At 33.7% G+C, this 72,089-nt stretch overlaps 1 protein-coding gene across 1 annotated transcript; it reads right to left on the bottom strand.

Annotated features, from left to right (window-relative positions):
• Positions 1 to 44,025: 44,025 nt before the first annotated feature.
• On the bottom strand, positions 44,026 to 69,939 carry LOC107939239 (putative elongation factor TypA-like SVR3, chloroplastic). The gene is made up of 14 exons (XM_016872540.2): positions 69,645 to 69,939; positions 69,444 to 69,553; positions 68,013 to 68,216; positions 66,980 to 67,156; positions 66,472 to 66,624; positions 65,565 to 65,654; positions 65,089 to 65,223; positions 64,835 to 64,951; positions 64,371 to 64,522; positions 64,218 to 64,302; positions 52,110 to 52,204; positions 50,673 to 50,838; positions 50,185 to 50,380; positions 44,026 to 44,500 (listed from the first exon to the last, which is right to left on the bottom strand). Exons 1-14 carry the CDS (start codon positions 69,865 to 69,867, stop codon positions 44,361 to 44,363), a joined length of 2,043 nt encoding a protein of 680 aa, XP_016728029.1. The 5' UTR covers positions 69,868 to 69,939; the 3' UTR covers positions 44,026 to 44,360.
• Between the last annotated feature and the right edge of the window lie 2,150 nt (positions 69,940 to 72,089).

Raw genomic sequence — 72,089 nt, 5'->3', positions numbered from 1 at the left:
TTTTGACGATAAATTGGAAGAACAAAAACTAAACTTCGTAATAAGGATTCAATTAAAAAAAAAGAATATTTTTATGGTCAATTATTAAACTTTTTGTCCTGAATGTGAAATTGCTCATAACTTATGCAAACGATTCCAAAGCACTTGTCTCTGAAGATTTCAATGGCACCACCCTTTAAAGTTGCACACCTCAAAAAAGGCCGTGAACTTATGAAATTTTACTCAACTTTTTACTATACAATAATTGAATCTGAAGCTTTAGAGTAGAAAATGTCAATAGAACAAAAGGCTTAGAAAATTGGAACAACGAAGAAATATATCATAAGAATCTTGAAATGTTTGAATAAAATCCCTCATATTTTCTAAGCATTTCTTTTTTATCATTACAATATCAGGAGAGAAGGAGGAGGATAATATAGTTTGATCTCGTTTCATTTAGGTGTTAGATGTGAGCTTTAACCACGGCTCCAAGCAAATTTTGATCATCCTTTCTAATCACCTATTTATAGGATTTAAGGGCTCGAAACATTAAAAATATATACATAATATTCATAATACATGAATGCACCTAATTCAAGAATATTCATTGTAATAGCTCGATTTTCAATGGTGCCAAAAAAAACGATTTTGAAACCACATTTCTGTTAATCGGGTTTATAAATATTAAATATGAATATTTACGGAGTTGGTATAAAAAATATATTAGAGTTTGGACTCGTATATTTTAAATTAATAGTTAATTTAGGTGTAGGGACTAAATTGTAAAAGTTCAATCGCTATAGATTTTTAATTGGCTAAAGACTTAAGGACTTAAATTACAATTAGCAAAAGGATTAAAATGGTAATTAAACAATTTTCAATAGGATTTATTGGATGATGACACATCCCACTTAGGCTTAATTAAGCTTAAAATTTTGGTTTAATTAATTAAGTAAATAAGGTTAATTAAGTTAATTAAAGCTTAATACATGTATAAATATGAAACTTTAGTGGCAGATTGTCATATTTCATAATTTCCTCCTGTCCAAACCTAAGAAAAACAAAAGGGGTTAGGGTTTCAAAGCTTTAAACTTTTAACTATCAATTTTAAGGTAAGTTCAAGTCCTTTTCTTGTAATTTTTATGTTTTCGAGGTCATAGGAACTTGATTTAGCTAGCCCATGTACTAATTTCTAAAACTGTTAAAGTTCTTGAAAGGTGCCATTGTTGATTTCTTGAAAAATTTGGTGTTAAGTTGATAGATTTTAAGCTTAGATTATAATAAATACTAAATTGTAATGTTTAATTGTTAGCTTTGTACATAATGACTAAAGTGAATGAAAGGTAAAATTGTTGTAAAAGTTTGGTATAAATAGAAAGAGAGGTATCTAATGAATGTAATTGAAGTTGGTTTTTATACCTAGGAGCAAAATTAAAAGATATGGTTAGTTCGAATTCAAGGATTGAATTGAATAAAATGTAAAATTTTAAGGGTATCAAAAAATTAGATTATATAGATTCATTCATGTCTTGGAATAATGTATAAATGTTTGGTAATGTTGGATTGAATGAAATAGTTGTGTAGATCAAGAATTGGATAAAACTGGAGGTAATCGAGGAAAAGTTAAAATTGTTGAGTAGTCTCTAAAGAATCAACTTGTTTGGTGTTTTGACTAGGGCCTTGTTCCCGCTTGTACGGGATTGATTAAAATTTGTTACCAATGTCCAATATTTGTTGTGGATTCTTAAATATATGTGACACAAGTTTAGCTCGGAAGAGTAACCTGATGTGGAGTTATAAAGGTTTAGCCTGGATGGGTAACCTGACATGTATATATAGCTCAGACGAGCAATTGGTGTGGTGTAGATACCGGTGAATCCAAGTCCATTTACTAGGGTTTATCGATCAAATTATTTTATATGGAATGAGAAATTCAAAAGGGATGAATTAAACTTGATAATTCAAATGGCATGTAAACGTAATAAACATTGATTGAGGTAATGCTTTTGATATATATGTGTAAATGTAACATCCTTTGATTGTGTATGAAGTTGAGATTGTTACCTAATGCAACATGAATTGACATGTTAAATACTTGTGATATTATATGGTTCGATTATAAGATGATGCTCTCATCTTGTTAATGTTTTGATTTGCCATGTCTAGTCAAACTATGCCAAGTTATGGTAGCTTATTTTATTTAATTAAAAGATAAGGTAAGTTTTGTTTAATTCATATAAACTTAATAAGCATCTTATATGCTTACCTTGTTTGTTTTCCTTTTTCCTTCTAGATCATCACCTTGCGGAACTTGTCAAGTGAGATCATCTCGAAGCTCACACTACACTGAATTAGTTTTTATCCGATTATTTTAAGTCTAAGGTTGTGGCATGTATATAAGTGATTTGGCATGTACCTTAGTATATGAAGGTGTTTACAACTTGGAAAATTTGATTAATCATATAATATCATATCATGTTTGATGTTTTTGATTCATATATGGTGTTGGACTTATATGTATTTTATGTATAAAGACGTGATGATCTATAAGCTTTTGATGCGCTTATGTGCATATATTCTTATAACTAAAACGAAATGACATAATTTAATGTGGTATGACATGGTTAAGTTGAAGTATGCATTGAAATGGTATGTATGATGATTTTGGTTGAGTTTTGCATTTGGCATGTGATTTGTTTTGGTTTATTTTAAGACCACATATATGTGCAAAATTAGATATAATGGAGTGAAAGAAATATTTTGGTAGATTTGGCATAGATGAAGTTTACATTTGAGAATATGAAATGTCATGGTTTGGTTTTGAATAGGTTGAGATAATGATAGATGTGTATTAAGTTTGGAATTTGTATAGTGACTAGTTGGCATGAATATGTATTGATGATGATGATATAATATGGTTTGAATCAAATAAGTTGTTGTGCATGTCTTGATTTGGGACCACATGGTTCATTTTTTGCCAAAAACAGAGGCCACGTCTCGAGGACCAACCTTCCTCACAACGTTGACTGGCCTGAGGTCGTGATGTGACATGTAACACCCCAACCCCCAACTAGCAGACTAAGGTGTTACAATAAGAAACATGCTTAAACTTAATTTATTCTTTTTTATATTTTTAGCAAAACTTAGGAAAACATTTGGAAATTCACCATAATAAAATAATTGAAATTATGAACCATAATTGACAAAGTAGGGTACTTTAAACTAAATGCCAAACAGGCCTTCCAGATTGTGCCATACAATTTGTAAAATATATTCATAATAAGAAACATATACTTCGTTTCAAAATACAAGACTAATATATTACACCACCCCAAAATAAACATATGCTTGTTACAAAAAAAAAAAACATAGGTGAGGCTCACAATAGAGGTGTCTTTATTTTCCTGAATCCCTTCCACAAGCCTTTTTACATCGAGGTACCACTTGGAAAAGGGAAAGAAATGGAGTAAGTTTAAAAGAACTTAGTGAGCTCTATCAATAAAAATGTTCAACCCTTTCCAAACAATTCTATGAGCAGGAATAATTGGACGCACTTATATATATAAATAACAATAAGTTAATAGACTTCCCACAGAAACATTTGGGCTTCTACCCTCTTACATACGACAATGGTGGAAGCCTATCCCTGGCGGATAATATCCCCTGAAGAACTCTATCATCTGTCGAATATAGTACGCAACTACTTTCTTAGAGAATAGTTTTGTTAACATCAATAGAACAGATGCTTCACAAAAGCTACCTTCACTTACTCTATCATTCCAAAAATACTTTTTGGCTAGCATCTATACTGAGTATGACTCTCATTTGGTAGATAGAATACACCAAGCACTACAACTAACATATACGCTTCACCCAAAACACATTAAATAAGATTTAAGACTTAATACTTATCATGCAATACATGCAACAAATCCAGATTCATATTTTCTTATCCTTTGCCACACCCTTCTTTGTGCTAACCTCGGATCCCATATACACGCATCAGAATCAGTACCTCAATCCTTGTTATTTTGAGCACATGTGTGTTCCCTTGCATGTTCAGGGCGTTATTCTATGGTTAAAAAATAACATGTCCTACCAATGGCAAAACTTAAATGGCCAAGCTGGTTAACAAATAACATGCCCTACCAAAGACCCAACATATTCGCCATTCTGGTTAGCAACTCATGTAACACCCTTAACCCGTATCAGTCGCTGAAATGAGGTTATAGAGTATTACATAATAATTTTAACATAAAAAAGATTCATTCTCAAACATTTCTTAAATCATATCATAGTCCATGCAAACACTTGCATAACATCCCTTTTTCGAGCCCCCAAGGCCTTAGAAACACTTTAGAAACAATTCGGGACTAAATTGAAAACATTTAGAACATCATGGCAAAAGATAGAAAAATTCATACTACAGAGGTCACACAGCCATGTGGCTAGGCTGTATGACTTACATGGTTCAGACGCACACCCGTGTTTCATGCTGTGTGGGCATTCGAAGTAGGGACACACGATTGTGTTCCAGCCCGTGTAACTCTCTGACTTAGTTCACTCAGCCATGTAACAGCCTGATTTAGACTCTATTCGGAATTGTGGTTTTGGGACCACTAATCTGAGTTAGAAAATATTTAAAAATTATTTAAAAATTATTTTTTGTGTTTATTATGTGTGAATTTATATATGTAAAATTTTTGTGCTTTAATTTTATCGTTTGAGTGTCAAATTAATAAAAAAGGCTTAATCGCATAAAATGAAAATTTGATGGTTAAATAGGAAAGGGCTGAATTGTTGTTGTCTTTAGAAATGGAGGTATTTATGTTGCAATTTGCCCATGATAACATGCAATGGATGGTAGTAGCCTTATTATATCATGGTTTTATATTTTATTTCAAAGGTTAATTAGGTAAATTAATTAATAAGTTATAATATAATAAAACATATAATTAAAAGCCATTGTTCATCTTTTTCTTTCATGATCGAAAAAAAAGAAAGAAAAGAAAAGAAACCTAGGGCATTCGACCATTTTTGAGTTTGATTAAGGTATGTAACTAGCCCGATTTTTGATAATTTTTACATTTTTGAGATCGTTACTATGTTATCTACAAAGCCCATGCTTGAATTTTTTATTTTGATGAATATTTTGAGTTATGACATTGTTGAAAGCTTGTGATTTTTGTTGTTTGATGATAGAAAATAAAAGATATGTGATAGATTAACATGTTTTGTATTGGAATTTTTTATGATTTTGAGTAATTAGGACTAAATTGCAAAAATAATAAACTGAGGGACTAAAATGTGAAATAAATGAAATTTATGGACTTTTATGAATACTAGGAACATTCGACCTAAGCATGGTGTACTCAAATTTTGCATTTTTTGTGTTTTATGCAATTTGGACGTAAAAAGTGTAAAATATTAGGGGTAAAATGGTAATTTAATTCATTTATGTGTTTTGGACTAAATTGAGTGAAAATATGTTTGAATTAGTTTAATTTGAATATGTTTAGATCAAGAACCAAAGAAATCAGATTTGGATTGGGGGAAAACTAAAGTTGTCGACTAGTCGTCCCGTTCCGTTTTTCATCGTCCGAGGTAAGTTTATAAACAAATAGATATCGTTAATTCTAATTATGTATGAGTTTATGTGCTGAAATTAAATTATGAGAAATTTTATATGTGAGAGTTGAATGTATATGTCCAAAGGAATTAAGCTTACGAGTTCGTTTCGACTAAATTACAACGTCCGAAAGCCCCGTATGAACCTTAGGAATAGCTAGGATACATATGTCATGACATAGGATTTCGATATATGTGTGCGAGTAAGACCATGGCATCGATATATGTATGCGAGTAAGACCACGTTTTATACGTTGGCATCGATATGTGACTTCGATATATGTGTGCGAGTAAGACCACGTTTTATACATTGCATCGATATATGACTTCGATATATGTGTGCGAGTAAGACCACGTTTTATGCATTGGCATCAATATGTGACTCCGATATATGTGTGCGAGTAAGACCCTGTTTGGGACAGTGGCATCGATATGTGATTACATGTAAGACCACGTCTGGGACATTGACATTGTACGATATATGTGATTATCCGAGTGTCCTATCCAATTTCGAATGGTTCATCGGGCAACGATAAGTTGTGATCGAATGTGTAAAACAAGCTAAAACGATCAGGTATGAGTTAGCTTATTACCTACTTGAATAAGGTAAGTAAGTTACTTAATATTTGTTACAAATCATGTATGATGTAAATGATGAATGTATGTGAATATGGAAAGTGTATTCGGCCTTCTTAATATATAATGTGAATATTTTTGAAATGATTCTTGAATATGTGCATATAAGATGAGGTATAATCAGCCAATGTGAAATTGTATATGGAAGTATATGTTATATATGAAATTATGATCTTGAAAATAAATGTGAATATGATAGCATAAATTAGTTTGGTTAAGTTGAGTTGATGTTAACATTGAGTTATTTATTTTCTTATGACTTACTAAGCTATAATAGCTTACTGTATGTGTTTATTTGCATTGTTTTATAGATTTTGGAGTCAAGTTACGAGCTCAGGGATCATCGTCAAAGTCTATCACACTATCGACTGTTTCTCGGTATTTTATAAGCTAAATTTTTGAACTTATGGCATGTATAGGCTGAATTATATTTTGAAATATTGGATTTTGGTTTATGTATATATTAAGCAATGCGAAAATGGCTAATATGCTATGAAAGTATGTGATGTTTTAGTTAAGAATATATGTGTTATATATATTGATAATGGTTGGTGAATTTGGATGTGGTTGATGAATCGGTCATGGTATATATTTTCATAAGTATGTTTAGTTGATTCGGCTATGGTATTTGCATAGATAAAAATATGTGTGAAGCTGGTTGTTGTGTTTGGTTAAGGTACTATAATTAGCTTATGATTAGTTCATCTCTGGTAAGTTTTATGTATATATGCTATGTCTTTGTGAATGGAATTATTAGTTAGCAAAGGAGTAAAATAACAATAATATATCCAACTATGTATTGGTTATTTTGGTTCGGTTTGTCAAGGCAATGTATGTGCTTAATTTAAGCTTGAATGGTTGGTGGAAGTAAATAATAAATATGTTATATGGTAACTTTGGTGTATATGTTTTGTTTGAGGTTCAATAATGAAAGATTAAAATGTTAAGTTTAATATTTGAATTGGAAAGGTACAAATTATGGATTATAATTTGGTATGTGATAGTTAGGTATTTTGATATGATTTGTTTCGATATTAGTGTATATAATTAAGATTTAATTAATGGAAAAGGTTAATATATATATTCGGTAAATATAAAGTAAATAGATTGATTGTGTATATGCATTTTAGGCATGATAATTAGCATATAAATTGAGTACACTTTATGTCGTTACTTGTGCTCTAAAATGGATAATTATTTATAAATGATTTGGGTATAAATTTTTGGTATGTGAATTAGGTTTGATATGTTTAATTATTAATGTTTGAAAATGGTCCAAATTTTGATGTGGTTAATTGTGTATAAGGTTTTTATTGTTTATTGAAATGTCTTTGATCATTTGGTGAAGTTGTTAATGCCGTATATGTTAATGGACTCAATGTCATGTGAAATGATTTAATTGATTTAATATGTGCTTGTATAGAAATATGTAATAAAATGTTTGACTTTTTATTAGGTATTCGAATACCATTAAAGAGTTGAACATATGATTTGTATATGTATTATGATTAATAAAATCATGATTAATATGTAACTAGTCATATGTTATATATATATGAACATGACTTGTATAAATGTGTGGATGTTAGAAATTATGCTTTTGCTCAGTAATGCCTCGTGACCCTAATCCGGCGACAGATATGGGTTAGGGGTGTCACAAGCCAAGCCACATGCCCGTGTGCCAGGCCGTGTAACTCTCAAAATGCAACCTATAAAAACTTATAGGGGACACACAGTCGTGTTGCGTGACCGTGTGTCACACACGGGTAAGACACATGCCTGTGTCTTAGGCTATGTGGACAAGAAATATGTCATTTTCAAGCCATTTCTTTCACCAAAAATATGCTCATACATACAACACCTTGTAGCTATTTCAAGTATTCAAAAATATACCTAAAACATGAAAAATAATGCTAGATCAATATGGTGTTTATCCATACAAGCAATATGCCCAAAAAGGCACCTCAAAGCAAGCACTCAACTTAACAACACATATGCATATTTGATCACCTTGCTACCACTTTAAAACATGCAGAACTTATCATTTGAACTATAGTTTTCATGCATCCCAAATATACATTTATCTAACTAATACATTTTTGACCATAACTTATCCATATATATAATTCCATACCAAGTTATACCATTTCAACTTCCGTCATTTAAGCATCATAAAGACTACAAAATCAACCATCATAAGGCCACATACATATATCAACCTAACAACCATTTCAATCACTCAAAATATCATAATTACAAGCCAAAACATAATGGCTATAATATTAACCAAAACACCTATACATGTGCATATTTAAACAATTATCAGTTAACTTGTTTTCATGCCAAAACATAACATAATTGATATATAATAACCATACCATTTTGGCCATTTAAAGATACAAATCTAACCATAACCAGATGGTTCCGACAATCAACAGTATACAAACCATATTTCAATCATGCACATCTATCCAAAACCTTTCCAAAGCTAACCATATCTTGACCATGTTGAGGTCAATTCATCATATGTCACTTTGGTCATTCAAACATGCTTTAACACATATTAACAAAGTACCAAACGTACCAAGACTACATCACCCCAAATGACATATACATGCTAAACTCATCAACTAACATTCAGCCAATCATGAACCATAAGTCCACCTATATATGTCATTATAACCTTAACCAAGACATCAAAATCTACCAATATAACCGCTGGATAGTTTGATAGATCTCCGACGACCTTCCAACCCGATCGAGCTTCTGATAATCTGAAAAGTAAAGGAAAAAAACTAAGTAAGCAATGAATGCTTAGTAAGATCGTATAAAATTTAGCCATATTAATCCATTTCCAATATGAAATTTATACATATCAAGAATAATCCTATACCAATACCACAAAATTCATGAAACCATATTCAACAACTTACAAAGTGAATAAATCCACAGCATCACATATACATATCATCTCTAGCATAGTAGGATTTTATAAAACTTTAAACCCTTTTAAATTTTCTTATTTTAATTTGCATTTCCATTACTTTCCATTGCATTTTCTTTTTTTAGCTTAAACAACAACATCAATTCAACTCATCATTTACACTTCAAGTATGAACTTACTATTTCATTACCTTTCCACATCCGTTTCATATGCATAACACACAAGACATAAGCATATCATCAACCACAGCCACAAACTAGTTCATTTAAACATAGCTCTTTTGGAATTAACCACATGATAAACCATTTCATGAGAAATGACATAATTTAAACCTTACCATTCTTTCATGAATACAAGCATATTTCCATTTAGGCACTTACCATTTCAATGTATAACTTATAAGTAAGCATAATACAATCCATCCAATAGCTTGGCCAAAGCCTAAGCATTCTGTAACACCCCACACCTGTACCCTACGCCGGGTTAGAATACGAGGTGTTACCTAACTCGGTCACATACATTCACACGTTTCTTAGTCATCAAATTTGGTCAAATTTAAAAATTTTCCACTCTAAAACGAAAACTCCATAATAAAGGCCTACTAGGCTCTAATGTTCATTTAAAACCATTCGGGTCTTACCATGAACCCTGAAAAATGTTACTAGCCACAGGGGCACATGCCCGTGTAGGAGGGACAACACGCCCGTGTGACCAATTCGACATGGTCATGCTATTGGCTTGTGTGACTCACATGGCCTAAGAAATACAGGGACATGCTCGTGTCCCTCACACTTGTGGAATTAATTTTAAATTCACTCCGACAGGGGTTTTCACATGGCCTGGCACATGCCCGTATCCCTGGCCCGTGTCCTTCACACGGCCATGACACGCCCGTGTCCTAGCTCGTGTACAAAAACCTGGATATTCTATTTCTGACGTCAGTAATTCTTAAGGGTCACACGGCCAATGCACACACCTGTGTGCTAGGCCGTGCTTTTCACACGGCTGAGACACATGGCCATGTTTCTGTCTATTTGTTTACTACCAAGCATACTGACTTGCAAATTTGACGTGAAGGGGACACGCGGCAGGATCACAAGCCCATGTGGCAGATCGTGTGTCACACACGGCCTAGACACACGCCCATGTGCCTACCCGTGTGGACAACGTGTGGACAAAATAAGGCTATTTACCAAGCCTCTTTGCCACCTTATTTACATAACTTGCATAAAATCAATCTATACCAAAACAAGGGCACATCACATAGCCAAACTAACCACGATGGATGACATTTTATTTGTGCGTTTTACTCATCCATGAAAATAATATCTTTTATATAAATATCAAAATGAGCATTGACCATTATACATAGCTGTAATATCTTGAATTAGGGCTTAATCGGAATAGTGGTTTCGTGACCACAAATTCGAGATAGAAATAATTATTTTATAATTATTTTGATGATTATGATATGATTGCATGATTGTGTGAAAATTTCGTGATGAAATCCTATGTCTAAAGTGCTTAAATTGAAAGTAGGGACTAAATCGAATAAGTTGCAAAACTTGCATTCTAGAAGTTTTTAGTATGAAATTGCATTGAAATGTTAATTAGGAGATCTTAAATAGCAATTTGACAAATTTTAAGTTCATGGACAAAATTAGGACATGGAAGGAATTTTTGGAAAGTTTAGTAGTAAGGGCATTTTGGTCATTTAGTTATTAAAATGAATTAAAAACAAAATTAAAAGCCAATTTTTGTCCATCTTCTTCATTAGGCCGAAATTTCAAGGGTTCTCCATAGTTAGGGTTTTTTTCAAGCTTCCAAGCTCTATAGTAAGTGATTCCAAGCCCCGTTTTTAATGTTCTTTACGTTTTTGGAATCCCGGTAGCTCGATTAAGCTTATGTTAGCAATAATTCAACCTAGGGTTTATATTTGGAAAAATACCCATAGGTGAAATTTGTGTATTTTGATGTTTTATGATAGAATATGGGGTTTTAAATTATGTTAGACAACTTGTGCTACTCGGTTTGAGTGAAAACGAGTAAAAGGGCTTAATCGGCAAAAATACCTAATAGTCACAAGTATATGTTAGAGTAAGAATTTGATGTTGCCATAGAAGGGAAAAATGATCAGCATGTTATAAAACATAAGAATAAGGAATAAAGTTTAATTCCCGAGCCTAGGGGCAAAAGTGTAATTATGCAAAAGTTTAGGGGCAAAAGTGTAATTTTTCCAAAGTTCATATTAAATTCTGTTTTGATGAATGTATGTATTAAATAAGATTAATTTGGCATTATAGATCAAGAGAAACGAGATTCAAGTCGCGATCGAGGAAAAGAAAAGATTGTGGACTAAATTGCAAAATCTTTATATTTTGGTACCAAGGTAAGTTCATGTGTAAATAATGTAGCATAATTGTTATTTTTAAGTTATTGATGTAAATTATATGCTATGCTGAATTTAATTATGAAATGTATGCTTTGTGGTTAATTTCAAATAATATGTAAATTATGCGAGCTACTTGTTAAATATAATTGTTACCGAGTATTGATTTCGGCATTCTACGGAAGACGGCAAGGATAAGTGTTCAAGAAAAAAAGCCCGTTTGAACCTTAGGAATAGATTAGGATACAAGTGACATGTCACTAGGATGGTTGAGCATCCGAACTCGTTGAGTTAAGTCCGAGTTCACTTATGGATGCGAATGTCCGAACTCGTTGAGTTGAGTCCGAGTTCGTGAGATGTAACTAGGCATCCGAACTCGTTGAGTTGAGTCCGAGTTCACTTATGGATGCGAATGCCCAAGCTCGTTGAGTTGAGTCCGAGTTCACTTAGGGGCGGGTTACATGATTTCTTGATTACATATGAGGCACTTATGTGCAAATTATCCGTGTATCCGAGTTGTATTCCGATGTGTTCAACGGGTGAAATTTCTAGTGAAATGAAAGAACACTTAAGATGCAAGCGACGTATTGGTAAGTGTTGTGAAATGGACACTTTGGACAGGTATTTTCTTAACCCTCGGGCTGATAATAGATACAACAACGATAAGGTGGTAAGATGATGAATGATGTTTAGAAATATGACATATGTTTTGGTGATACCAAGCTAAAGTTGTTTGGTATATTTGTATTGTTATGTTACTTGTTATTTACATATGAACTTACTAAGCATTTATGCTTACTCCCTCCTCTTTATTTACTGTAGTTTTGAACAAGCCAGCTCGGGAATCGGGACGGGTCGAAGGTTCGATCACACTATCTAAAGGACTTTCATCTGGGTAAATGGCTTGTAAAACTTAAGTATGGCATGTATAGCAATATACTTATTTTGTGTAAATAATTTTATGATATAGCCATGATTGGTTGAGAAAATGTTTGATATTGATAAGTCATGGTGATGGTTAAATTTAGATCATGTTTGATATCATGGAAGTTTAATAGGTTATCTAGTTCATAACAACTCATGAAAAGATGAAACTTGCCTTAAAACAGAATATTGCTGCAGCAATGACATGAATTTGAAAAATCACTAAAAATAGTATAAATGGAACTAAATGATGAGTAAGTTATGAAATTGAAGCTTAATGAGTCTATTTTCATGTTGATTGAACAAAACAGGCATATAAATTATATTTTATGAGATATTTAAACTTTTGTGAAACAGGGCCAGAGTGATTTCTGGATCCCCTGTTCTGACTTTAAAAATTCATAATAAATTTTACAAAAATAATTAGAAGTTTTTATTTATATGTACAGATTCCTGAGTCTAGTTTTAGAAACAAATCTCATAGTCATTGAAATTCTGTATAGAGATATATATGATTCGTAATACACAGAGGTCAGAGCAGTCGAACCCTGAAACAGGGGAGACTTTAACTAATAAACTGTACTAATTGGCTCAACCAAAAATTCTAGAAAACAATTAGTAAATAGATATATGAGTCTAGATTTAGGAAAAATTTACGGATTTTGATTTCGAGTTTCGTAACTCGAGATATGATTTTTCTTGTAACTGTGACGCGGGTAGCTAGAAAGCTGTGAATGTAGAAACAAATGATTTGAAGTTCTTAATTTGATAAATTATGTTCGGTAACTCCTCAAGCTCAACTCCGGCGACGGTTTCGGGCGTGGGGGCGTTACAATAGCCTTATACAAAATAAATGTATTTATCCCAAGCCAACATATTTGGCTATTTCTTAATGACACAAAACATTAAATTCTAGCCCTATACATGCCATACACAAAAACAAGAAATCTAACTATACCAAGTGCTTCGAATGATAATGTGATCATGGCCTCCAACGTCTGTTGATCCTCGAGCTATTTATGCGACACTTTAAGAAAATGGAAAAGAGAGGGAGTAAACATAAAGCTTAGTAAGAAGTATGCAAACACTTAGCAACAACTATACCATTCATCAACATGCTCATGATATAAATAGGCATAAAGACAACTTACTCATCACAATCCAATACTCATAACATAATATATATATTGAACTCACGTCTCACATAGACTAAATAGGTACCTGTATCACTCACAACACGGTTATACTTTTCTCTTGATTTTAAACCATAAATCTCACCGTTGAACCATTCGGAACATTACCAGATATTCAATGAGCCTCAACATGGGGTAGGATGTCGATGCCATGTCCTTGACATGGTCTTACACTAGCTCAACTCGTAGTCGATGCATGTCACAAACATTTCTTACACTGGCTTACATCTTGAGGCTGATGCATGTCCCAGACATGTCTTACACTAGCTCTCGTCTCAATGTCGATGTCATGTCCCAGACATGGTCTTACACTAGCTCTAATAATGTGGCCGATACATGTCCCAGACATGTCTTACACTAGCTCACAATAACCCATACGTCATGGCATGAATATCCGATTTATTTCTTATAGTTCAAACGGGAATTCTACTATCTAAATTGTCATCATGCATTCTCATTTCCAAAATCAAGTAATTCATGCTAAATTAACTCATCACATATAATGACAATGTAGTTGTATTATTTGCATACAACTTACTCGGTTACAAAATATGGTGTCTAGTTGGTCTAATCAATTTGCTTGGCCTTCTCTCGGTCTAAGTTCAGAGCTTGAATTTATTGACCTATAATAACAAAAATTCACAAATTTAATCACTTTATTGATCTAGGCACTTAATAATCTATACTTGGGCAAAATGAGCATTTTGCCCCTAGACTTTTACAAATGACCATTTTACCCCTAGGTTCAAAAATCGATTTTTATCGAATTTCCTCATATCAAAAGCCTAGCCGAACCCCTTTTTCTCTAATAGAAAATTCAAAATTTCCACTATCTCACACATTTATCATCAAATTTTCAACTTATGCAAAATAGTCCCTATTAGGGTTTTCATGAGAAATCCCTTCACAAAAGTTATTTATTACACATTTAATACTCATATTCTTCCATGAAATTTCAGAAAACTACACATATTTTTTCATGGAAAAACCCTAAACTCTCAACCATTTTGCAAAATAGTCCCCTTAATAGAAAGCTTATGCTTTAAGCGGTCCAAGAATGTAAAAATCATCAACAAAAAGTATGTAAATCACTTACTTGCAAGAGGAAAAGTTGCTGAAATTTTTGAAGCTCAAAACCCTTAAAAATGGCTAAAAAATTGGTGGTAGTGAAGAAGATGAAAATGTGATAACATCTTCTTCTTTTTTAGTTTATTTCTATTTTAGTCAAATTAGCCACCAAACCCACCAAACTTGGACTTTTTGACCAAATTGTCTCCTATGGCCAGCCATCCACTATCTTAGGGTCTAATTTTCTTTTAAATACCCCCAATTTAGGTTCTCTAGCTAGTTGGCACCTTTAGCTATTAAAATAGGATTTTTGCAGTTTATGCGATTTAGTCCTTTTTCGAAATTAAGCCCTCAAACGCTAAAATTACTTCACCAAAATTTTCATACACCCTTATAATCATGCTATAAATCCAAAAAAATTAATAAAATAATTTTCTCGACTTCAAATTTGTGGTCTCAAAACCACTGTTCTGACTAAGCCCAAAATCGGGTTGTTACACATTTACACCAAACATGTTAGCAATATAAGCATAAGACATAGGCAATTTACTCATGGATGATCACAACATTTAAACATGTAACATATGAATATATGATCCATCTCAACTTACATTTATCCATGTATCAATTCAATGCAATTCATATGTGAACATGTCTTAGTTCGTATCGAACTCTTACCATTTTCTTTCAAATCATGCTTGTTGAACCATTTAGAATATTGTTGGATACCTGGGATAGCTCACATATAGTGTGCTAGCTCATATAATTGTAATTCGTCAATTCCTGTACATGTATTCTCACACAAGCTGTGAATCAGAATGCTTTTACAGGAGCCGTGAAAATGGGCTTGCTCACATGAGCTGTGGGTCAGAATGTAGCTACACGATGCTACTCACATGAGATATGGAGTATCCGCAACACATGCCGAACTTCAGCCATTGGTAAGACATTCAAGACCAGAACCTGAATCATGTAAACCCTAATGACATGTCATTTTTATCCTACGAATTCCTAAGGTTCAAACGGGGCTCAGTAGTCGTCGAAACATCGTTGGATTTTCAGTCATTTCATTACAATATAAATTGCATAAACACACACACACACACACACACATATATATATTGATTTAATCACAATATAATCACATATTAACATTCAATTTAATTAAAATTATACAAAATAAAGTTCACACGAACTTACCTGGCTAAATTGCAGAAATGTCAAAGTACAAGGGCATTTTGGTAATTTTTCATTCTCTTAAATTTTCCACCTGATCTTGATCTAAATTAATAATTTCATTCAATCTATCAATTTAGATAGTAAATTAATGTATTTTATACAATTTAGTCATTTTTATAATTTTACAGAATTGCCCCTAAAGTTTTACTTTTATTCGATTTAGTCTCTAAGCCTAAACATGCAAATTTACCATTCATGCAAAAAAATCTCATTCATGCAACAATTTCACATCAAATCCTTGTACTTTTACTATTTTAATAATTTAGTCCCTAATCGAAAATTCATCAAAAATCACTTAATAAAATACTTTTAAATAGAAACTAATATTTCAAATTCATCATTTAACATGTAAAATCACAAGGTTCATCAATGGTAACATTCAAAATCTTTAACAGTTTCAAAGCCGAAGGTACGAGCTAGCTAGACCTAGTTGCAACGATCTCAGAAACATAAAAATTATTAAAAACGGGACTAAAATAGGCTTACATGTATCTTCAAAATGAAAGTCGAAGCTTCAAGCTTCTCCCTTTCTATTTCCATGGCAAATTCAATGATGAAAGTAAAATGGGGAAGAAAACATTTTGTTTTTTTTTTTATTTTATTAACCTTTTATTTTTATTTTATTAAATAAATAACATATAAAACATTATAATTAAAAGAAATTAAGCATCCAATTGCCCCACTAATATATAATATGGTATATTTACCATATTAATTCATATTCTTTTATTCATTAAGTCATTTAATCACTCAAATCAAATAGCGATCAAATTTTATATCGTTTACGATCTAGTCCTTTTTAATTAATTAACTATTGATATATTGAAAATTTTCAACGAAACTTTAATACCACCTTAATGACACTTCATAAATATTTATAAAAAAATTTATAACTCAGTTTATAGAAACGAGGTCCCGATACCTCATTTTCTAAAACCACTTGACCTTATGGTTTTACTACTTAAACTTAATAAATCACTTATATAACAAAAATCATTATATAAAAAACCTTTTTAAAACCATGTTTGACTTGTAAATATTAAATAATAATATATACGAACTTACTCGTCGAATTTGGTGGCCCCGAAACTACTATTTTCGACACCACTGAAAAATGGGTTGTTACAACTCACATGCCCTACCAGTGGTCTATCTTATCCACCAATCTGGTTAGCAACTAACATGCCTTACAAGTGGACCATCTTATCTACCAATCTAGTTAGCAACTAACATGCCCTACTAGTGACCCATCTTACTTTTCTAGATACCGAACTTGCGCACCAATTAATTCGTGTCTATTTCTTATCACTTATATGCACATGCAGTCACATGCAACAGCATACCAAGTTTCTGGGAGGATGGTTTTACCTATACTCATAACCTTTAACTATGATAAACCAGGGACACGAAAGAGACTCATAAAAGACTCACACAATTTGGATACTCACAGAAGGTCTCAGAGAAGCTAGTTACCCCACAAAGTCTCCCATTACAATCTTCTCTTGCTTCTTGGACACTTACTGATTCTTCTTTGATGAAGAACTCTCTCTTAATCGGGGTACAAGAATAAAAACAAATCAAAAGGAAGAAATTAGAACCCTACTACACCAGCCACGTCGTTATTTATAACCTGAACGATTCTAACAATAACCCTACACATGGCTAGAAATTCAGAGTTGATTCAACACCCCTTGATGCCCGACATATCAATCTATAGACAATACTTTCTACCAACCACCACTACTACCACTAAGAGGTATACACTTTACTTGTACTCATAAGTAACCAACTAACAAGTCATTCAGCTACCAAACACATCAAACTGTCATCTACAGTACTCTAGTTCAAAGCCAACTAGATTTTAATAAGGAACAAACTAAAACTAAAAAATATGCTCACATCTTACAAGAAAGCATGGTAAACTATTCTACAACCGCAATCTTACCTGCCATGTTCACAAAGAAAACTATCGGGTCCAACAATCCACTTTAGACAGATTCTACATGCCAAATGAAACAGACCACTTGGCGGATACAAATATAAGGGTCTGCCAATACAAAATTCACCAAGAGAATCCATTGATTGGTGGGTTCTGCACATCGAACATTCCAAGGCATATAGATTAGTAGCTTACACTTCGCCAAAAGATGAATCTTCAACCAAGTCTTTACAAACTTTCCTGGTTAGCCAAACAATTTGCCAATCATAGCACGACAACTGGTACAAACTTAACCTAGAGGAAAAGGTGTAAATCAACCTTCCTTGGCTTATACTTAGCCAACAATCCACCCACACAAACCAACAATTGGGACTACGTCTGCCGGGATGTTACATGATATACTGTTTTGGTGACGTCATGACGTGGATGAGATGACATCACGACATCGACCTTGAACTTCTAAAACTTTGCAATTTGGTCTTGTTTCATGCTTGGATTGGCAAAAGAGCTTTCATAAGCTTGTACAAAATATGTGTAGCATACATTTAAATTTTAGCCTCAAAGTGCCACATTAACCATGTTTTGTAGAACGTCCCGTGAAGGTCAACTAATCAAATGGGGCTCATTTAATCCACTTGAAATGGCCTAATTTGTGGAACATATGGAGAAGTCCATCTACTTGAAGCCTTGGTGGCCTAATGAAACACGTTAATAAAATTAGAGTTACCAAGGTAATTAATGTAAATCCTAAGGGATAAAGTTGTATAGAGTTTAAATCCCTTAGGACTTTTATCTTGTAGAAAGACACAAACCTCAATTGTTGGATATGGGGGAGCTCAACTATAAATAGAGGTTTTTTCCCCTTATTTGTAATCACTCAGTTGTAAACCTTCAAAGTAATAAAATACTTTTGAGAGCATTTACTCAAACACTTGGTATGCACTATTTTTCTTATGGTTTTTCTGTTCATTCGCGGCTTCTTTGTCTTTTGAGTTTGCTTATGCTTTGCTTCGGTGTCTTAGAAAATTTCTACAATAATTATCAGTTTTTGAGTGTTAGATTAACTTAGGTGAATTTTAACCTAAAAGATTGCCAAAAGCCATGCGGTTTGCCAAACTAAAATTCTAGCCCCATGACAGTTGCATGAGCTTGGAGTATTTATAATAGTTGTAAATAGTGTCAAGATTATGGGGAAAATGTTTATCCTAGACATGTATGTTGAGGTATTGATGGTTATTCTTAAATAAGGATGGTAACGGAGTGGGACAATTTTCCCCAACTTTGACTTAATATACTCTTAGTTTATTCTGACTGGGTCTAGAAAAAAATAATAATTTATTCGCTTCAAACTTGCCCTAAAAAATTAAAAGCATACCCGAATTTGAATCAACTTTATATATCAAAATTTTCAATTAAAAATAAATAAAATAATAAACTTTCCATCAATGAATGAAAAGAAAAATAGTAAATTTTTGCAAAAAATATATTTTTTATAAACTACAATTGTACTCATTCATTTGATGGTTGATTATAGTCCTATTTGAGCCACAGGTAAAGCCCTCTCAATAAAGTCGACTTCAAGACTTTAACTTGATTCAAATATCTGAAGAAAAAGTTCACGTCCTCTTCTTCCATAAAAATAAATTAGCAATATTGTAACAATGGATTTTTTTGGTTGAACCCACTAAAATGGTTCAGATTTCATTTTATGGTCATTCAATACGGAATGAATTTAAAAACCATGTCCTAGAGAAGTAAAATAAAGGGGGTGGGAAATGAGATGAAAGAGAAAAAGAGGGGAACTTTTGGGTGGAATTAGAGTAGATAGAAAAGACGCAAGTAAGGGCTAAGGAGAGTTTTAAAAGAAAGCCTAAAAACGATATATACGGAAAATATCTTGATACCGAAGTCCATTACTCTTCAACCAGTTCTAATCTAATTAATTTTAAAATTAAATTTGTTCCGATCTGGTATTTAAAAAAGAAATCTAACCGATCAGACCACTTTGGCCATCTTTATTCTTAATAAATCACATACAATGAAATAAAAACGCAATAGCAATTAGAATATGAGTCAAATCCACCCGTTATGGTGAAAATGTTGTATTAGTTAATATGCCAAATTTGGTGCTAATTTAAATGTTTATTATATTAAGTTTAGTTGGAAATGGAAATATGTATATATAGTACTCTGCCTACCATTCTCCAACTTGATGCTTTGTAGACCTGAGATCGATTATTAATTTGTTCAAGTTCCCTTACCTACCCGCCATCCCAATCCAAACCAATGATGCATGTGAACCAGTTAAGATGAAATACAACTTGTTTGCCTCAGGTCGCCCTCTTGATTTCGCTTCTATTATTGTTTTTTATTAATCAGTAAGGTGAATAAAAAAACAAAAATATGAAAATTTGAGGTTGGGAGGAAGTTTTCAATTCATTTTGGAGACAAAAAAATTTGGTGGTTGTTTACACAAGTGTGCAAGCCATTTGCATGGTTCGGAGGACAAATTTGACTATATGTCTTAAGATTGTTGACGTGAAAGTATGATGATGTCCTAGGATGAGATATGTTAAGGTGACTAACATTTAATTATTCTGAATTTTCACATGATCTTCATATAGCCTTAGCGTTAATAGAGATGCATAATTTGTCAAATTGAGGTTTACGGAACTAATCATATCAGAGATGCAAAATTTCTGCAAGTATTCTTAGAATAAACTTAAGTGATTTTGAGTGAATTCTATATTTTAAAATTTAAATGAATAAGACTTTTTTAGTGAATTTAAAATGAATTTAGAATGATAAAAAAAACAAATAAATGAAACAGTACTTATGTGTCACTATAAATCTACTGTGAAAATTTTCCATTGAGAGTGTACCTTTTTTAGAAAAATAGTGGGTATAGAAGAAAAACTATATGATAATGGTAGTTTTAGAGTGAGTTAAATGATAATGGATAGTTTTAGAAGACTAGATTAGTTTTTTCGAGAAATAAATTATCTTTTTAAAATTGTTACATAAAAAATTTAATTTGTGTTGTTATCCCGATGCTATATTCTTTAAAATTTTAATCAACAAGGAATTTTAATTTTTTATTGACTTGTAAAAATTATAGAAAGACAAAAACATTTTTAAAATAATAAAACGTGATTTATAAAAGGAATGATTTTTTTAATTAATTTAACAACTGCGTTTGTGTTTGGTTGATTTATGACACTAATCTATATAAAGTACACATATTGGTGTAGCTACAGAAAAATAAAGACTTTAACTCCTTAATTAAATAAAAGAATACATTTCTAACCCTTAAACAATCAAGAATTTAATTTACCAAATTTTTTTTACTTTCTCCTAAATAAAATTCATGGGTTCTCTCTCTATATAGAATGAGACTTAGGAGAGGATACAATAAAATATGTAATTTGCATAAGCCATTCATACGAAAATGGACATTAAAACTAAATATATTATGTTATAGGCAAACAAAATTCAAAAAACTTATATATATTGACTTGTTTTTTCATCTCTCAGTTTTTTTTTTTCATTCTCCTTCATTCTGTATTTTCTTTACATCTTTTATTTCTTAAGATTATATTGTATAATAAATTGAAAAGACTGATAGTCAACTTATAATATGAAAATAAAATCAATGGTATTATATAAAAAATTTAAACCGGCAACATGTTCATTTTTTGGCCAAATTGTTACAATTGAAGGTAGCATTTGGCCGCATCATCCATGGAACATCTCAATGGTTAAAGCAGGACAAAATCATTTCATTTTAGAAGAAAATCGACCAAACAAATTGTAGCTTTCTTCCTTAGAAGCATCCCTATATATATAAATGCACAAAGGATTGAGGTACATGCCAATTATATAATATATATTAGGGTAAACTACATTCAAGATTACTAAACTATTAGTAAGTTTATATTTTTGATTACTCAACTTTAAAAAGTTACAAAAATAATCATTTAATTATTTAAAAAAATTTATTTAAGTCACCAAGTTGTTAAAATCACTATTGTACAACTTTCTTTGTTTCTACTGCGTGCATCAATTGAAAGTTCTCATTCTCTTTTTCTTTTACAGTTCAATTTTTTTATGAAATAGTTTTGAATGTCATGAATTTGTGAGACAAAATTCATACAGCTTTCTTCTCTAATCTCCAACACGGATTTGATCGACTTGGATTTAAAGTATGTTCTTCTACCCATCGATTGGTACTCATCGTTAGCCAAATTAGAAAAAAATAACAATATAATGACTTAAATAAATAAAATTCAAATAATTTAGTAACTATTTTTATAGCTTTTTAAAAATAAGTTATCAAAATGTTTACTAACCTTGAATGTATAATAAGAAGTATTAAATTTACATATACATATCAAACTAAATCGTTGGCAAAGAACACATGTGATTAGTTAATATCACATATACGAAAGTGAGATGTAATTCAATCATTTGCGTGTCAAGTAAATTTAAGGTTTAATCTAATTAATTCATGAATTTTTAAAGAGAGATGTTTGAAGGCGCGAAGGGAGACAGAAAAAGTAAACAAGTGCAACCATCTAGAATAATAAGATAATTGCCAGGTTGACCTCGCCCACTCGTCTGCCCTTATTTAGTAGGCACATTATTTAACGGCTACCTAATAGTATTTAATATAGAGTTCCACTTTAGTTTGGCCCAATTCCACCGCATAAGTTACGTGAATATCAATTTTTCCATATCGCTAACTATTCATTACTCATTTGATAATTAAAATAAAATTAATATCAACGAGTGATTGGAAAAAAAAAGTTAAAATGAAAGAAATTTAATTTAAGTTTGAATTTTGAAATTATTATTGTGAGCTAAATAGAATTAATCTCAAATTATAAAACGTTTGTAAATTATATAAATAATCTAATAATTATAAGTTTTAAATCTCAGTATCTTCAAAATATGATCTAATTTGTAAATAATGATACTTATATAAATGAAATTTTAAATTCACATAAAATCAGTTATAAATAGGAGATTTATATGATTTTTTTATTCAATTTTGATATTTTAATATCCTGAATGACTTATCAAAAGCAAAACCAAAAAAAAAATGAATGGGTTGACAATCAAATTCCATTTACTTCACATATCCTTTTTACTTTTTCAATATTTAGGATTCTGAAACTAATTTACGATTCCCAAATACATTTTTTAACTTGGTGTTTACGTAAGCATTTTTTTTAAATAAGAAATAGAAAAAAAAAATCAATGACCCATGTTATAATAATTGATTTTTTAACATGTTACAATAATTATTTAATTATTTAAAGTTCAACCTCAACTTATAAGATATAAACCCTAACACTACATTTGATTAGCATGAATGACTATTTCATTCGTGCCTTATTCAGCATAACAATACTATTTCATTATTTGGTTTGATTGGATGAGCGAAACGATCGGATAGTATTACGGTCTCATTTTGACCTCTCACGGAATAGCCATCAATTTTTTTCCCAAAAACAAACATGGAAGAAAAATTAAGAATCAACAAAAATTGACACCCAATCATTAAACAAACTTCAATTCAATGCTTTCCCAACTTCGATTTCATCCAACAATGTTGTTTTCACAGAATCAAAGTCTCCTCCACTTTACCATGTTCCAAGCCCAACGGTAAGGACTTTAACTCAATTGTTCATTACATGGCAATTCTATGGTATCCCAAATTTTCCTTGATTTTCTCACCCACCAAACGAGAAAAAGGGACAAGCTTTTCAACTATATATTCACTTCTGTTTTGGTATTTGAATTATTAGAAATACGCTCCCAAACTCAAAATCTCAGTTTTGCACTAGAAAATGCAAATTAAACTTAAAACATTGTAATGAAATTTAGAAAACAAAACAAAACAACCTAAATCAGAAGAAAAAAAGATCATGATGGATGGTGGGAGATTAACAGAAAGGAGATTTGCATATATGGATCTATGGGTTTTGGTGGGATTTAGGACAAACTAACCAAAAAAATATAAATAGGAGGTGGGCATAAAGCTTTGGATGATCATTTAAAAAGTAGGTGAAGATAAAGCTTTGGAGAGGAAGATACCTTAAGAAAGAGAGAGGACCAGAGAAAAAGGAAGAAGAGAGACCTACATAGAACTCTGATGGGCATCGAAACCACCAAATATAAATTCCTACGATAAAATAACAGTAATTAGCAGTATAGAACAGTAGGGTCGAATCCACAGGGATTGGCTATCTAATTTTGCCTTTTCTCGTGACCAGAATCGTTGTCATGGTCATAGTTGTGCCCACGACTTGTGTGTACAAATGCTGAAAATAAAAATAAAAATGGGGGGTTTAATTGATTAGGACAATAAAATAAGGAAACGAAAAATAAAATAAAAACAAATTCAAAAATGAAAAAATAAATTTAAGAACATAAAATAAATGGATAAATAAAATATTTCTTTAAGCTTAGCCTTAGCCTTGGTGTACTCCAATCTTGAATCGATCATTGAAACAAAATTTCCCTTCCAAGTGATGGTTATAGCAATCGAGGATCCCTCAAGCCACCAACTCTTCCTTTCGTAGTCGATTTCGGTATCACCTGCAAATCGACCCTTGTCGAATTTCCAACCACATGGCACGTACCCGTAATTTAAGAATTCGACAATCTTACGATCTGAAAAGCCCAACTCAAATTAACAGCCTCAACTGTGTTGGTCGTTTAAATTCGATCACTGTCTCCCTTGACAGAATCCAACTAGCTTTTTCCAATTGAATACATCAATTTGTTTGCGGGATTTTGAATACAGCACTGCCGACTCAACTTCCCAAATGTACTCCAAACGATTCCAACCCAACGCACGTTTTTTGAATTGAAACAAAATCAACTTTGAAGGATGAATTTGTACTATCCCATATACCGGAGAGATAGCAAATACCGAATTGAGAGGTTTTTTTTAACGGGTTCTTATCTCACGATTTTTTTGTTGGAGCAATTTCCAGGCTAAAGCTAAAAAGGGTTTACTTAATCATGAAAAAAATCATGCTTTGAAAATAGATTTGTGGAATTGTGAGTGATGGATAGGGGAAGGGGCCTTGGAAGGTAATTAAACCAAAAGATTGAAAGTAAAAAAAAATGAAACAGAATAGCAAGATGAAGACGGCACAGGAAATGGGAGAAAAAAATTATTAAATGCTGAGGTAAAAATGTGTTGATTTGGTTGTAGCTACTAGGTATTTATACACACATTTAGTGCTAAAATTTAGCAAGATTGTTCCTAAATATTATCACTAAATAATTCAAAATTTAAAAATCAAATTTAAACTAATTACAGAGTTGTAACAATATAAAAAAATCCTTTAATCTTTATCCCGCCACTTTTTAAAAAAAAATTCAACTCTTCAATCTTTATCCAATCATCTTTGAACCTTCAATCTTTTAATCTAGCCCTCTTCTTTGCTTTTTGTTCCAATTTAGCTCTTTTTCTGTACGAGTTTGAATTTGGCACACCAACTTCATTCTTGATAAGAAAATCCAAATTTAATAGCATTTTATTTGATAATTAGCTAAAAACAAATATATTAAAAATACGAATTTATCTTGCTATCAAACTCCAAAGAAAAGAAAGAGAAAAAGTGATATTAAAATAAATTTTTATACTTTTATAGGTAGGTTTCTAATAAGATTTCTAAATATTTAAATATAATAAAATAATTTTAAATTTATTTTTAAATAATATTATTATTAAATATAAAATGTTAAATTATTTATTTTCAAATATTATTTTTTGACATAATATTTATAAAATTATTAAGAAATAAATCATATTTTTATAAATAATATATCAATTATACTGTTAAATATATTTATAATATATGTTACTAAATTATAATATTTAAATTTTCTAGATATATTCTAGATATATTATTTTATGGATATATTTGCTTTTTGTTTCAATTTAGCCCTTTTTTGTAAGAGTTTGAATTCGGCACACCAATTTCATTCCTGATAAGAAAAATCTAAATTTAATAGCATTTTATTTGATAATTAGCCAAAAATAAATATATTAAAAATATGAATTTATCTTGCTATCAAATTCCCCTACTTAGTCGATACTTGTCCTCAAGCATGATATCTACTAAAAATAATTCATCAATCCTTTTCAAAACCAAAACCCCCTTTCCTAGTCAAGCATATTGCAAACACTTAGGTGAATAAAAAATAAGCAACTGCTAAATTCAATCAATAAGCATTTTATAAAATCTTGAACAGTATGTCAAATTCAACTATTTTACTAAATTTAGGTTTAATCAAACATGCAAAACGATCATACCCAATATATAGTTTTATTTAATCTATTTACATTTTTTTTGTTTATTTTTCAAACGTAGTCAAGTCTTTTGACTCGAAGTGAGATGACAACCAAACACCTTACCCCGATTACTGATACGATCTCGAGTTGCGGAAGTATTCGAGTCGTAGTTGTGCCCGATCGTTAAATCTAAGAAGTATCGTTCTTACTTGAAGTAGTAGGATATTCGGCTAAGTTGTAGCTCAACAATGGTTGCAAGTTGGTTCAAAGGGTTTATGAGTCAATTGGATAATGGTTCGGTTAGAAAATAAAATAAGTAAGGCAAAAGGAAGGCTAGGATGGATAGGAAACTTAAGGACAAGAATGAACCAATACTATGTAAAAGTATTGACCCGAGACTTATACGTCGCTTAAGGTGTTGGAAAGGACCTTGACCCGCTAACTATGAAGAGTTGGGAACCAAAAGTATCAAATGGTTAAACGCCACACTCAATTGAGTGATAAGTACTTCAAGAAAATAGGTTTGACACCACTAGCTAACTAGATAAGTCAAGCTGAGTCTTGGACGAAATTTGAGAGTTGAATTAAACTCACAAAATTATAATAATTCATTCAAGTAGAAAAAGTCTGATTTGCATCAATTGAGCTTCATATTTATAGCTCAAATTATCAGCTAGACGAATGGACACAAAAGGAACTAAATGACAGCTTCTATTCAGCTTAATTGAGTTGAAGTTTCTAGGATCCTTCCTAAAACACCCCATAAGGTCTCCAAGGTTAGATTAGCTTTAATTGAGGTGAAATAGAGCTGAACCTAGCTGAATATAATTGGCCAAAGGTGTGAACAGCCTTTAAGGAGCTATCTTAGGTTGTCGAATGGTCATGAGTTTTAATGGGTAGCTTGGGCACTTCAATGGTCTTGAAAAGGGTTCAGCTGAATATGAGCAGCCATGCAGTGTGAAAGCTAAGAACCGCATAGCCCTTATGTGTGAAAAACCCCTCCAGCTGAATTGAACAAGTGTGAAAACACTTGGGCTGTTGACATGCATGAAAAGATAGCTTGGGAAGAGAAAACATCAGCTTGGAGAAGAGAGATCAGCAGCTCACTTTTGGCTCTTGCTATAACCGAACAGCTGCTTAGGAAAAGGCAGCCATCAGCTCACCATCTTAATTGCCGTCCAATTTATATAGCTACACCAATTAATTCAGCAAATTAATTATCTTAAGACATGTTAAATTCGACTGCAGCTAAGACACATTAAAAACAAGTACTAAACTAAGACACATTAATAACATGTATTAAACTAAGACACATTAATAACATGTATTAAACGAAGACATATTAAACACTTTAATTAATAGATTCAACTTAAAACAAATTTATTAACACTTATTTATTAACTTAGCTAAACTAACTAAACACTTTAGCTTATTCCTGCAACTAAGGAACGCATAAATTAAACCGAGCTGGAATTGAGCTCATTAAGCTATGGTTGAGCTAAATAGCTTGCAAAAGATTGCAAGGCATGCCTGGTTGACTCGTCCATGATCGATCAATGTGCCTAGCTACCCCATACTTGGTCAACCAAGCCTGAAATAGCCTCCTTGAAATGTTTGGCTCATGCACGAGTTATAGGACCTAAGGGCAGCTCCAAAAAGTCCTTATTTGCACTTGGTGTGGCTCGGGGTATGGCCATATCATCCTCCCCTCTTCAAAGCGATTTGTCCCTTATTTGCCTTTTGCACTTAGCTTTCGGTCCTTACCTCAATGTTAGCTCTTACCTTTTGATGTAGCTCCTTCACATATTCGTGTTTCTCCTAGCGTCTACATGGATAAGCTGATCATTAGGCAAAGGTACTAGATCTAATGGAGTTAAGGGATTAAAACCATAGACTATTTCAAAGGGCGAATGTTTAGTTGCCGAGTGAATGGATCGATTGTAAGCGAACTCGATGTGCGGAAAACATTCCTCCCACGATTTCAAATTCTTTCGAATGATGGCTCGTAACAAGGTAGATAGGACGCGATTGACCACCTCCGTTTAGCCATCCGTTTAGGGGTGACAGATTATTAAAAATAGCAGCTTAGTTCCAAGCTTTCCCTACAATGACCTCCAAAAGTAACTTAGAAGTTTCGCGTCTTGGTCAGATACGATGGCTCTCGAGATGCCATGTAATCGAACGTTTTCCCTAAAAACTAAGTTGGCAATATGAACAGCATCGTCAGTTTTTGTGCAAGCTATAAAATGAGACATTTTTGAAAATTTATCTACAACAACATAAATTGAGTCCTTCCTCATTTTATTCCTAGGTAATCCAAGGACAAAGTCCATGGAAATGTCCATCCAAGGTGCTTCAGGTATGGGAAGTGGCGTGACAGCCCATGTTGCTTGATTTTTTACTTGGCCTTCTTACACGTCACGCATCTATCACAGACTCTCTCAATGTCCCTTTTCATCCTTAGCCAATAGAAATGCTCTTGGAGCATTGCCAAGGTCTTCCCCACGCCAAAATGGCCCATGAGGCCCCCACTATGCGCCTCATTGACTAACAAGTATCGAATGGAACTTTGTCGGAGGCATAACTTGCATTCTCTAAAAAGAAACCCTTTGTACCTAACTTGTCAACAACAATATGCTCACAAGAAACATACAATTCACTAAAATCAACATCAGAAGAACATAAATCTTTCAAGAATACAAAGCCAAGCAGTTTTGAATCTAAGTAAGATAAAAGAGTATACCTTCTTGAAAGTGCATCAACCACTATATTTTCTTTACATTTCTTATATTTTATGACATAAGAGAATGATTCGAGATACTCAACCCACTTGGCATGGCGTTTGTTTAGCTTATTCTGGCCTTTGATATGCTTTAATGCCTCATGATCAGAATAAATCACGAACTCTTTTGGACACAAATAATGCTGCTAAGTCTCTAAGGCTCAGAAGTGCATACATCTCTTTGTCGTAGATGGGGTAGTTTAGCGTGGCTCCATTTAGCTTATCGCTAAAGTAAGCAATTGGCTTCCTATCTTAAGTTAAAAAGGCCTCGATTCCTACACCTGATGCATCACATTCAACTTCAAACGTTTTATTAAAATCAGGCAATACAAGTAGAGGTGCATTAGTAAGACAATCTTTAATGGAATTAAAAGCTTTTTCTTGCTCTTTGTTCCATTGAAAAGCTGAAGACTTCTTGATCGTGCTAGTCAAGGGCGCGGCCAAAGTGCTAAAATTGGGCAGAACTACCTATAGAAGCTTACTAAGCTATGGAAGCTCCTTACTTGGCTAATACTTGTCGGTCTAGGACACTCCCGAATCGCCTTGACTTTTTCTTGGCCCACCTCAAGTCCATCCGAGCTAACCACAAAACTTAGAAACACAACATTGTTAGAACATAACGTGCACTTTTTAAGGTTTGCATATAGGGCCTCCTTTCGAAGAACCTCCAAAACGGATTTAAGATGCAACACATGTTCACCCAAGAGCTTATTATAGATAAGGATGTCATCAAAATGCACAACGCAAAACTTACCAATAAAGGCTCATAAAACATAATTTATAAGTCTCATGAAAGTACTAGGCCCATTGGGTAGGCCAAATGGCATGACCAACCATTGATACAAATCGTACATAGTTTTAAAAGCGGTTTTCTATTCATCACCTTCACGCACTCGAATCTGATGGTACCCACTTTTAAGATCGATTTTAGAGAACAACTTGGCACCACTTAACTCATCAAGCATGTCATCTAGGCGTGGTATTGTGTGCCTATACTTGGTAGTTATTTTGTTCACCATACGGCAGTCTACACACATGCGCCAAGTCCAGTCCTTTTTTGGTACCAACAAAACTGGCATGGCGCATGGGTTAAGGCTCTCACGGATGTAACCCTTTTCCATGAGTTCATTGACTTGTCTTTGAAGCTCGTTGGTCTCTCCGGGGTTGCTCAGGTAAGCTGGCCCATTTGGAATGACAGCTCCAAGAACAAAATCAATTTGGTACTCAATCCCTCGGATGGGTGGCAACCCACTAGGGATTTCTTTCGGGAAAACATCTTCATATTCCTGTAAGAGAGACATAACAGAAGAAGTGAGATTTTCGGTTGATTCATTAGTATCCAATAGGTTTTTTTTACATCAACACAAGGATTGACTGCCTCATCAAGTATGTTTTTCGAATCTCACTCTCTCTTGCAAACACATTCAATTTTTCACAATCCTTTTCTTCATTTTCATCTCTTTCTTTTCTCACGATCTTTTCACTTTTTTTTCATTTTTCATTTCTTTTTCTTGGTTTTCTTTTCTTTCACACTCTCACTCTTTTCTTTTCTCTCGCTTGTTCAACAGAGTTCTTCAACTTGACTTGATCTTCATAAAATTGTTTTGGTGTCAAAGGAACCAAAGTGATGATTTTGCCCAAGTGCTTGAATGTATACCGGTTGGTATATCTATCATGAATCACTCACCTATCAAACCGCTATGGTCAGCCTAGCAGCAAGTGCCCCGCATGTATGGGAACCACGTCATAGAGGACTTCATCCGTGTATTTTCCAAAGGAGAATGCCACGAGCACTTGTTTAGTTACCTTCAACTTGCCACTATCGTTAAGCCATTATAGCTTGCAGGGGCTGGGGTGTTTAGTGGTCGGTAATCCCAACTTTTCCACCATTAGAGTGCTGGCCACTTTGGTACAACTCCCACCGTCAATGATAACACAACAAATTTTTCCTTGTACTTGACATCGGGTATGAAAAATATTATCCCTTTGCTGCTCATTCTCTACATTTTGAAGGCTTAAGCTCCTTTAATGACAAGGAGTTCACCATTAATAGCGTATTCCAATTCTTCCTCCTCGTCAGTGGTAGCATCGGGTTCGTTGTCATCTTCCTCCTCTGATTCAATTTCTCCATTTGCACGGACCACTATATTGCTACAGTTGGGACATTGAGAGGCTATATGCCCCCTCCTGAGGCACTTGAAACACTTAATGTCCTTTAACCGGTTGAAAAATAAATCGGCCGCCTTGCCTTTGTTGGATTCACCTGTTGGTTTGTTCATCTTTGCTGGCACCATTTGCTCCTTGGTGCGGCTCGGTGGATCTTTCTTGCTATTGCCTTGGCCCTATTTTGAGGCACTACAGGTGGCATAGCCTCAAACGACTCCTTTTCGCTTAAGCTATTTTTCCACCTTGATGGCCATGTGCACCATGTCCACAACTTCAACGTAATGTTGAAGCTCTACGGTGTTGGAAATTTCTTAGTTGAAGCCAGCTAAGAATCGCGCCATGATTGTCTTGCGATCTTCTTGGACATTCGCATGAATCATGGTGATCTCTATTTCTTTGAAATAATCTTCAACGCTCCTAGTGCCTTGGGTAAGGTTTTGAAGCTTTTGGTAGAGCTCTTGATAGTAGTACGATGAATGAATCGCCTTCGCATAATAGCCTTCATCTCGGCCCAAGTAGATATTGGTCGTTCCTCATTCTTTCACCGACTTGTGGTGAGTTGATCCCACCATATCATAGCATAGTCGGAAAATTCAATTGCTGCCATTGTGACACTCAAAACCTAATTCAATCTTCTTCTCCCATTCAAGGTATGCCTCCAGATCAGATTTACCTTGAAAAGGCAGAATAGATAGCTTGATATTCTTTAAATCGTCATCAACACGTTGTCATTCTCTAGGGTCTTGATTTCTTAGACCTCATCGTCTTTCACATTGATTTGATGCTTGGTCGCTCTCCGCATCACTTGGGTCATGTAGATCATCTTCATTAAGTCTTGCTGGCCCTCACTCCCATCTTGGACCTTAGGGTGTTCCTTCTTGTTGGCCCTTCTTCTCGACATGCTCTAAACATTCTTTGAAAAATTCTAACTCACTTCGTAACATCCATTGGAACTCACGCATAAGTGCTTGTTGAGCCAAATCAGGCACTCCTCCTACGGGTGCAACATTTCTAACAGGTCAATGTCTGCCTCTTTCTGCCATATTGCATTCCGGGCTTTGAGATATAATACTTTAACCTCATTACAAAACCTCATGTTCTACTCACAAAGAAAAGTAAATGGCACACCACTCGTGTTTGCACTCTTTACTTGACTTTTTCTTTTCTCTAATACTCTCACAAAAATTGTTCCTTTTACTGCTCGTTTCACCCCTCAAAATTTCATAGAAGACTGGTTTAGACTTACCTTTTAGTCTAGGGTCAACTACAAGGGGTTTGCCAGGTAGATGATGAAATGGGTGCAAGGTAGGCTGAAAAGAAAGTATTTGGTACTTGAGTGTGGTGAAATGGTGTAATCTTGGGTAGAAAAAAACTAGATGATCGGGGACAAATTTTAAGCACTTCAAACAAATTTTTTTTGTACTTTTTAAATTTTTTTCTTTCTCTTTTTTTTTGCAATACAAATTTCTGATTGTATATATTTCTTTTTGTACACGAATTTTTTTCGAATTTTTTTCAAAGACGTATTTCGAGATAGCTAAAAACTTTCGTACTCATCAATTTTAGAAACTCTAATACCAAATGATATGATCTTGAGTTGCGAAAGTATTCGAGTCGTAGTTGTGCTCGATCGTTAAATCTGAGAAATATTGTTCTTACTTGAAGTAGTTGGATATTCGGCTAGGTTGTAGCTCAACAATGCTTGCAAGTTGGTTCAAGGGGTTTACGAGTCAACTGGATAATGGTTCGGTTAGAAAATAAACTAAGTAAGGCAAAATGAAGGCTAGGATGGATAGGAAAATAAACGACAAGAATGAATCAATACTATGTAAAAGTATTGACCCGAGACTTATACATCACATAAGGTGCTGAAAAGAACCTTGACTCGCTAACTATGAAGAGTTAGGAACCAAAGGTATCAAATGGTTGAACGCTACACCCGATTGAGTGATAAGTTCTTCAAGAAAATAGGTTTGACACCACTAGCTAACTAGATAAGTCAAGCTGAGTCTTGGACGAAATTTGAGAGTTGAATTAAACTCATAAAATCATAAAAATTCATTCAAGTAGCAAAAGTCTGATTTACATCAATTGAGCTTCATATTTATAGCTCAAATTATCAGCTAGCCAAATGGACACAAAAGGAACTAAATAGACAGCTTCTATTCAGCTTAATTGAGCTGAAGTTTCTAAGATCCTTCCTAAAACATCTCATAAGGTCACCAAGGTCAGATTAGCTTTAATTGAGGTGAAATAGAGCTGAACCTAGCTGAACATAATTGGCCAAAGGTGTGAACAGCCTTTAAGGAGCTGCCTTGGGTTGCCGAATGGTCATGAGTTTTAATGGGCAGCTTGGGCATTTTAATGGTCATGAAAAGGGTTCAGCTGAATATGAGCAGCCATGGAGTGTGAAAGCTAAGAACCGAACAACTCTTATGTGTAAAAAGACCCTCTAGTTGAATTGAACAAGAGTGAAAACACTTGGGCTGTTGACATTCACGAAAAGGCAGCTTGGGAAGAGAAAATAACTTGAAGAAGAAAGATCAACAGCTCACTTTTGGCTATTGCTATAACCAAACAACTGCTTGGGAAAAGGCAACCATCAGCTTACCATCTTAATTGCCATCCAATGTATATAGCTGCACCAATTAATTCAGCAAATTAATTAGCTTAAGACATGTTAAATTTGGCAGCAGCTAAGACACATTAAAAACAAGTATTAAACTAAGACACATTAATAGCAAGTATTAAACTAAGACACATTAAACATTTTAATTAATAGATTCAGCTTAAAACAAATTTATTAACATTTATTTATTAACTTAGCTAAACTAACTAAATTAACTAAATACTTTAGCTTATTCCAGCAACTAAAGAATGCATAAATTAAACCGAGCTAGAATTGATCTCATTAAGCTATGGTTGAGCTAAATCAACTTGCAAAAGATTGCAAGGCACGCCTGGCTGACTCGTCCATGATTGATCAATGTGTCCAGCTACGGTCTCACCCCATACTTGGTCAACTAAGGCCGAAATAGCCTCTTTGAAATGTTTGGCTTGTGCACGAGTTATGGGACCTAAGGGCAGCTCCAAAGTGATGCGAACTCGGTCGCATCATGCTATGACGCAACTTGACGCCATCGAGATTGGCCTAAACTTAAGGGGCCCAAGTGAAAGATGAAACATCTCATAGGCCTGATTGATTTTTGGGCCAATGTTTTTAAGGACTTTTTAATTTAATTAAGTTTTATTTAAATTAATAAGTTTGCATATTTTAATTTTAACTTGCACTTTGTGTGTTCTGCATTTCATAAAATAATGCATTATATAACTTTCATGTTAGTTAAGTATGCATCATAAATAATGACTTGCATTATGTAACTCCTATGTTAGTTTAAGTCTGCATTATTAAATTAAGTCTTACATTAAATAACTCATTTGTTTATTTAGTTTGCATTTTAAACCATGCATTTAAGCATCTTAGTTAATTGAGTTGTTAGAATAAATGCTTATCTTAAATAATTTAGTTGCTGGAATAATTTATTGATGCATGTGTTTGAGTTCATTTATTTAAGTTAAAGTGTTTAATGTGTTTTGTGTTTAATAAGTGTTTAAATTTGTTTAATATGTTTGTTTTAATGTGTTTAATTGCAGGTGTCTTTTCAGCTGGAAACCATTACATTTAAGGGCTATTACAAATTGATTAATGTGACTTTTCAAGTGAATTTCGGTTACATACAAGGGGGAACATTATTCTTCATTGAAAGGAGTTGTTATCATCGATTAAAGGGAGCATTACACATCCTTAAATTAGGCATCAGCCTTTTCCATCTTCTATAATCGATTGTTGATTAAATGATCACTTCATGAGTTAATTTTCCATTAAAGTTGCTGGTGTCCATTTGGTTGACCAATGAGACTTCAAAAGTTTTTCCTAAGAATTCTAGTCCATTGATTAAGCTGAATTAAAGTGTATTGAAGATTGAAGTTAGTTAGGTTCAGAATTTCAAGATTTTTTGGGCTTTATTTCAGCTCATTATTAGCTCATTAAGATGATCACATGTGACCATTCGGCTAGCCTCTTTTAACACTATAAATAGTTGTAATCAGCCTATTGTAAGAACCTTTTCTGCTAAATTTATGTTAAACTTGAGTTTTGTGAGTTATCCAATTCTCTTTGTTCTTTTGGAACTGATCTGACTTATTAAGCATTGCTTGTGGCGTCTTTGCTTGTGGCGTCTATCCTTTCTATTGTTGACTGAACTTATCACTTTCAAGTGTGGTGTTCGTATACCTTTGGTTCCTATAACCTTTTCTATTTTCCTTAAACCGTAAAACACCTAAGAGCCATTTGAGATTCGAGTCAACAATCCAATATTGTTGGTTCTTTTCCGGCCTTAGTAAATTATCCATTTTCTTTATTTTAACCTCTTTGCTATCCTATTTTTAAAACTCATTTCCTTCTTTCTTCTGCCTATTCTTGTTTAAACTTATCTTGTTTTGAAACAAAGAATAACTTACTCAAATTCACGATTGGGAATCTAAATGACTCGAATCATCACCGAAGTGAGTTCGTATCACAAAGGCTCCTTGTTTGCATTTGGTGTGGCTCGAGGCGTGACCGTATCATCCCCCTTTTTCAAAGCGATTTGTCCTCAAATCGTCACCTGCATCAAAGGGAGATAAGTCAGACAATTAAAACTTGCAGAAATGTTGTACTCACCTGGTAGGTCAAGCTTGTAAGAATTCTCATTAATTCACTCTAAAACTTGAAAAGGACCATCTCTTCGCGGCAATAGCTTGGACTTTCGTTGGGCTAGGAAACGTTCCTTACTCATGTGAACCTAGACCGAATCTCCGGGTTCAAACACAACTCTTTTTCGTCCCTTATTTGCCTTTTACACAAAGCTTTCTGTCCTTACCTCAATGTTGGCTTTTACCTTTTAATGTAGCTCATTCACATATTCGGCCTTTCTCTTAGCATCTGCATGGATAAGCTGATCATTAGGCAAAAGAACTAGATCTAATGGAGTTAAGGGATTAAAACCATAGACTATTTCAAAGGGTGAATGTTTGGTTGTCGAGTGAATGGATCGATTTTAAGTGAACTCGATGTGCGACAAACATTTCTCCCACGATTTCAAATTCTTTCGAATGATGGCTTGCAACAAGGTAGATAGGACGCGATTGACCACCTCCATTTGGCCATCCGTTTGGGGGTGACAGGTTGTTGAAAATAGTAGCTTGGTTCTAAGCTTTTCCCACAATGACCTCTAGAAGTGACTTAGAAGTTTCGCGTCTCGGTCGAATACGATGGTTCTCAGGATGCCATGTAATCAAACAATTTCCCTAAAAAATAAGTTGGCAATATGAATAGCATCATCAGTTTTTGTGCAAGCTATAAAATGAGACATTTTGAAAATCTATCTAGGACAATATAAATTGAGTCCTTCCTCATTTTAGTATTAGGTAATCCAAGGACAAAGTCCATGAAAATGTCCATCCAATGTGCTTCAGGTATGGGAAGTGGCGTGTACAGCCCATGATTTCGGCTTGGCCTTCTTACGCATCACGCATCTATCACAGACTCTCTCAACGTCCTTTTTCATCCTTGGCTAATAGAAATGCTCTTGGAACATTGCCAAGGTCTTCCCCATGCCAAAATGGCCTATAAGGCCCCCGCTATATGCCTCATTGACTAACAAGTCTTGAATGGAACTTTGCGGGATGCACAGCTTGCCTTCTCTAAAAAGAAACCCTTCGTACCTATAAAACTTGTCAACAGCAATATGCTCACAAGAAACTTACAATTCACCAAAATCAACATCAGAAGAATATAAATCTTTCAAGAATGCAAAGCCAAGCAGCTTTGAATCCAAGTAAGATAAAAGAGTATACCTTTTCGAAAGTGCATCAGCCACTATAAATCTTTCAAGCGGAATGTTATAAGTTTCGACTCTTCACCGAACCTTTTGACGTAAAATGAGATGACAACCCGAGCTCCTCATCTTAGTTACTCAACTTGGTCACATTTTTGAATCTTCACTCTTAACCAAGCTATTAGCAAACTTTTTTTTAACCAAGTACTTTCATTAGGCATGTTCAACAAAACCAACAATTTTCATGAAATATTGACTAATGCATCACATTTTCAATTGTACAAAATATTAATTGATTAAGATAGCAATAGTTATTCATGATTCACCCACTTATTTAAATAAACTAAATAGAAGAATTAGAGTTTTATTTTTGAAACGAATTAAGAAGTTATTCTTAGCAAAACACATATAAAGAAGAAAGTATGGCATAATCCTACGAACCCCCTACTTAGCCTACATTGCCCTCAATGTACAAATTAAAATAATAATAAATAAAAGGGTCAAGTGTACTCCCTGTGTATATTCAATGGGTTGGAGGACGGTGGGAGGGATCACTTTGTAGCATATTGACGATGCTTGAGATGTTGGCTTTCATTGTTTCGAGGAGAGCTTCAATGCAATGAAGTCATTTATCTACAGTAGAAGGTGGTTTCTTTTCTTTTCTCTAATAGCTGGATTGTGTCTTCGTTAAAAGACTTTATTTCTTTGAGTAGTTCGTGTACCTCAAATATGAAGTGAGAAAATGTTAAACAATATTTTATTTAATTCTCAAATTAAACTAGAATTCAGAATTAAATTAAACAAATAAAGATAAATATGGGTTGCCATCCATAAAGTACTTTTGTTTAACGCCGTTAGCTCGACGACCTGAGTATTATTCATTTTGTTCCTAGAGAATTAGTTCTTCCATTACGTGCACTTGAAAGTTCTCATAGAAAGATTTTAACCTTTGCCCTTTGACCTTGAAGCATTTTTTGGATTCCTTCATCATTGGTGGATTGAAACGTTTTTGAGCTTCTCCGCTCGGGTTTTCCTTTTCCTCTAGCTGGATCTTTAAATGTTCTAGTAACGGTTTGAGTTCCAATTTCGGGGCCTACGAAATGGAAGGCAAAAGTTTAGTTTGAAAATAAGACAATTTAAATTCTTTACCTTGACTTTTGGGAAACTGTGGTGCCTTTTGGGAAACTGTGGTGCCTCCGTGAAAACGACAGTTTCACAAATTAACTCTTTGAATGTCATTATTTCCTCTAGTTTATCCATCATATTGAGGTCTAAATTCCTACAAAGTACAATTTGTAACCCATCTTTTTCAAAATGAAATTTCGTTAGTGGTTCAATAATACCAACACTAGAAATATTCAACATTGTACTGGGTTGGCCCATCGCCTCATAAACATTAAATTTTACCACCTCACCGTCGAATTTCATTATGAGAGTTCCACTTCGAACATCAATCTTTGTACGTGCGGTACTTAGGAATGGTCTCTCAAGTAAAATATCAAAAGCATTTTTTGAGTAGTCGTCCTCCATATCAATGATGTAAAAGTCTATAGGAAAAATTAGTTCATTTATCTTGATGAGGACATCTTCTAATACCCTTTTGGATATACGCATGACCTGCCTACCAATTGAATAATCAACACTGTTTCTTTCAAAAAACCCGTGTTTAACACTTTTAAAATAGATAAAGACATTACATTAATAGATGTCCCAAATCACACATGGCTTTCTTTATGACAATATTACCTATTTTGCAAGATATGGTAAACATACTTTGGTCCTTACACTTATGCAGGATTTTCCTTCGTAGCATTGCAGAAACATTTTCTCCTACATTCAACCATTCGTTTCCTTGGAGCTTCTTTTAACTTGGGTGAGCCTTCTAGGGTATGGGGGAGGTACACAAAATAGTTTATGAGGTGTCAGCTCAGTGGGAGCTACTGGTTCGGCTTCCTGTTCAATGTCGTGGTTATGACTCGTGCCAAGTACTAGTTCTAACTTTGTTCCATCTTTTACAGTCACAGTACTTGTATTTTGGCGTAGGTTTGGCTCGGTTTGAGATGACAAATTTCCTTGGTTCTCCAAACGACTAACCGTAAGTGCTAGCTTAAATATTTGTTGATCTAGTTCTTGGAAATGTGCTTCAGTCTTTTGTTCAAACTTTTTGGTGCTAATGGCTAACCTCTTCACTATAGCTTCAAGAGATGACTTTGGAGGTTGATCTTGTTGAGACAGAGGTGGTCTCTATTGATATGGTTAATTGTATTGAGGGTTCAACCTATAGCTCAAGTTTGGGCGATCCCTCCACCCTACATCGTACATACTTGAATATAGATCATAAAGCCTTTGAGGTAGCTCTGGGAAGTTCCCAGCGGCGTCTACTTGTGTAGTTGTGTCCTCAAGTAAAATCGAGCATGAGTCGGTAGGATGATCAGGCTTAGCGCAAGTCCCGCACAATCTAGTTTGGTTCATTTTTCCTACAAGCATATTTTTAACCACATTAGTAAGTTCATTAATCTTATTTACTATGGAAGGAGTACTCAGCTTATGAACCCTTCTCGTTTGATACTGTTGAGAATTTACAGCTATGCTCGAAATTAATTCTCTAGCTCTTTGAAGAGTCATGTTCACAAGAGCCCCTCCATTAGTGGCATCAATTATCTTCATTTCCATTGGAAGTAACCCCTCGTAGAAATACTATAGGAGTGACTATTCAAACAAACCATATTGTGGGCAACTTGCACACAACTTCTTGTATCGCTCCCAAATTCATATAGTGATTCTGCTTCTTTTTGTTGTATTCCGACTATACTCTTCTTTAATTCGGCTACTCGAGCTACTGGGAAAAACCTGTTAAGAAATAATCGAGACATATCAGTCCAAGTATTAATAGTTTCTAGAGGTAAATAAAACAATCATTCTCTAACAGAGTTAGCAAATGAAAAAGAAAAAGCTCGTAGTTTTATTTGATCATCAGTTACTCCTTCTGGTTTCATGCTTAGACAAACCAAGTGGAACTCTTTCAGATGAGTATGGGGGTTCTCATTTTTTAAACTGCGAAAAGTAGACAATAAATGTATTAATCCCGACTTTAACTCGAATGGTGTTTCACCTGCAGGATAAGTTATGCATAGCTGTTGTTGTTCATCTGGTGTAGCTGCAAGTTGGCGTATAGTTTGATCTGCCATGTTGTCTGAATCTTCAGTGTAAGATCCTTCTTCAAAATCAGGATGTGGTTGTTTACCACACCGAATAGATTCTTTTCGAAGTGTTCGAGCCAACTTTCTATTTTCGGTTCAAATGCTAGATTCCCAGATTCTGACCTGGTCATAAAGAAACAAACAAAAATTAGAAATTTTTACCAATCCCCGGCAACAGCACCAAAATTTGATGGGCGTCAAAACCACCAAATATAAATTCCTATGACAAAATAACAGTAATTAGCAGTATTAAGCAGTAGGGTCGAATCCAAAAGGGGCTGACTATCTAAGTTTTCCTTTTCTCATGACCAGTATCGTTGTCGCGGTCACAATCGTGCCCATGACTTGTGTGTAGAATGTCGAAAAAAAAATTGGGGGGTTTAATTGATTAAGATAATAAAATAATGAAATATGAAAAATAAAATAAAAACAGATTCGAAAATGAAAAAATAAATTTAAGAACATAAAATAAATGGATAAATAAAATATTTCTTTAAGCTTAGCCTTAGCCTCGGTGTACTCCAATCTTTAATCGATCATTAAAACAAAATTTTCCTTCCAAGCGATAAACTGGTTATAACAATCAAGGATCCCTCAAACCGTCAACTCTTCCTTTTGTAGTCGATCTCGGTATCACCTGCAAATCAACTCTTGTCAAATTTCCAACCACGTGGCATGTACCCGTAATTTAAAACTTTAACAGCCTTGCGATCTAAAAAACCCAACTCAAATTAACGGCCTCAACCGTGTGGGTCGTTTAAATTCGATCATTATCTCCCTTGACAAAATCCAACTAGATTTTTTCAATTTAGCAGGCCAATTTGTTCGCAGGATTTTGAATACAGTAGTGCGACTCAACTTCCCAACTGTACGCCAAACAATTCCGACCCAACACACGCTTTTTGAGTTGAAACTGAATCAACTTTAAGGGACGAATTTGTACTATCCTACATACTAGAGAGATACCGAATACTGAATTGAGAGGTTTTTTTTTTAACGAGTTCGTATCTCACGATTTTTTTGTTGGAGCAATTTCCGGGCTAAAGCTAAAAAGGGTTTAGTTAATCTTGAAAAAAAATCATGCTTTGAAAATAGATTTGTGGAATTATGGGTGATGGATGGGGGAAGGGCCTTGGAAGGCAATTAAACCAAAAAATTGAAAGTAAAAAAAAAATGAAATAGAATAGCTGGATAAAGATGGCGCAGGAAAAGAGAGAATTTTTTTTTTATTAAATGCGAAGGTAAAAGTGTGTTAAATTGGTTGTAACTATTAGGTATTTATACACACTGGTAGTGCTAAAATTTAGCAATATTTTTTCTAAATATTATTACTAAATAATTCAAAATTTAAAAATCAAATTTAAATTAATTACAAAGCTGTAACAATATAAAAAATAGTTCAATTTTTATCCAGCCACTTTAAAAAAAATCTTCAACCCTTCAATCTTTATCTAATCATCTTTGAATCTTCAATCTTTCAATCAAGCCCTCCTCTTTGCTTTTTGTTCCAAGTTAGCCCTTTTTTGTAAGAGTTTGAATTCGGCACACCAACTTCATTCCTGATAAGAAAAATCCAAATTTAATAGCATTTTATTTGATAATTAGCCAAAAACAAATATATTAAAAATACGAATTTATCTTGCTATCAAACTCCAAAGAAAAGAAAGAGAAAAAGTGATATTAAAATAAAATTGTATACTTTTATAGGTAGGTCTCTAATAAGATTTCTAAATATTTAAATATAATAAAATAAATTTATTTTTATTTTTAAATTTATTGTTATATAATGTTATTATTAAATATAAAATGTTAAATTATTTATTTTCAAATATTATTTTTTGACATAATATTTATAAAATTATTAAGAAATAAATCATATTTTTATAAATAATATATTAATTATACTATTAAATATATTTATAATATATGTTACTAAATTATAATATTTAAATTTTCTAGATATATTATTTTGTGGATATATTAATTAAAATAAATTTATATATACATTTAATAATAATTTAATAATAAAAATACTATTATTAAATTGTATTAATAATAATTATATTAAAATATGATTAAGTTATTTATTATTATTTTATTAAATTATATTTAATAATAATCCTATTAAAATTTAATAACAATAATAATAATCATCTACCTTCTAAGGATACTTTGGTCATTTCAACTTTTTTTTATATTATTGCAATATTTATTCCATTCAACCAAACGCAAGAGTATTATTACAGTTCTATTTCATTCCATTCAACCAAACAATTGAATTACTGATTACAACTCTATTCCATTATAATTCTATTACATTACAATGAACCAAACGTAGTACAAATTTGAAGGAAATACTCTCATTTGTATTATTGCATGTTGAACAATTACAAGAAAAATGGTTTTATGAAGATATACATCTTTGAGTTTAAACGAAGGCATAATAATTTGTTTGGCCCTTTAATTTTATAAAATAGTCATTTTAACCTAATTAATTTTTTGTCTCTTTTAGTCTTTGAACTTGTGTTGTTTGTCAAACAACCCCCAAAATAGATGAAAAAGTTAACGTATTTTAACTTTGCTAATGTGGCATTCTTGTGCATTGCCATATGGATGCCACATCAACATTTAATTAATTTTTAAATTTTTAAAAAATTCAAAAAAAGTTATAAAAAATATTTTAGAATTAAAAATTATTAAAAAGTACAAAAATTATAAAAATATTTTAAAAATTTTTAAAAATCAATTAATTGCTAACTTGACATACACCACATGGACTGTCACACGGATGTCACATCAATAAAATTAATAGACATTAACTTTTCGATTCGTTTTGAGAGTGATTTAACAAATAATACAAGCTCAATAACTAAAAGAGACGAAAAATAAATGGAGAACTAAAAATGATTATATATATATAAAATTAGAGACCAAATAATTCATTAATCCCTAAAAATTGATTTTATCTATTTAAACCCTTTTGGCCGAAAAACCGACAGCATCCACATTCATCTTGATATGGGTGACAAAGCTTGAAGAGCATAGAATATGGCATATTGCTAATCCTCAATTTGTACTAAAACAGAAAGCTAGGTTTGTAAATTACATCCTCAACTGTGATCTGTGCTATCTAAACTTAATGTGGAGTTACTTAAACTTAATGTCGAGCATAGAAAAAATATTATGAATTTAAATTAACTCTATATAAATTAATATTTATTCTTAATTATAAAATATAATAGATGATTTTTTAATAGTGCACGAATCATCAGCCTGATCCAATGTCCGGCTTGCTTAGAGAATTGAAAATATTTCTTTGTCCAATTCAAGTATATTCAGAGTATGTTTATCATTAAAATAAAATAAAAAGGCACTTTTCTAACTTAAACCAAAATTTCAAATCAAAAGATTCGGTAAAAAAGAAAGCTTTTCAAAATCTTGATTTTAAGCTTAGTCAAAAAACCAAAATTTTTTATTTTTAAAAAATTATTTTTTAATAAAATTATATTTTTATCCCCCTTGTTATAATTTATATTATGTCTAAAATAGACATTTTATTTTTCCAAAACACTTACGAATAATAATGATAAACACCATCAAATTTTTCTAAAACACTTTTTAACCTCAATAGTTAACAATGCTTCTAAATTGTTTTATATATATTTGGAGACTTGATACCCATGTATCTTATAACATAAATTGGGAGAATTAACTTTTCACTGCCTAGCTAAATTCAGATAAAAAGTAAAAAATTGTCAATGAATAAATCTAGTTTCAAAATGTTGAAACAGCTGATAAAATTTTTAATCACATGAATAAACCTTAAGCAGGTGGTTCTTTTGTTTGTATTCCTCTCCAACCTATATAGCTGCTGTATACCCGGAAGCAAAAAACTTGAAATATCTTCCCTGAACCAATATGAATTGCATGAAGGGGAACTTCATACGCTCAAGAGAGATTCACATGGCTTGAAATTTGAAATAAGGTATATTTAAATTCAGAAACGTGGAGCTTGCCAGTAGAGATTCAGATGGCAAGAAAGCTTTGCTCATGGACCAACAATCTCGGAAAAGGCTGGATTTACCGACTTTTCTTCGCAGCTGCAAACTTTGGATTTTTGCACATTCTGATGCTTGAGGGAGTAACCTCCACCAACTCATCTTCTTGGATATACTCAATGCAGTCGTCCAGACTATAGTCCAATGGTGTATCAAGAACCACTGCATAATGAAGAAAAAGAAGAAAGAGGGAATATGAGAAACCATCATCTTATTTATTTTGATACTCATAACCTTATGTCACCAATCTATGAAAGGACACATCTGAGCAGTGACAAATAGAAACACAGCAAACATGGCTGATTGTTAAGCAGTCAGTTAAAACAATAGTAATGTTTCCGGGTATCTTATCAGCAAGAAACTTAGGCCTATTATGTACTAGAGTTGATCATAACTTGGAGTGAATTTTCAAAGTTACTGGCACAATCAACAAGTGACCTGTAATGAAACACTTCTTCCTTCATTGTTATGTAAGTTGGGAAAAGGTAAACTTTTTCTAAGGACAAGAATCTTTCCTAGTTTTTAAAGAATTTGCAACGTTTCAGTGAATGCCTTTCAATTTTTACCGTCTTTTATTAATTTTACTGTAGTAATTATACATTCAGCAATGTTTGTGTTGTTATATGCAACATAAATCATTTCAAAGAATATAGGCTGATGAGGTAAATGATTAAATATTAAATTGAATGATGATTCTGATATAGATGTTTTCATTGGAAAACAATATCAAAGAAGGAATAGGAATTAGAGTTTTACATTTATTTAATTTCTTTTGGAGTTTTAGTTTTACTAGGTTTTTTATAAATTTTAAATTAGGAATTCTATTAGGACTTTAAATTAAGAATTCTATTAGGACTTTAAATTAGGAACTAGATTAGGACTTTCCCTTTGTAATTAAAGGCCTATAAAAAAGCTGCCAATATGAAATAAAGTAAGCAGTTTATTTTTATCACAAACGTTAGTTTGAGAAGGGGGTTCAGTCAAGGACGAATTTGCCTTTTGAGTAACCATAGGTCGAAGCAAGAATTCTTTCTCGTCTAGACCTGCAACTAGATCCTACGCCAAGGCGCATAACAACTTGGTAACAGAGTCAGCTATCATGGGTGATGAAAAAACTTTGACAGCCAAGCTGGAGGCATTCATGGAACAAATGGCTACAAGGCAACAAGCATTAGAGGACCAGATGGCGATGTTATCTCTTTCAGTCCAAAAGACAACGAAAGGGGATTCAAAAAAAATAATGAAGAACAGGACAACAACGGAGGCAAGAAAAGAAATTCAAATTCGCAACACGGTGGGGGCATGGTGCCATGATACTCTAAGATAGAATTTCCCAATTATGATGGTGTTGGAGATCCTTTAGGATGGTTAAAAAAATGCAAAAAAAATTTTGACAATTAATGGACCAACGAAGAAGACAAAGTCCGCCTAGCTTCATTCCATCTTTTAGGAGAGGCACAATTGTGGTTTGATCAAATCGAAGAAGAGGCAAATCTGGATTGGGAACGCTTCAGAGAGTATTGTCATGTCAGGTTTAGGCCACCTATGAGTAATAAACCCTTGGGGGAACTTGCAAACCTGAAACAAATTGGGACGGTAGAAAAATATCAACGCCAATTTCAATCACTACTTGCCAGGACTACTGACCTTAAACCTCAACAACAAGTAAACCTTTTTACTGCTGGATTGGTAGAGGATCTTAGAATTGATATTGAAATGCAACAATCGAGAAACCTTGGAGTTGCAATGAATATGGCTCAAGCTTTGGAATGTAAATAAAAAGTCTCTTCCAAGACGTTATCTCAAACCAATCTGAACTGGTCAGCTTCTCAAAACGCTGGTAGCACTTCAATTATTCCAACAACTAAGGGCTTTGCAAAGGGAGGAGGACAAACAACAAAACCAATGGGGAATAATAGCAAAATAGGTTCTTCCGCACCATTTATCAAGAGATTGACACAAGCAAAAATGGCAGAAAGAAGGGCTAAGGGATTGTGTTATAATTGTAACAAGTCTTACTCCATGGGACAGATGTAAAAGGTTATTTTGGATAGAAGTACCAGATATTGAAGATGAGTAAGATGATGAGGTAGATGATCTTGAAATTTCTTTACATGCCATTAGAGGAACTTGCAATTCATCTACTATGCAACTAACAACAAAGGTGTCAGGAAAAACAAAGTAAGTTCTCGTTGATTCGGGCAGTACACATAACTTTCTACGTGAAGGTCTAGTGCCAAGATTGGGACTGAAAATACAAAAGAAATCTGGGCTGCAAGTATGTGTGGCAAATGGAGAACAGGTTCCTAGCATAGGCATTTGTAAATCAGTACAGTTCGTTGTGGCCAATAACAACTTTCAAGTCGATTTTTATTCAATACAATTAGAAGGCTTTGATATGATTTTGAGGGTTAAATAGTTATGTACCCTTGGTCCAATTTTATGGGATTTCAGCTCATTGACTATGCAATTTGCAGTAAACAAAAAGAAGATACTATGACAAGGGCAGCACCCAGAGGAAGTTCCACGACTTAGTTTGATAAAAGAACAAGATTTAACTAATATAGTATTGGATAAACTCTTGGTTGAATTTGCGCATTTATTCTAAGAACCGTCTGAATTACCTCCTAATCGCAAATGTAACCATCGTATAACTCTTAAACCAGGAACGAGACCCATTGTAGTCAGGCCTTATCGATATCCACGTTTTCAAAAAGATGAAATTGAGAAGCAGTGTGATCAAATGGCGTTTTTGCATTGATTATCGAGAGCTTAATGCTTGCATTGTTAAAGACAAATATCTGATGCCTGTAGTTGATGAATTGTTGGACGAACTTCATGGGGAAAAATATTTTACAAAATTGGGTTTACGGTCGAGACATTTTCAAATTTGAATGGAAACTATAGATGTAGAAAAGACAGCCTCCCGAACCCACCATGAACACTTTGAATTTCTTGTCATGCCATTTGGGTATACCGATGCCCCTTTCACATTTCAGAGTTTGATGATTCACATTTTTCACCCTTACTTGCGTAAGTTTGTTTTAGTTTTCTTTGATGACATATTAATTTATAGCAAAACATGGACTGAACATATGCATCATGTAAGATTAGTTTTTGAACTCTTGAGAGATAGCATGTTGTTCTTAAAGAAATCCAAGTGTTTCTTTGGAGAGTCTCAGGTAACTTACCTCGGTCATGTCATCCATGATGAAGGAATCGAGGTCAATCACACTAAAATTAAAGATGTCAACGATTGGCCAACTCTTAAAATTACCAAGCCTCTACAAGACTTTCTTAGGCTGGCAAGATATTACAGAAAATTCATCAAGAATTATGGACAAGTGGCTGCACCCTTAACATCTCTTCTAAAGAAAAATGCTTTCAACTAGACTAAGGAAGCTAATGTTGCTTTCACCCAATTAAAAACTTCTCTTTTAGCAGCCTCAGTCTTGCAATTACCCAACTTTGAGGAGGAATTTGTGGAAGAATGTGATACTTCGGACAGCGGGTTTGGAGCCGTACTGCAACAAAAGGGACACCCCATTGCCTTTTTCAGTTGCAAGATTGCAGATCAACACCTTAAGTTGACTGCCTACGAACGTGAATTAATTGGTTTGGCAAAGGCAGTGACTCATTGGCGGCCCTATCTTTGGGGAAGGCACTTCCTCATCCATACTGATCACTTCAACCTTAAGTACTTGTTAGATCAACGACTTACGACATCCCCACAACAGCATTGGATCAGCAAGTTAATGGGGTTTGATTTCCGAGTGGAGTATAAAGCAAGAAAGTTGAATAGAGCCGCAGATGCTTTATCTAGAAAAGACGAAGACTTACCACACCTCATGACTATTTCATTCCCTCGAGTTGAAATTCTTAAAACCATCAGATAAGAAATAAAAGCTTCCCCAGAATTATCACAACTCCAACAAAGAATACTACAAGGAAAATTGGGGTCCGATTGGGTCGCACAAGATGGGTTGATTTTCTTCAAAGGGAGGTTGTACCTTTTACCTACATCACCAATTATTCCCACTATTATTTTCTCTATACATGCTATGGCACATGAAGGGGGATTGAAAACACTGTATTGTCTTTGCCAAGATTTTTTTTGGAAAGAAATGAAGCTTGCAACCTCAGAATTTGTGCAACATTGTTTAGTATGCCAACGCCACAAATGGAAAAATTTACAGCCCGCAGGTTTACTTCAACCTCTTCCAATACCACAACACGTTTGGGCTGATATCTCTATGGATTTCCTGGAGGGTCTACCCAAAGTAAAAGGAAAATCGGTACTTATGGTGGTTGTGGACAGACTCTCGAAGTACGCTCATTTTTTACCCTTGTCCCATCCGTTTACTACTATATCTATTGCTACCGTTCTTTGCAGAGGTATTCCGACTTCATAGCTTGCCGGAATCCATAGTTTCGGACCGTGATAAGGTCCTCAGCCTGTTTTGGAAGGAATTATTTCGTTAAAGTGGTTCTAAGCTCGCTTTTTCTTCAGCATACCATCCCTAATCTAATGGTCAGATAGAGGTAGTTAACCGGACAATAGAAATATTCCTAAGATGCCTCTCTAGTGATCGTCCACTATAGTGGATCGATTGGGTTTCATGGGCTAAACATTGCTACAACACCTCATATCACACTGCCCTAAAGGCCAGCCTTTCCAATTAGTATATGGTAGGGATCCACCTCGACTTCTCTCCTATTCAGCTAGTTCTATAAGGATTGAAGTTGTGGATAAGGCTCTACAAGATACGGATGCACTTTTACAAAACCCTCGGGATAGACTCATCCAAGCTCAGCAACGAATGAAGAACACTTATGATTTGGGGCACAGAGAGTTGAATTTTAAAGTCAGGGATTGGGTTTGGTTACGGCTTCAACAATATCGACAATTGACGATAACTAAACAGAAGCATCACAAGTTGTTGCCAAAATATTTTGGTCCTTTTAAAGTCTTGAATAAAATAAGAACAGTGGCCTATCAGCTTGAATTACTTATGGCAGCAGAATACATGATGTATTCCATGTTTCTCTCCTCAAAGAATACAAGGGACCTCAACCAAATGCGGTAGGAGACTTGCCCTTAGTATATGATGGCAAGGCCTTGCCTACTCCACAAGCTATTATTAATACCAGTCTTAATCAAGGTCGACAGGAACTATTAGTGCAATAGGCAGGATGTCCTCAAGAAGATGCCACTTGGGAACCAATTGATACTATTCGAGTAGCTTATCCTGAATTTGAGCTTGAGGACAAGCTCAACTCCGAGAGAGGGAGTAATGATATAGATGTTTTCATTGGAAAACAATATCAAAGAAGGAATAGGAATTAGAGTTTTACATTTATTTAATTTCTTTAGGAGTTTTAGTTTTTCTAGGTTTTTTATAGACTTTAAATTAAGAATTCTATTAGGACTTTAAATTAAGAATTCTATTAGGACTTTAAATTAGAAATTAGATTAGGACTTTTCCTTTGTAATTAACAGCCTACAAAAAGGCTGCCAATATGAAATAAAGTAAGCAGTTTATTTTTATCACAAACGTTAGTTTGGGAAGGGGGTTCAGTCAAGGACGAATCTGCCTTTTGAGTAACCATAAGTCGAAGCAAGAATTCTTTCTCGTCTAGACCTATGACTAGATCTTATGTCAAGGCGCATAACAGATTCATCATTTTTGGTAATAAGCAGAGTGATTCATTAATCATGAGTATCCATTTCCCATCCTTCTCTCTATGCTAATTAATTCAGCTCAACTGCCATTCAGTTAACATCAAGCAGAAAAGTAATTAGCATAAAGTAGAAATGAACAGATAAGAAACTAGAATGTTCGAACCTGTTTGTTCTTTATTGGAGCGTACATTGGTTGCAGCCTTTTTCTTGCAAACATTAAGGGATAAGTCCCCAGGGCGCTGATGGATGCCGACTATTTGACCTTTATAAACTTCAATCCCAGGACCAATAAACATCTGCCCCCTCTCCTGAGAACTAGCAATTGCATAAGAAGTACTGCTTCCATCCTCGAAGGCAACCTGAAAACCAATCTCATGAGAGTCGATCATTCAATAACTGTTCAACAAAGAAAATTCAAACTTCTAAAAAAAGCAGAAACCAGGAACTATTTGAGATGTGCTTTTCTGTTATAGGAAAATAAAGCTGCGAACTCAAATTGTATCTCATCAATGAAGGATAAAGGTAAAACTGTCTCAGCACAATATGACTAATATAACCACTACGGATATGGTCTAGGAACTACAACATAGCAAGAATGATGACTTGTGCTCAGCCTCCCAATATTTCGATGATTAGATAAAAAATTATTACCAATGAACCCTGATCCCGGGTAACAATATCACCAGCCCAAGGTCCATAACTATCAAATATTGTGTTCAAGATAGCCGTTCCACGAGAAGCTGTCAAGATTGCATTCCGCAATCCAAGAAGGCCACGTGTTGGGATCTTATATTTCAGAAGTGTTGTACCTTCGGCCCTAGGAAACATAATCAGAAGTATTAGATGGATGACAGAAGAAATAATGTGCAAATTCAAGAATGGACTGCCCTAACTCATTCCTGAAGGAGATATTTATAGCTGAAATAGGCAGCAGAAGGACGAAACAATTGCTATAAAATTAGAATACTTTCGGCAATATTTTCACTTCATAAATTTCACTTAAATTTTAAATCTAACAGACTGCAACAAGTATTTGGATAGCATAATTAGTTCATGATTTAAAGGAAGTAGTCCATCTTGTTAATAACAAGGGTAAACTACACCACAGTTCACCCAACTATTGTGCATTTTCTTTTTTGGTCACCCAACTATCAAATTTTTTAATTTGGTCACTCAACTAATCGAGATTGTTTTTTTCCCATTTTCATTAACTGCCATTAAATATTTGACAGAAGGGTGATGTGGCAGTTAAAAATCAGTATAATAATAAATTTAGCCTTCAACGTTTACATATTATATCAATTTAGTCATAAGTTTAAAAAATTAACTCTCAAAATTTACAAATTGTCTCAATTTGATCCTCAAAATTTATTTTCCTCCTCCGCTTCCCCCACTGCCACTACCATCATTGCTTCCACCTCCTCCACCTTTCTCGATAAAAAGGTTAAATAATCACCAGTAATGTTGATTTAGAAATGGAAAAGGAAATTCAAGAACAAACTAATTAATTTCAGTTCTTTCAACAAGTGTGCCAGTTCCGCTAGAACCCATTACTCACAACTAATCCATAAGAAATTATGGGATAAATTAAATTTATTTCTAAGTCATAAGAAATTCAGATATATTAGCAGACTAATTATGAACCAAAAAATAAAACCTATTTCCATGGGAAAAGGGTCCCTAACGTTGAAAAAACCCCAAATCCTACACATATTTAATCAATTCCAACGTAAATTCTAAAAAAAAAACTAAAATTCGCAGACTGCAAAAGGCATTAAATTTACCAAATCCTCACGGGTTAAGTAATTCTGATCAGAACAAAATCAGCAGATTTTAAGAAAATAATGAAAAGATAGAAAGTTCCAAGTGTTGAACCTGTTGTTGGATCCTGGTTAACTCAGCAGGTGACATAGGACTAATTTGTTCCCAAGCGATTCTAAACAACTCAGGATCCATCATTCCATCGAACATTAATGGTGATTATTTAACCCACTTGTTCTTTCATTTAAATGTTGTTCTATCTAATAACTTAAGGAGAGTTGTTGAGAAACATAATGGGCAATGTAAATAAAAGAAAAAGTCACATACCCAACTCCTTGCATATCTATCATCTGTCCACGCCTTCTCCCAAGAAGTTCAACCACAGCCCCCATGTGTTCTTCAGGCACTTCCACCGTGGCAATCTATAAAGAATCCACATATTTGGGGGGGGGGGAACAAGTTAATTATATAATAAAAAAGGCACAATATGATCAAATACTAATAGATACATTTTATCCCATCCTGTTTAATGATACTATCAGGACATGGCTTTATAATTCATAAGAATCAGCAAACATGATCTTAAGTGAACTGTAGTATCCCATCTATGAACAAAAGTTCTCCCTCTAGCCTTACTAGCATTCATTATGCATGCTAGTCGTTCTATCAATGAATACAAAGATAATGACCAGAAAATATCAATTAGTGTGATTTTATGACATTATGCATCAATTATAGTGATTTTGGGACCTTAGTTTTAGGAATTATTTTACCTTGATAGGACTGATTTAGAGGATTTTTTCCAAGTTTATAGTCTCTCGTTATATATAAATTACATAGGCTTGTACCATTGTTATACGCTAGTCATTCAAGAAAATATTCTTTTTTTGACCATCCTCCCTTCCTTTCACATGGTATCAAAGCCAAATTTGGCTTTTTTCTGAGTTTGTTTTTGACCTTTATTTCTGTTTTTTTCTTTTCTTTTTTTTCTTTTTTATTTTTCAGCCTTCACTGCTGAATTTTTCTGGTGCTTCTTTCGTTTTTTTCCTTCCTCTGAATTTTCAGCCTACATTTTTTAATTTTAGGGCATTTCTTTTGCTTGTCCTCTTCCTTCAAACAAAGTTCATCATGTCTGTGACCTCCAACATGTTTGACAGCCAAGTGACTGAATCTTTAAGTAGGAGATTGGCAGAATATTCATTCGAGTTATGAATGAATGCGAAAATTTACCTAAAGTGGTCCTAGCTCAAACATTCTTAAAGGTGATAGGAAATTTGACTTATCTTCTTGGAACTAAATGGTTTGATGCGTGGGACAAAGAGGATTCTATGATTATGTCATGGCTATGGAATTTCATGACTCTAAAAGTCAGTGACACATTCATGTTCTCATCCACTGCAAAGGATGCATGGGATGTGGTTAGAACAGGGATATAAATAGCGGTAACGGTTGTGTTTTTGGTCACGTCACATTTATGGTGATTGTGGCCTTAACAGACGCTATTGCGGCCATTGCAGTTGTGAATTTATTTCATTTTGCATAATTTATAGTAAATTTAATCTTATAATTATAAAAAAATTATATTACACAATTTTTTTAGTACTTTATGATATTCTATAATCTTTCACTTGATTTAATGTTTTTATTACATTTTTATGATATTTAAAATAATTCAAGATATTTTAATTTATTTCTTTTTAGGTTAAAATGATTTATTTCTCAACATAAATATAGATACAAATGAGATACTTTTTAAAAGAAATTATATTATTTAAACAAATTTCAAAAATAAATTTTATTTTTCTATATTTAAACATAAGCATATCTAACAATATTAAAATAAATATACTAAAAAATATATAAAAATACAGTAACTAAAATTGTAACTCTTTCTTTCCCATTCCCTTTTTTTTTTATTTTTTGCCAAATTCCTGTTCCTTCTTCTTATTTTACTTTTTTTTTCCCTTATTTTGCACCCAAACTTGAGACTGCCACATGGCCATTGCTCATATACTCATTGAAATGGTGCACTAAACATAAAAAAGAATACTCTTTTTTTTTAAATTTAATTTTCCACCATTTTTTCATCTCCATCTTCTCTCGTCTTGTGTACTTTTTCTTTCTACTTGTAGCTCCTTTGTCACTCCATCTTATCTCCTTCAAAAACCTTTATCATATCCTTCACAATGCTGCTAGTTCCTCACTTTTTCTTTGTTCTTAAAATACTGAGAATTAGCGTGAAAATGGGATTAGTGACATTCACAACCGTATTTTCCCAAATAGCGGTGACCGCTATATCGCTATTTGAATTCTTGGGTTAGACATTCAAAGGCCCAAGATGCTACTTTGGTGTATGACATAAAAAGCAAGGTCAACGCAACCAAACAAGGTAACAAAACTATTAGAGTATGCTAATCTCCTAAAAACTCTTCAGTAATAGATAATTATTAGATGTATTGAGATGAAGTGTGGTGAGGCAGTAGTGATTTTAAGGAACTTTATTGAGAGGGAACGGATCTATGACTTTCTTATTGGTCTTAGTTCTATGAGGCATTTGCAAGTGTACAAGGACAGCTCCAATTTTAGAACTAATGCAAGTCCAAGAGTCCAACACTAACTTTAGAACCAAAGAAAAGGAACCAAAAAATGTACAAAACACCCATTGTATCTCCTATCCCATTCTGTATCATTTGAAAAATTCTCTCCATCCCTTAAAAGATTTTGTTATAGATTTTTAGGCTTAACACTAGGATTTTATTTTTTCATTCCTTATTCACACTATATAGACTTGTATATAAATACACTAACTCTAGAGATGAAAGAATGTCTGACATTTCATTAGTCTATTATTTGTTCTCAATTTTTTCTTCATTTCAGTTAACATGATGGTATCAGAGTCTCTTCTCTTGATTTACTAAGTTTAGGTTTCATTGTTTTGAACACGAACCATTTGGGTATTTTATGAGTTATTTTTTCAATGTGGTTTTTTGGATACATTACCGATACAAGGTGGTGAATTTTACCATTACTAATTAAAAATTTTATAAATTATAAAATAGCCTAAATAGAAAATTTTCCATTTTAAGGGGATCTGGGACCCCTACCACCTCCTGCCTTTGCCACTAATCTCCATGACCAATCTGCACTTTTTGAAAACTGAAGACCCTGCACATGAAGCTCACACGCCGCTTGAAGATCCACAACCCTACTTCACGCGCCAACACGTGGAGCGCTGTGTTGCCACTAGCTTCCATCTTTGACATCTATTCCCTTGTCTTACCCTAGTTTAATGGTTGGTTGTTTGATCGGAGGAGGTTTCGTAGGTTTGTTGTCATATTTTTAGATTTGGTACTGTTTTCAACACTATTTAAGTATTGTTTGAGTACTATTTCAGCATTGTTTGAGTACTATTTTGGGTTGTTTGTAATCTTCTTTTTGCAGGATTTACTACTTTTCATCATATCATGGGTCATTTTACTTTTGCAAATTCAAAAAAATCTAATATATGTTTTATTTCATCTTCATCCAAACAAGCCATTAATTCAAGAGCTACATATCATATGACAGGTGATCCCATCCTTTTCTCTACTTTTCAATCACATAATTCACCTTCTCCTATTACTATCGTTGATGGATCTACCTGTAAATTTGTTGGTTCTAAAAGTATTAACCTAACTTCATTTGTCGCCTTATCATCAATATTAAATTTACCTAACCTCACCTTTAATTTAATCTTTGTTAGTAAACTTACCCGTGACCTAAATTGCTTCATCTTGCTTTGTGAAAAAGCACACTATTAGTAAATGACAAGTATCTAATGGTCTTTATATTTTCAACTCGTGCATTCCTCGATCCGTGGTTTTGTCCTACTGTTCTATCTTTAATAGAAGCACATTGTCGATTGAGACATCTTTCTCTTTCTTTGTTGAAGTTATGTCCGCAATTTTAAGACTTACCTTTATTGGAATGAGAATCATGTCACTTTGCGAATCACTGACAGGGCCCCTTGAAACCAAGATCTAACAAACGAGCTAGTTTTGTTTTTGAGTTAGTACAATTGGATGTTTGGAGACAATGTACGAACCTGGATTTAGATATTTTGTTATGTTTGTGAATGATTATTCTCGAGTGACTTAGATATATTTTATAAAAAATCGATCAAAGATGTTTTCTCATTTTCGTGCTTTTTCGAACTCCATTTGGTTGGCTTGTCCAAATTCTGCGAAGCAATAATGTTAAAGAATATTTTTCCAACTCTTGCAATGCCTTTAGTACCAAAACTGGGATTCTTCATCAATCCTCTTATGTTAACACGCCATCTTAGAATAGGGTAGTTGAACAAAAGAACAGCTATCTCCTTGAGACAGCCAGAGTTCTTTTATTTCAAACGAAAGTTCCTAAATAATTTTGGGTTGATGCTCTTTCGACGATTTTCTTTCTAATCAATCGCATGTCTTCCTCCGTGCTTGATGGAAATAACTCATACGATGTTCTATTTCCATCCAAACCATTATTTTCAGTAAAACCAAGAATTTTTGGGTACGACTGTTTTGTTCCAAATGTTTGACCTCGTGTCACTGAGTTGGACCCAAAATCCTTAAATTCTCCAACTCATGCTCCAACAAAACCACCACTCAAGTTTATCCCAAACGAAAAAAGACTCATGATACATGTCCTACACCGATGTCTTCATCATCAAATCCATCCCCTATGCCAATGTCTTCATCATCTGATCCATCCCTAACTAACCTTGACTTTCTCATTTCTCTATGTAAACGTAAACATTAATGTACCTATCCTATTTATAGTTTTGTTTCATATAACCATTTGTCTCCCTGCTCTTTAATTGCATTCTTAGATTTCGTCTCTATTCCTAAGTCAGTTTGAAAGGCTTTGACTCATCCTAGTTGACATGATGCGATGTTAGAGAAAATACATACATTAGACAAAAATGATACCTGAAACCTAGTGGATTTACTTGTTGGTAAACAAGCTATTGGTTGCAAATGGGCTATTCAAGGTTAAAATTAATCCAAATGGCTTAATGGCTAGACTTAAGCTAGATTAGTTGTAAAAGGATATGCTCAGACTTATGGGATGGATTATTCATATACTTTCTCTCTTATGGCAAAACTCACATTTGTTCATCTATTCATCTCACTAGCCATTTCTTATAATTAGCTTTCACATCAATTAGATATCCACAACGTCTATCTTCATCGGGATCTCCAAGAAGAAGTTTATATGGAATAACCACTTGATTTGTTGCTCAGGGGCGTATGGAAAGGTTGTCATCTGAAGTAATCCCTTTATAGATTGAAACAAAGCCTCGTGCTTGGTTTGGAAATTTCAGTGAGGTAGTTCAACAATTTGGACTAAACAAAAGCGATTGTGATAATTCAATGTTTTTTATAAACAATCGAAGGCTGAAGTTATTCTTCTTATGATATATGTTGATGATATTGTTATTACAGGAGATGATGATGTAGGAATCTCTTCTCTAAATTCTTTCTTGCATACTATGTTCCACATCAAACACTTGGGTCAGTTGAAATACATTTTAGGGATAGAAATGTCAAGAAGTAAGAAAGGAATTTTTCTGTCTCAAAACAAAAATGTTCTTGATCTACTAGCAGAAATTGAAAAGGTGGCAACTAAAGGGTATTACTCCAATGGTTCCAAATGTACATCTTACAAAAGATGAGTATTGTTACTTGAAATTAAACTCATCCTGGTATTACATTTGTTGTGAGTATTGTTAGCCAGTTTATGTCCACACCCACAATCAAACATTAGGCAGCCTTATAGCAGATCCTATGCTACTTGATAGGAGCTCATGGACTTGGCATATTATACAACAATCATGGGCATACTCGTATTGAGTGTTTTGAAGATGTTGATTGGGTCGTATCTAAGATAGATAGGTCTACTACTAGGTACTTTGTCTTAGTTGGTGAAAACTTAGTTTCATGGTGAAGCAAGAAGCAAAATGTTGTATCTCGATCTAATGTAGAATTGGAATACAAGGCTATGGCATAATGCTTGCGTGAAATTATGTGGATATGACAACTATTAACTAAAATTGGGTTGGAGTATTCGTCATCAACGAAACCTTGTGTGATAATCAAGCTGCTCTTCATATCGCCTCAAATCCAGTTTAGTATGAAAGAACCAAAAACATCAAGATTGATTATCACTTTATTCGAAAAAATTTTAGATAATTCAATCTCCACGAGTTATGTGAAGATAGGAGAACAACTTTTTCATTTGTTCACAAACATACTAAATGAGAATCAGGTTGACTATCTATGTAACAAGTTGGGTATGATCAATATCTATGCTCTAACTTGAGGGGAAGTGTTACATATTCTTAGGCTTAACACAAGGATTTTTATTTTATTTCTTTATTTACATTATGTAGGCTTGTATATAAATATGCTAACTCTAGAGATGAAAGAAATGTGACTTTTCATCAGTCTATTCTTTTCTTTGTTTCCATTCTTTTCTACATTTCTTGTCAGATTTCAGTTTCCTAATTAAGAAATATTTCAGTGTATCAAATAGGATTCTGTAAATATTTTATCCTTAACTTTAAGGCTGTTTTTAGGTACAGCATCCCTAGAATTAGTATGTTTCCTAGTGTAAAGTTTCCTAAGTTTGGCTCACTATGTCTATAAATATTTATGTAATTTCTTGTGAAAAATATAATTAAAATAGCCTATTTTTAACTTGGTATCAGAGCTTTTTTAGCCCAATTTCTGGGAATTTTTTTTTGTCTGGCAATTTTTTTCCTGATTCCAACTAGCCCTCAAGCCTGTAAAATTTGTTCAAACGAAACATGACTGAAACTGTCAAGATCAGTAACACTGGGGATGTCTCAGAAGTTTCTGTGAACAACTCAAACCCAACAAGTGAGTTTCAGAACATCCAAGTAGCCTACAGGCTAAATGGGAAAAATTACCTGAAGTGGTCTCAATTGGTTCATACGTTCTTGAAAGGAAGAGAAAAACTGAGTCACTTACTCGGAACTGGACCTAAAGAAAGAGATCCTAAGTTCAATGTTTGGGATGAACAAAACTCTATGGTAATGTCTTGGTTATGGAACTCTATGATGCCAGAAATCAGTGATACATGCATGTTTCTTAACACATCCAAAGAAATATGGGAAGCTGTGAAACAGACTTATTCTAAAATTCGGGATGCTACTCAAATCTATAAAATCAAGACTAAGATTTCATCTACCAAGCAAGGAAGTCGATCAATCACGGAGTATTCCAATCTGTTGCAAAGTTTATGGCAAGAGATGGATCATTACTAGTGCATTCAGATGAAGTGCAGTGAAGATGCAGCACTCCTGAAAAGGTTCGTTGAAAAGGATTGAATTTATGATTTTCTTGCTGGACTAAATGTTGAGTTTGATGCAGTAAGAGTTCAAGTACTTGGAAAAGAGGAACTACCATCACAAAATGAGACAATTGCAATTGTTCGTGCTGAGGAAGGAAGAAGAGGAGTTATGGTTGAGAACAATCAAGTAGATAGTTTAGCCATGGTTACAAAAGCTGTAAGTAAGAAGAGATTTGGCCTGGAGCAGCCAAATAGTGAAGATAATAGACAGACAGAACGTACAAAGCCTATTAACAGGGATTCTGTATGGTGCACCTACTGTAAAAAGGCCCGTCACACTAAAGAAATATGCTAGAAACTCCATGGGAAGCCACAAACAACAAATAAAAATTTTTCAAAAAAAGGTGGACAACTAAAGGGACAAGGACGAGCATATACAGCAAGACAGCTGGATGGAAAAAATAATTCTCAGGAATCACCTGTTGAATTCAATAAAGAAGAAATTGAGAAGTTAAAAAATTTGCTAGGATCATTGGAACAGGTACTTGTAGTTTGGCTTTTTCAGGTATATCCTCTTCTCAAGATTCTAAAGTCTCAGATACAGTCACCAAAAGTTCTTGGGTCATTGACTCAAGAGCTACGGACCACATGACCCACTCCTCATAAAAATTTGTTTCATATACACATTGCCTTAGTAGTAGAAAAATAACAGTAGCCGATGGTTCTGTGATCACAGTAGCTAGTCAGGGTGATATTGTTATAAACAAAACCCTTACTCCTAAAAATGTCCTTCATGTTCCAAAACTATTTACCAATCTTTTATCCATTCAAAGAATTACCAAAGACTCTAACTGTAAAGTGGTTTTCTATCACAATCGATGTCTTTTTCAAGAACAAAATACGAGGATGATTGGACATGCTAAGTAAATGGCCTATGCTATCTTGAAGAATCCAGTGGAGAAGTTAGTGCTCTAAATTCCTCACCTTCATCTTTCATATCCGAATCTATTAAAACCAATAAAGCCCAAATTTGGCTCTATCACCTTCGCCTTGGTCATCCATCGTTTAGAGTCCTTAAAATTATGTTTCCTTCATTGTTTAAAGGATTGGCTGTTGAAAAATTTCATTGTGATATCTGTGAACTTGCAAAACATAAACGTACCTCTTTTCTAGTAAGCAAAAAAGAACTTTCACTCCTTTTACTCTTATTCATAGTGATGTTTGGAGGTCATCCACTATTTCAAATATTTTTGGGGCTCGGTGGTTTGTATCCTTTATTGATGATTGTACTCATGTATCTTGAATATTTCTTTTAAAACAAAAATCTGATGTAAGGTCTGTCTTTCCAACCTTTTACAACATGATCAAAACACAACTTGGAGCTGAAATAAAAAGGTTTAAGTCAGACAATACCAAGGATTATTTCAATCAATTTCTCTCTAACATATTTCCAAGAAAGAGGCATTATACATGAGTCATCTTGTGTTAGTACACCCCAACAAAATGGTGTTGCCGAAAGAAAGAATGGTCACATTTTAGCTATTACAAGAGCCCTTTTGTTCCAAAAAAATGTCCCTAAACAATACTGAGGGGAGGCTGTTTTAACTGCTACTCATTTGATAAATAGATTGCCTACAAAAGTCCTTGAATCTCAAAGTCCTATGCAAGTTCTAGCAAAATTCTTTCCTGATTTCAATACTTCAAGTAACCTTACTCCCAAAATATTTGACTGTGTTGCTTTTGTACATGTTCATTCTCAAAATAGAGGAAAATTTGATCCACGAGCTATCAAGTGTGTCTTTCTTGGTTATTATTCCACTCAAAAGGGGTACAAATGCTATCATCCAGCCACAAAAATTTTTTTTGTAACAGCAGATGTTACTTTTACAGAACAAGAGAATTTCTTTACTCGTCCTTATCTTCAGGGGGAGATCTTATTCACAGAAGATAAGGACAAAGAATTCTTTCTTCTTGACATCCCAGCTCATGTCCAGCAACAAAACACCCACATTCCAACTCCTGTCCAACAGCAAAACACTCACATTCCAGCTCCTGTCCAGCAACCAAACACTCCCACTCAGTCCTTACCTACTAACCAACCTACCCGACTTGAAACAATGGCCCCTATACAACCTGAAACAGAGCCTAATACACCCAAATCACTAAGAGGAATTCAGGACACTACTCGTCCTTTACTGGTTTACTCAAAGAAGAAGGCACCGGTGCAAGTTCAATCATCTTCTTCTCCTATACGACCTGAGGTAATTGCTGAACCTACTTTGAATTCTAATACTGCAAATTTAGATGATTTTCCCATTGCTATTAGAAAGGGAACTAGAACCTGTACAAAACATCCCTTATACCTATTCATGTTTTACAAAAACTTGTCCCATAACCACAAAACCTTTCTTACCAGCCTAAATTCTATCTCCATTCCCAAAACTATATCCGAGGCATTAGAAGATGAGAATTAGAAAAATGCCATGAAAGTTGAAATGGAAGCTCTTGAAAAAAATAAGACATGGGACTTAGTGCAATTACCGAGAGGAAAGAAACCAGTTGGATGTCGCTAGGTGTACACAGTGAAATATAAGTCAGATGGTTCTTTGGAGAGGTACAAAGCAAGATTGGTTGCTAAAGGGTACACTCAAATGTATGGAATAGACTACCTTGAGACATTTGCCCCTGTAGCAAAGATGAACACTGTAAGAGTGTTGTCACTAGCTGCCAACCGAGGCTGGAAATTACAGCAATTTGACTTAAAAATGCCTTTTTACACGGTGATCTTGAGGAGGAAGTCTATATAGATGTTCCTCTAGGATTCGGTCCAAATATAGGATAGGTAGTTTGCAGACTAAAAAAGGCTTTGTACGGACTAAAACAGTCCCCGAGGGCTTGGTTTGGAAGATTTACCAAAGTAACGCTCAAGTTGGGGTATAAACAGAGTCAAGGAGATCACACTCTATTTGTAAAACACTCATCTTCAGGGGGAGTGACTGTTTTATTAGTTTATGTTGATGACATTATAGTGACTGGGGATGATCTAGAAGGAATGAAAAATTTAAAAAAATGCTTAGTAAAATAATTTGAAGTCAAAAAGCTCGGTAAGTTAAAATATTTCCTTGGTATTGAAGTGGCACACTCTCAGAAAGGAATATTCATATCTCAGCAAAAATACATAGTTGATTTGTTGACAGAGACGGGCAAGTTGGGCTGTAAACCAGCAGAGACACCCATAGAGGTGAACCACAGACTTGAAAATGCACTAGAAGATGCAGCAGTTGATAAAAGGTCATATCAAAGACTTGTGGTAAAGCTCATTTACTTGTCTCATACCAAACCAGATATTGCCTATGCAGTAGGTGTTGTAAGTCAGTTTATGCACAATCCTAAAGAATCACATCTGAGAGCCGAATATCAGATTCTACAGTACTTAAAGGGCACACCAGGCAAAGGAATCCTATTTAAAAAGGGGCAAAATTTAACCCTTGAAGTCTATACTGATGCAGATTATGCAGGATCTATGGTTGATAGAAGATCAACCTCGGGCTATTGTACTTTCCTAGGAGGCAATCTTATGATTTGGAGGAGTAAAAAACAAAATGTTGTGGCTAGATATAGTGCAAAAGCTGAATTTAGGGCGATGGCTCTTGGAGTTTGTGAGTTGTTATGGCTAAAAATTATTTTGGAAGATTTGAAGATCGAGTGGGAAGGTCCAATGAAGTTGAATTGCGATAATAAGTCTACTATCAATATTGCACATAATCCAGTTCAACATGATCGAACGAAGCACATTGAGGTTGACAGACATTTTATAAAAGAAAAACTGGACAGTGGCTTAATTTGCACTCCATTTGTGTCCACTGATGGTCAACTAGCAGACATACTTACCAAAGGATTATCTGGGAAGTTGTTTCAGAAATTAGTAAGCAAGCTGAGAATGGATGATATCCACTTCCCAACTTGAGGGAGAGTGTCAAATTTCAGTTTCCTAATTAAGGAATATTTGAGTGTATCAAATAGGATTCTGTAAATATTTTATCCCTAACTTTAAGGCTGTTTTTAGGTACAGCATCCTAGAATTAGTATGTTTCCTAGTGTAAAGTTTACTAAGTTAGGCTCACTATGTCTATAAATATTTATGTAATTTCTTGTGAAAAATATAATTGAAATAACCTGTTTTTAACATTTCTATTAACAATATTTCTATTCCAATGACATATTCAAGGCATTATCTAACAAGGAATTTAAACATGCCATGAAAACAAAAATGTAGGCTTTAAAGGAAAAATAAGACATGGGAGTTGGTAGAACTGCCTAAAGGGAAAAGCATGGTTTGACACAAATGGATTTTCACAATAAAGTACAAGGCAAATGGTTCTCTTGGTATAAAGCTCAACTAATTGCTTAGTGTTGCTCTAACACTTATGGAGTGAATTTTCAAGAGGCGTTTGCTCTAGTTGCTGAAATGAATGTAGTTAGTGGATCGTTATATTTAGCTACAAAGTGCATTGGCCTCTTGAACAAATCGATGAGAAGAACACCTTTCCATACGGGGATTTTGTGGAAGAGATATACATACACTGTTATGTTCTGACTTAGGAGTTGAGTCACCGAATAATTCTTTAGAAAGGCTACTACAAATGAAAAGGTTTTCCCTTGTTACGATTCTTGCCATTTAGTAACCTATGATGAATGAGCGGAACTCATCAAAGAGAGTCCCTTACCTTAAACTCATTAATAGCGAATCTTAGGCCTCTTAAATATTGGAATAAATACCTTAACCTCTTAAATAGAGGTTACATGGGTCTACTTGTTTGAATAAAAGATTTACAAACTAAAGAAATTAAAACAAGGGGAAAACAAATAAGAGATTTGAGAATCTATAAGACCTAAAATTTTAAGTTAATTGCCCAGTTGCACGCCTGATTTCTTGGTTTAACTATTAATGGAATAAATATGATAAAACCATGAGGAATAAAAACAAATCACCCTAATTAAAGGAAACTCAAATACATCCATTCCATGTCAAATAGGGTCTAATTATAAATAAGGTAAATGAAATTTAGGAAATTAGAATTAAAATATCACCTCGTATGGTTCAAGCAACTTGTCAGCTACCTTTTTGTTAATAACTTTGGGAGGTCCCACCATAAATTCATACCCTTCTCTTCGCCTGAAAAGCAGCAAAGCTTAATAATATGCACAATGAACATCAAAAAGAAACAAAAAAGTTTAACTTACATGTTTTCTATCAGTATGGTAATATGTAAAGTACCACGCCCACTAACAATAAATGTATCGGCAGTTTCACCGTCTTCTACTTTCATTGCTAAATTTCGCTCAAGCTCGTGATAGAGTCGATCTCGTAGGTTCCTGCTAGTAACATACTTTCCCTAAAAAAGAAACGGAGAAAGGGATATCAATTAACTTCTTTATTCACTGAATTGTAAATTAAATAACGGAGTTTCAATGACTAGAAAGAGATTCATGTTAATTAGTCAAACATGGATCACAATATGTAAGCAAACATTGGGTGGAAAAAATCAATATTTTTCACTCAAAGGCAAAGGCTTAAGAAAGCTTTCTTTACTTAGCATAGAATTCAGTTGAAGCAATGTTGTGACAAATAACTAATCAGTGAAAGATATATAGAGAAAGCCACTTTCAAGACTCATAGGTTTTTAGTTAGTTGACACTTGGCATACCTCACGGCCAACAAATGGTGAAGTGTTGATAGAGAAAGCCATTTTCACAGTTGGTTCTTCCACCTTAATGGCAGGTAATGGCTTTCCAAATGCTTTATCTGCAATAGTCTCTCCAATCTGATCAAAGAAACTAAATTAGTTATCATGAACTTTAAAGCATAAAGAAAAAAAGGTTTGAAGAAATAAACATTAATACATTATAAAATAACGCTAACATCAATTTATCAATTAATCCATGAGAAATGGGAACTTACCTGAATATCTTCAATTCCACAAACAGCACAAATGTCACCAGCTTCTACTCTCTCAACAGCGGTCTTACTAAATTTCTCATAGACATAAAGTTCAGAAATTCTTGCATATCTACACGAATCTTCTGAGGTGCAAACCTGAAATTTTCCATGCCAGACAATTTAAAAGAGAAAAAAAAAACAAATCAGTTTCTTCTAAGAAAAAAAAAAACAAATCAGTTTCTTCTTCATTGCAAATGCTTACAAATAACTGAAAGTGGTTTGTCTATTATAAATTATGATGAAATTAACAATAGAGATAGGCAGTGATCATCAAGGATTATGAAATTTCATTCTGTCCTTAAAAGTTGCTTATTATTTCGTGGATATTCTTAATATCCTACCTCTCTTTCATTTGGCAAAGTTATCCTCAATTCCATATATATACATGTTAAGCAGAAAGATGTGCAACCCAGACTCCAGAAAAGAATCAAACTTACCTTTACTTCCATTCCTTTCCGAAGTACCCCAGCATGCAAGCGCCCAATAGCTATTCGTCCTTTATGTTCATCATACTCAATATTTGTAGCCTACAACACATTCACAGAACTTCCAGTTATAAACTTGTGCTGAAAATATATATTTAGAAAAAAACACAGACACAACAGAGTGAAATGGAGAATGCATGTATATTTCATTATTTTTCCCAAGCGAAAATAAAATCTTTCCTCCTACACTTCAATATGTTTTGAATTGTTCATGATAATCAATTGGATTCTAATCTTCAACGCAAGTTTTCTTAAGTCAATCTTGTCGCTTGGGCTTTCTCAGTTTCCTAGACAGATAATGCTCATGAAATTAACAGCAAGAATGTCCTTTTAGTTACAAATTCTGGTCTCATCCAATAAAGATTCATTATTGGAACTAAAAGAAATATATATCATTACTAAGTTGATACAGATGTATGTAAATTGCTAAATGTAGCATATTGAAAAAGGCAAACATTGTAATCTGTCAATTTTATCCATTCCAATTTAACAATTATATCTATTCACATATCACATATCATCTATTTCTTGTTTCTGCTTTTTTTTTTCCCTTTCTTGACAGAACATATCACCTATTTCTAGGCATATGGACAGTGATAATCACCTTTCTTGTCCAAAAGTTCTAGATTAGTCTAGTTTGGCCAAAAAAGGTGTTTGTGGGGAAAAGATATAATCAAAGACTTCTAAGTATAAAATTTAATTAAACATACCCATAGCAACATTTTAATCTTATCTCTGTTGAAAGCAAGTGGTTATAGCATAGTTTTAGGTGCTATAACCAAACTTAACCAGGAAAACAGGATATAAACAAATGCCATATAAGGGTCAACTAAATAAAGTAAAATAAACAACTACTGACAAGCATTTGCAGTGCACCATCTTTGTCAATATGTGGACCAGGTATGCATCTGATTATAGACTCAAAGAGAGGCCCAAGATCTTCTGCCAAATTGTCAGCAGATAGTCCTGCTTTTCCTTTTATACCACTTGCATATATTGCTTGAAAATCACACTGCATACAGAGAAAATTTAACACAAGATTTATGTTTAGCTGGAATATCTCAAGGACCTTGAGATATCAGCAAAGATTCAAAGATAAGAACAGAAAATACCAAGAGGCTATTACTTGCAGAAATCTTTCACTCAAATTTATCTTTGGGTGAAAAACCAAGGAAAAGAAAAGAACAATTCGAATCATATCGTTTCTTTTTCTTTTTCTTTGTAATACTAAACAGTAATTCCTACTATTTAAGAGATCATGTTCAGAAATGTTGTCAAAATATTGGTCTGTGTGGTCGAACTATTGCATTGATGCAACATGTCATGTGAACTGCATGCTAGTCACTCTTTACAAACATAATCAATACCTGCTCATCTGAAGCATTTAATTCAATAAACAGTTCAAATGTGGAATTGATAACAAAATCAGGACGAGCAGATGGTCTGTCAATCTTATTGACAACAACAACGACGGCATGCCCAAACTCTAGAGCCTTCTTCAAAACAAACCTTGTTTGTGGCATTGGACCCTCAACAGAATCCACCTAAAAGCAAGAAGAAGATGCTTTAGTTCATAATTAAGAAAATCCCGTCTAGGATACAGCTTACAAGAGAACGCTCCCAAAAGAAATAAGTTGGGGCAAACCTCCAGCGAACCTTATTTGACAACCAATTATATTTGAATGTGATCGAAAAATTAGTGGTTAGGGGGGGGGGAAGGAAGAGGATTAATGAACAGGGGAAAAGTAGACCAGTTTCATTAAAGGAAGAACAATATGTTTCTCAGACAAATATTAAGCCCAACACCTAACACATATAACGTATGCTCCTTACAAACCTTTTAGAGGTTATAAGGACCTCAATCATTTGAACTGGGTTGCTTAAGGAGAAGGAGAAACTCACATATTTTCCTTATCTCAATTGACTCTTTCAAATATTAAAAAAATGTTCTACAGCTCTACATTAATGGAAAATACTTGCAACAACCAATTCAAGGATATGAAAAAGGCAGCATCAAGTTGATATTTTACCTATAAATTTCTCAAAAATATATATATATCTTAGGTTATTAACAAAAATTTCCCTAAAGACTCAATAACTGAGAAAATATGCAAGTTTAATACTAAAATAATAATATGTTTTATCTCTTCTACATAAAAAGTGCTTCATAACATATGTATTTTAATGGTGAAGGTCCCTAGTGAAAACTTTTGAATGCACTGTTGGCAAGAGGGACCCATATAAAATAAAGATATAAAAAACTCTATGGCTTTAGACAAACAATTTTATGAATCTAAATTTCATTTTTATATTTTCTACTATTCACTAGAAAAAAATTACTTTACAGGGGCACCACTTGAAAAGATGAAATTCTAAAAAAGGGAAAGTGAGAAGCAATACCACTAGAAGAACTCCTTCAACCATATTGAGGATGCGTTCAACTTCACCTCCAAAGTCAGAATGTCCAGGAGTATCTATTATATTAATTTTTGTGCCCTTATATGTGATAGATGTATTTTTGCTAAGAATTGTAATACCCCTTTCCCGTTCAAGATCATTTGAGTCCATTACCCTCTCTTGTACGAATTGATTGTCCCGAAAAACCTACAAGAGAAATCAGTAATGAGAATTAGCATTACAATTGGCATAATGCTACAAGTTTTATTATCAACATAGGCAATTTCAAATAGAGACCAAGGGACATCTTCTGTCCTCATAGAATTTCAGATAATATAGAATCCACCTCTATCAGATAAAGGGTATGGTAACATATATATAAATCTGTATATTTTTTGGGTAATGAAAGACAAAACACAAGCTAAGCAGCAACCATTCTCATCATCTCTATATCTCTTTATCGTCTTGGAGAAGTTGCACACTTCATTAGGTGGTTCTTGCAAAACACACGTGCCGTATTGTCTCCCCAGGGCAATAGGAGTGATATTGGTTAAAAGGGATGAGTACCAAAATATCATACAAAAATTTCCCCTTCTATCCAATCCTAGAGCCTTTCTCCCTCATTAATCTCAAGACATCCATTCAGCCCAGCTCTCATGTCATTTATCAATCCTTTGAGACATAAACCTCAACAAATTCAATTAATGGCTCTAATCAACCCCTAAGGTTGAACCCTAGTAAATTGGAAGTTCACAAGAAGTAAAATAGCCTAAAGTTCGATATAAATAAATAGTAAAATAATAAAACCTAATATATACAACATTGGACTCATATATCATGAAAATTAAGCCTAAAAATTGAACCCAATATGATTTAAACTCGAATTAAAATCCAAAACTCGTAAATTCCAGCAATAATCAAGTCCAAAAATTTTGTTCGCGTTGTGTTTAGTAAAATAGTCATAACTTGAGCTCTCGGACTCAAAATCGAGTGATACAAAGTGCCTGGATTCAATCCAAATAGTCACAAATTAACTAATCTTTTGAGCTTAAAAATTGACAGCTTGTTTGAATTGTCACGAATTGAGTAATCTTTTGAGATTGAAATTGACAGCTTTATTGAATTGTCATTAATAAACTTCAACCCATTCATGTATATATCATCAAAGCTAGGCCAAACAAGGGTTTTCAACTCCAACTTTTAGCTTAAATGAAAGCGCCCAAAAAAATGAGTATTTTAGACTAAACTGAAATAAATTTAATCTAAGAGTAGTCTTCACTGCAACTCTAATGGCACGAAACAAAACTCTTATCCCGATCCAAATTCAGAAATTAGAATAATAAATAGGCACAAAGCAAACAGAAAAGAAACAATACATAAAGAAACTGAAACAATTATGAACGACTTAAGCGGATAGAAACCACATTCGTTCACCTTTGACTGTTTCAACATTGCATCCACCAAAGTAGTCTTTCCATGGTCAACATGCGCCACGATTGCTATGTTCCTTATATCGCTTCGCCTCTTTAACTGACTCCTCTTCTCTAGTAATCAACCACAAACTTTAAAATAATAATAAAAAGGAACTCAGAGAACAAAAAAAACCAACTTAAAACTAAACAAGAAATAAAATACCGATTGCAGGTTGAGCCGCCTGAGAAACAGAGCACTTGACCGGTTTAGTGAAAGTCCTAGAACCAAATTTGAGACATGTCCTTTTGGAGTTGAAGGAAGAAAGTGGAGAAGAGATGAGACCGGAAAGCTGCGTGGGAAATAGAAATTTAGGCTTAGGGTTAGAGCTAGAGTTAATGAAAGGAGATTTGAAGGAAGAGTTATGGAAGCTAATTGCCATCTCCATTTCTCCTTTCCTTTCTCAGTTCAGCGAGTGAAAGGAAAAAGAGAAATGAAAGGATTGGGCAGATAAGGCTGGTATCGAAACTAACGGAAACTTTTATTTGGGTACTCGGAGGGCCGATTTCATCCACGTCATCATCTGTGGGTCCAAATTTTGTGGGATCTATTTTTTAGCCCAGACCCTAATCTTAGCCCCAAAATATATATGTGGCCTCAGTTTTTTTTCCCTTAAATACGGGAAAAGCAGCTCTAGAGTAATGGTTAGCATTTGAAGACACCAATTCAAGTTTGCTTATACTGTAGAAGATTAAATTTTGTAATTATGTATTTAATTTGTTGAAAAATTACAGCTTTTGGAAGTAAATAAATATCAACAAAAACAATAATCAGGTCATTATTTAAAGTTTTTTAATGAAATAAATAGTTAATAGTAGAATTGAAATACAGGTAAGTTTAGATTGGATTTACTTTAGATATGGATTTTTTTTAGTTCAGACCCTTTCAAATTCAGATTTTTTCAAGTTTTGTTTTTTTCAAATTTCGGCTTGGATAGGGTTAGGCAGGTTGTGATGTTCAAATAATTTTGAATTTTATAAGTTATAATATTTTAATTTCGAATATAATAATTCATTTTACTTTTATACAATTACAACGCAATTCAAATTTGACTCGTAAAAAACATAAATTTTATATATAATAGAGTTCTTTTATATAAAATAATTAAAATGCTTATTGTCTATAAAATTTATTATTCTATTATATTATACGAATTAACAAAAATATCTTTTATTACTCATTATTGTATTATATAGACAATTGAATAATTTTTATCTTTCTTATTAAATTTATAAACCTAATACTTGTATTCTAAAATATTTAGTCCGAAATACAAATATATTATACTAAACCCAAATTCAAATAAGATACTCATCATAATCTCAAACTCAAAATAAACTAATTATAACTCGAATCTCAAGTCCAAGATAAAAAGAAATTAAAATCCCAATATCCAAATACAATTCGTAACAGCTAGGATGAGAAAAATAACTAAAAAAGTATAGGGAAATTCAAACATGAGACCTTTAGCAATTAATTAACACACTAAACCATAAAACCATTTTTTCCTTATGTTACAAATTTGCACAATTTAGTAAATAAATTCTAGGGCGTGACAACTCTACCCCCTTAAAGAAAATTTTGTCCTTGAAATTTACTTAATCCAAACAAGTGATGATATTGTTTGACGCATAGTCTCTTCGAGTTCCCAAGTGGCTTTGCTATCACCATGATTCTGCTACAAAACTTTCACTAAAGGAATCTGCGTCTTCCTCAATTTCCTGACTTCACGGTTTAAAATTTGTACAACTCTTGCTCATAAGTCAAATTGGGTCTCACCTCAACCTCATCAATTGAAATCACATGCGAAGGATCAAAACGGTATCTCCTCAACATAGACACATGAAATACATCATGTATGTGATCCAGTTCCGGAGGTAACTCTAATTGATAAGCCACTGGTCTAATCCTCTTAAGAACTTTATATAACCCAATGAACCTCAGACTCAACTTGCCTTTATGTCTAAATCTCAATATTTTCTTCCATGGTGAAACCTTTAGGAAGACTTAGTCCCAACATTGAACTCAACGTCTTTTCACCTTAAGTCGGCGTAGGACTTCTGTCAGTCAAATGCTACTCTCAAGCGATTTTGAATCAGCTTCACTACATTCTTAGCCTCTTGCACCAAATCTAGACCCAATATCTTATTCTCTCCTAACTCAGCCCAACATATAGGTGTACGACATTTGTGAACATATAATGCTTATCTGAATGCTCGATTAAAAACTGTTATTATACACAAACTCAGCCAACAACAAGTGTTCCTTCCAAATGCCACTGAAGTCTATTAGACAACCCCTCAACATATCATTTAAAATCTGTATAACCTACTTAGATTGCCCATCAGACTATGGATGAAAAGCTAAACTAAAATTCAATCGTGTCCCCAAAGCCTTATGCAACTTTTTCCAAAATCAAGATGTGAATCAAGGGTCTCGATCATAAATAATGGACAACGATACACCATGAAGTCTCACAATCTTTGAAATATACACCCTCGCCAACTTATGTAGGGAATAATCAGTAAGGACAGATAGAAAATGGACTAACTTGGTCAGTCAATCCACTATAACCCAAACTGAATCTTTCTTAGTAAGCGTCAAAGGCAA

The sequence above is a fragment of the Gossypium hirsutum genome, chromosome A02 (genome assembly GCF_007990345.1).
Source record: "Gossypium hirsutum isolate 1008001.06 chromosome A02, Gossypium_hirsutum_v2.1, whole genome shotgun sequence".
NCBI classification, from domain to species: domain Eukaryota; kingdom Viridiplantae; phylum Streptophyta; class Magnoliopsida; order Malvales; family Malvaceae; genus Gossypium; species Gossypium hirsutum.
The sequence above is the reverse complement of the archived record's forward strand: the minus strand, read 5'-3'. Positions and strand labels throughout refer to the sequence as shown.

Coding starts and splice junctions, on each gene's coding strand:
- LOC107939239 (XM_016872540.2), bottom strand. CDS start 69,867: ATGGAGATGGCAATTAGCTTCCATAACTCTTCCTTCAAATCTCCTTTC. Junction 69,554..69,644: donor GGCGGCTCAACCTGCAATCG/GTATTTTATTTC, acceptor GTTGATTACTAG/AGAAGAGGAGTCAGTTAAAG. Junction 64,523..64,834: donor CACCATTTGTTGGCCGTGAG/GTATGCCAAGTG, acceptor TTTCTTTTTTAG/GGAAAGTATGTTACTAGCAG.